General features: G+C 42.0%; 2 protein-coding genes across 6 annotated transcripts in view; both read right to left on the minus strand.

Moving 5' to 3' along the window:
- Window positions 1-10,633: 10,633 nt before the first annotated feature.
- On the minus strand, window positions 10,634-53,338 carry gtf2a1l (general transcription factor IIA, 1-like). The gene is made up of 9 exons (XM_079854869.1): window positions 53,061-53,338; window positions 42,822-42,923; window positions 42,039-42,159; window positions 37,905-37,951; window positions 37,572-37,665; window positions 36,186-36,667; window positions 17,971-18,117; window positions 16,831-16,920; window positions 10,634-11,321 (listed from the first exon to the last, which is right to left on the minus strand). The coding sequence occupies exons 1-9, from the start codon at window positions 53,082-53,084 to the stop codon at window positions 11,214-11,216; spliced, it is 1,215 nt and encodes a 404-aa protein (XP_079710995.1). The 5' UTR covers window positions 53,085-53,338; the 3' UTR covers window positions 10,634-11,213.
- A 5,686-nt stretch (window positions 53,339-59,024) lies between these two features.
- ston1 (stonin 1) overlaps window positions 59,025-72,089 on the minus strand; it is a 14,812-nt gene continuing 1,747 nt past the window's right edge. For 2 of the 5 annotated variants that reach the window (XM_079854866.1, XM_079854864.1), the window contains 4 exons: window positions 71,975-72,058; window positions 67,452-69,284; window positions 63,227-63,429; window positions 59,025-59,897 (listed from right to left, as the gene is read on the minus strand). In XM_079854866.1, the coding sequence (XP_079710992.1) occupies window positions 59,832-59,897; window positions 63,227-63,429; window positions 67,452-69,255 (2,073 nt within the window). In that variant the 5' untranslated portion in view covers window positions 69,256-69,284; window positions 71,975-72,058 and the 3' untranslated portion in view covers window positions 59,025-59,831. Of the gene's footprint in view, window positions 59,898-63,226; window positions 63,430-67,451; window positions 69,285-71,974 lie in introns of all 5 variants that reach the window. The other 3 variants (XM_079854865.1, XM_079854867.1, XM_079854863.1) reach the window with 2 other exon arrangements.

Consider the following 72,089-nt stretch of genomic DNA (forward strand, 5'->3'; position numbering starts at 1 on the left):
TATCTATTTTCTACTATATTTCTTATTTATTAAATCCAGGCAATTGGTAGATGAAACATTGATTAAAATTAAGATACTGTAAGACTGAAAATACGGGTCTGACTGGGTCTGAGACAAAAGAGCCCTGCTGGCTCATTAACATTCGACCTCCCCCACACAACCTCACTTTCTCTCAGAAACAACTGAGAACTCACACAAGAACATGGTTTAACGTGAATGTTTATCATTGACTTATGTTTTTGGTGTCATTTGAAATGTCTCAAAGTGAGTGGTACAGATATCTCATATCCAGATAGATAAAATAAAAGGTAATAAGGTTTATAGAAGTTTAGAGAAAACTGGTTAAGCCATTTGAGGGTGGTCTCCCCCATCCCCCATGTCACCTGGTCAGGAGGATAAAGGAAGGTGTGCTCCCTCTCTCTGGGCTCTTCTTTGGCTGGACAGGAGTTGAATAGGTGGTCTCTCTTTCCCTCTCTCTCTCTCTCTCTCTCTCTCTCTCTCTCTCTCTCTCTTTCTCTTTCTCTTTCTCTTTCCCTTTCTCTCTCTCTATCTCAGGTAAAAGCTGGGTAAGATTCTTTGGTGTAACCAATGTATAACCATCTTCTAGATAATTGAATTGATTGTGGAATTGATCTCGGATATCTGAAATATTAAATTGTTACATGTGATTATTCTAACTGATTTTGACATTGTTCATTTAATGGTTAAAAGGAATAGTCAAACATTCACTCACTTTTAGTGAGGCACAGATATTATTAAAACCTTTCAGATAAAATTACGAGAGAATACATGATTAATGTATTGCATTTAACCAACCAATACTTTGCATGAGTGAGGACAGAACACGTTAAGACCTTTCGCGCTGGTCGGATGCCGGACTTTGGGGCGATTTAGCGCGAGTTTACAATACAATAAATAAAAAACGAAATTCACTTTAAAGAAAGGCTTTGTGCTTTCTGTTTGAGGTCTCTGTTAAAGTTTTAAAGTCGCTTTCAGAGTGATCATGTCCCTAACGGAGAACTGTCACGTCCGTAACATTGTTTTTTCTCATAAATGCGAACACGAAAAATAAAATAAAAATAATATTTTATGTTCTGTGGAGGCCGACCCTTCTTCATCCGGTGGGTAGTATTACTTTTGGTTTGCGCAGTGTAATTAATAAAATTACTAAAAAATATTTTGCCACCTAAAAGTTAAAGATTCTTTGTGTCACGTCAAGTCAAGTCATCCTCATTTATATAGCGCTTTTAACAATGTAGATTGTTTCAAAGCAGCTTTACAGAGATAAACGTATAATTTAAGGTAACAGAGATTGTTTGGCTTTTATAGCGGTTCTTTAATAAAGTTATTTTCCAGCTAAAGTTAGTTTTGATTGATTCGCTTCCGTCGCAACGATCATTTGTTATTAAATTAGGGGCCGCTAAGACGACACCATTCTCTCTACACAGACTTTAAACGCGAACCTGTGATAAACGCTGATGGCGTTCACATGCGCATTAAGAATTGGTTCTATAGTTATGTGCATTTGAATATACAGTTGTGTTCAAAATTATTCAACCCCCCCAATGCTGTAAATGGTTTTAGGGAATTTAGTGTACATTTGTAATTGTATTCAGAATGAAATCCTACAAGGACTTCTTAAAGAACCATATGCAACTAAAATGACATCAATTGGTTTTACAGTAGTAAATGTTTCTTTTGTGAATTCTTCATTGACACAATTGTAACAATCGGCCTAATCGGTAGAGTTACATGAGCTAAAAATGGGGTCAGATTAAACTGTGTGAGTTTTTGAAGTGTTTTAAAAGATGAGATGACAACAGAAATAAAGTGAATAAATGAAGTGTATTTACAGTTTCTACCAGGAACTTAAAACAACACAATACAACAAAGAAGCCTTAGGCTGTTAAAAGCATAGTCCATTGGTTCCATACCATAAAACAGTCCTTAAGAGTCCTTGTGTGCTGTAAGTCCCAATGTGTAAGTGTCCACCGGTGTATATACAATCCAACTGTAGTGATAATCCAATGAAAGTGATGTGGTTTGCTGGAATGGTAAGTCCTTAAAAGCAACTCCTCGATCCAGCTTTGGTCCTCTTGACAGAGACCATTGCTGAGTCCCAATTCGCATACTATCCGTCCTAAATAGTATGCGAAACTAGAATTAGTACGTCCCAAATCGTAGTATGTTGAAATGAGTATTCCAAAGATACCCGGATGGTCTACTATTTCCGGTTAGAATTCGAAGTGCAGATCAATGCACACTCTAACGGCTAATATTGCCCACAACCCATTGCGTGCGGGAGGGAGGAGCTTTGCGGTGATGATGGTGATGTAAACCTGGCAGTCGGATGCAGCAACGGAGATGCGCCCTCAGTTTTTAAGTGTAAGAATTCAAATGTTTAACCCTAATTAAAGTTATATTTTATTGTCTTGTAATATTAATGGGTTTATATTGTGCCAAAAAAGTACCGTGTTTATCTTGTAGGGTCCGATGAAGATACCGAGCGCCTCATTGCAGGCTACAAAACAATAAATAAAAAGGCTCTAGTACAGTGTCATGCAAGTGTCTTTTTTTATGTATTTCTTTTGATGTTTCTGTCTGACTTAGGGACCGTTCGGTATTTATGGAAGGGGCCCCTGGAGGAAAATAGGGGAGGGTCATGTCTTTTTATTCTTTGTTGAGGGGAGGGTCATCCAACTTTTTTTAGTCTAGGGGGAGGGTCACCCAACTTTTATATTCATTAAAACAGCAACATTTCAAAGTGGCTTGTTTGGTGCTATTTTTTTCCATTTAGCTCCATGTTGATCTCGCGTTATCAGCCCCCCTTCGATATCAGATGGGTCTGACCCAACAAAAATCCAGTTTGCCGCTGTTTGGCAGTGTGCGCTTCAGTTCGCGCTTAGAAAAAGTGCATCATGTCAGAACAGAATGCCAAAGAAATGTTTACCCGGCAAAGCTTTAAAGCACGAGCAAATAATGGACTTTTGTTAAGTGCACAGTGTCCTGTGAGTGTAACTCTACCGCTGCATTAACATGTGATGTGAACGTATGTCGAGTTTAACAGTATTGGGACTGAGGCGCCAGAACTGCTGATATGTGCTTTAGGGCAAAACTGCATATTTTAGTTTCCATTCTTATTTTGTTTCCACTATGTGTAAGATGTAGGGCTACCACCAGCCGCGGCGCTACCATTGGGCCCGGGTGGGCATTTAGGTCCGGGCCCACCCATTTTCTATAGCCTATGGTTTTGTACGTTTCTTCATTCAGATCTATTAGCGATGATCGATCCAAATTCTAAACAAACAGTTTACATGCTTTTTCCTTGTTACATTATTCATTAAGATAATAATTAATAAATGCACGCATAATTATCAGTGAACTTGATAAATGTTGCAGATAGTTTTACATGCATGCACAAACAAATGCATTTCAACTTGTGTGACTGTGTGCAAAATTCAGAATAAAATGAATGTGCAGCAATTTGTACAAATACAGATACTGTAGGCCTACTTGTTACCATTAAATAAGCTCATTTAGTTTCATTTTTGTTAAAATATAATAATGTTATTTTTTCATCTATGTTGATTATGAAAAGTGAACCGCACACACGAGTATACGCAATATCGAGAGACATGGAGCGGGTCAGACATGATTTTGACCACTTAATTAAGTTTTGTTTTGCAGAAAACGATTTTTTTAAGTGAATTTCGTTTTGTATAAATTGTTTCTTAATTTTATTTTTATTTTTTTATCAACCAATTGCCAAATACCAAATATAGCAGACAACACAATCATAGGCGCCCGCGTGGTCACTTGCACTGCTCGTAAACAGGAGCGCATCTCATCCTAACTTAACGAAACTCAGCATATGCCTCACATACATGAAATATATCTTAAGAAAGCTTGAAATGTTTTTTTAACAATTTAAAACGAAAAGAAATAGGCTACTCTCTGGTTATAATGATGTGCATTTCTCTCTATAGGCGTGTTCACTACTACGGAGATGGCGATCGTCAACTTCATCTTTACAGCTGTTGTTGCTGTTAATAAACTAAAAATAATAGGCTTATAATTTTATTAAACAATAAATTAAATGAAATTTTTATTGTATTAAAAAAGCAACAAAAAAATCCTGTTTATCAATATTGTGTGTGTGTGTGTGTGTGTGTGTGTGTGTGTGTGTGTGTGTGTGTGTGTGTCGAAATAATTTGTCCGCAGCTGCTCAAAAAAAAAAAAAAAAAAAAACGGCAAAAACCCCACTGTCAGTGTTTTGTAAGGAACAGGCAAACATGTTTAATATAGCAGGAGACATTTTAATTGTTTACTAATAAAACAGTTATTTTTTATGTCAGTGCGGCTAGACAGAAGTTGACGACTCGCGATCTTCGCAGCGCTACCACATCTTTAAATCACTATTAGTAGGCTATTATTTAAGTTAACATAAAATACATAGACCTACACCACAAAAACTAGTTGAGGATAAATTCGTTAAAATTGGGCGATTCCAGTGAATGGACGTGACATTTGCAGTCAAAACTTAAAATAAAAATTCTCAGAAAATGCATTTATTTGAAACGTCTGAAAGGAGTCAAGACATTAGAAAAATATCAGTCTACACATGTTTTATATTTAATATGAGGGAAATACACATGTGACGTGACACAAAAAAATCTTTAACTTTTAGGTGGCAAAATATTTTTTAGTAATTCTATAAATTACACTGTGCAAACCAAAATATATATACCCACCGGATGAATAAAGATCGGCCTCCACAGAAAATTAAATTTTATATTATTTTTATTTTATTTTTCGTGTTTGCATTTATGTGGAAAAAAAAATGTTACGGACGTGACAGTTCTCCATTACGCACGGACATGACTGCTCTGAAGCGACTTTAAAAATTGCACAGAGACCTCAAACAGTAAGCACAAAGCCTTTCTTTAAAGTGAATTTCGTTTTTTTATTAATTTTATCTTAATTTTAATCAATGTTTCATCTGGATTTAATAAATAAGAAGTAGTCTAAATATAGTAGAAAATAGATAATCATGACACGGAGGCGCGGGCGAGTGAACTGGACTCTTGTCTCATAAATGAACCGAAACTCAGCGTAAGGTATGCTACTTGCCTCAAAGACCTGAGAAATATATAGAAAGCTTGAAATGTCTACTTTTAAACATGCAGAACAATTCAAAACGAAGGAAAACAGACTGCTTTCTCCTTATGAAATGTGCATCTCTGGCGCGTTCTGAGAAGATCGCGACGCATCGTCAACTTCATATTTGCAGTAGACACAGAAAACACTTGTTTATTAAAAACAATTAAAATGTCTAGCTATATATGACATATTAATAATCATTACTTTTGCCAGTTCTTTGTGACAGCTTTTAGATGCAGCGCCACCCACATGTTGAACGAGTCACACCGCATCAGCACCGAAAACATGATTTTTTTTTTTTTTTCAAATCTAAAATAAAAAATCGTGATACGAACCGAATCGTAGGTTTGGTCTATCGTTACAGCCAGATGAGAAAGCAAGAGTTTATGGTTTAAAAAACAAACAAACAATGGCTATCTGAACATCTTTGCCAAGCGCAAACCAGTACAGAATTAGGCTAATCAATAAATTATCGGGGAGGGTCATGCCTTTTTTCACCATCATTTTGGAGGGTCATAGAAAAAAATATTGCTGGCGAAGGGAGGGTCATGTCTTTTTTGACAACAGATCTCAAAACGCCTCCGGTGGCCCCTTAAATAAATAACGAACAGTCCCTTATTTGTAGTAATACTGTGGCTGTACATATGTTAACTTTATCAGTCCAACCAAAGAAACATGGTTACTACACTTTTACTATAGTAAAAGCATGGTTCATTTTCATCAGGGTATTTTTAAGTATTATACATAAGTATAAGATTAAGTATAAAATACGTTAAACAATAGTTACACTATAAACTTTAAGTATTTTAACTCAGAAAATAAGTAGCGCTAGCTTTCGTTACACACATTTGCACATGAACGTCAGAACCAGCCGCCTCACAAACGACCTGCGTTTGGTTGATCTACGACGACGCCCTGCTTCACTCCTCAATTTGGTAAACACATTGTAAATGTATTGTGGAAAAAAAGATGGGAATAGTAAATAAAATTATATTGGATATATAAGAATGAATGAAATGTTAAATGTTTTGTTAACAGTCGCGGTGTGCGTAACTAGGCAACCACGTTCAAGTTCACGTTGCATGACGTCATCGAAGTATGTCCCAGAACGTGCATACTTTTTTGCTACACACTCAAAAGTATGTACTTTTTCATCACAAAAAAAGTACATACTTTTAGGTCGTAGTATAAGTAGGCGAATTGGGACTCAGCCCATGTTTGTTTGCCATGCTGCTTCCTTTATGCTGGCTATTTCCTGTTTCCTGTCATGTGATTGCTCACATGACAGGCAGACCATAATCATTTAAAGACATACACACATAAAAACAGATAAGAGGAATAAAATGGACTAAAATGACTAAGACAACATGTAAACCTATTAAAACTCTAATATACATAAAATCATTATAATATACAGCGTGGTTAAAACATGTGTCATGTGTGACAGTGTCACACAATTATTCAAGCCCTTAAAGCAGGTGTCACCAACCCTGCTCCTGGAGGGCTACTGTCCTGCAGACTTTAGGTCCAACCCTGTTCCAACACACCTGCCTGTAATTATCAAGCAACCCTGAACAGCTTGATTAGCTGGTCCAGGTGTGTTTGATTGGGGTTGGAGCTGAAATCTGCAGGACTGTAGCCCTCCAGGAGCAGGGTTGGTGACACCTGCCTTAAAGACTACCACTCTGAAGAACAGAGGTTCATTGAAGTGTTTTCAATCAGGTATTGAAAACACCTGTGGATGTCAGGGAGCAGCAATAAAGCCTAATAAGCACCAATTAGGCAGCTTTAAAATGACTGTGATACTCAGCTCCTTCTAGACATTTACTGGTGTGGTTACAAACATGGTGAAGTCAAGAGAATGGTCCAGGAAGACAAGAGAAGAGGTGATTACTCTTCACAGGAAGGGCAATGGCTATAAGAAGATTGCAAAGATGTTAAACATACCAAGAGACACCATAGGAAGCATCATTCGCAAATTCAAGGCAAAGGGCACTGTTGAAACGCTACCTGGTCGAAAGAAGATGCTGACTTCGACTGCTGTGCGCTACCTGAAGCGTAGAGTGGAGAAAAGTCCCCGTGTGACTGCTGAGGAACTGAGAAAAGATTTGTCAGATGTAGGTACTGAAGTTTCTGCTCAGACAATACGGCGCACCCTGCGTAATGAAGGCCTCCATGCCAGAACTCCCAGGCGCACCCCCTTGCTGTCTCCAAAGAATAAGAAGAGTCGACTGCAGTATGCCAAAAGTCATGTGGACAAACCACAGAAGTTTTGGGATAGTGTTCTGTGGACTGATGAAACAAAATTAGAACTGTTTGGGCCCATGGATCAACGCTATGTTTGGAGGAGAAAGAACAAGGCCTATGAAGAAAAGAACACCTTGCCTACTGTGAAGCATGGCGGGGGGGTCAATCATGCTTTGGGGCTGTTTTGCTTCTGCAGGTACTGGGGAAGCTTCAGCGTGTGCAAGGTACCATGAATTCTCTTCAGTACCAGGAGATATTGGATGACAATGTGATGCAGTCCGTCACAAACCTGAGGCTTGGGAGACGTTGGACCTTTCAACAGGACAATGATCCCAAGCATACCTCCAAGTCCACTAGAGCATGGTTGCAGATTAAAGGCTGGAACATTTTGAAGTGGCCATCGCAGTCACCAGACTTAAATCCGATTGAGAACCTCTGGTGGGACTTAAAGAAAGCAGTTGCAGTGCGCAAGCCTAAGAATGTGACTGAACTGGAGGCTTTTGCCCATGATGAATGGGCGAAGATACCCGTAGATCGCTGCAAGACACTTGTGTCAAGCTATGCTTCACGTTTAAAAGCTGTTATAACTGTAAAAGGATGTTGTACTAAGTACTAAGATTGAATGTCACTTGGGGGTTGAATAAAACTGATAATAATGTTAGCACAGAAAAGACATTTGTGGTTATTTCATTATAAATGTTATGTTATATTTGTCTGACCTACACGTGCCTCTTTGATTTAATTGTAAGCAGGATGACTGAATGATCAAAATCAATGTCAAACCGGCCAAAACAATCAATTTCAGTGGGGGTTGAATAATTTTGAACACAACTGTATGTGTGCAGGTTTGGAATTCCCTACAAACCAAGCCTAAACAAAAGTACTGGTGTTTCCTTATAAATTTTGATACAGAATTTTATTTTATTTTATTACTTCGGGGTAGATACGCGAATTGAATTTCCCGTCAACGCTTTATCTGTAGAGTGGTAAAGGGAGGTCACATGTGTATTTCCCTCATATTAAATATAAAACGCATGTGTAGACTGGTATTTTTCTAATGTCTAGACTCCTTTATTAAGGGAGTATGGATATATAAACAGACGTTTCAATATATTGGTATTAAATGCATTTTCTGAAAATTTATATTTCAAGTTTTGACTGCAAATGTCACGTCCATAACGCTGGAATTTCCCAATTTTAAAGAATTTATCCTCAACTAGTTTTTTGGTGTAGGTCTACGTATTTTATTATGTTAACTTCAAATAATACTAAAAGTAATTAAAAGATGTGTTAGCCCTACATCTTACACATCACACTCCACTGTTATGCTGGCAATTTCAGTAGATTTACTCACTAACATTGTTGTGGAAACACAATAAGAATGGAAACTAAAAGATGGTAGTATCGTGCAACAGCGCTCATTAGCTGCAGTTCTGGCGCCTCAGTCCCAATACTGTCAAACTTGACGTACAAACACATCACATGTTAAAGCAGTGGTAGAGTTACACTCATTCGCACTTATTCGCAATCTCAAAAGTTCATTATTTGCTTGTGCTTTAAAGCTTTGCCGGGTAAACATTTCATTGGCGTTCTGTTCTGACATCTTTTTCTGAGCGTGTACTGAAGTGTGCGCACACTGTCAAACAGCGCCAAACTGGATTTCTGTTGGGTCAGACCCATCTGATAGCAATGGGGGGCCGAGACCGAGAGAGCTACATGGAAAAAACGTACCAAACAAGCCACTTTGAAATTTTGCTGTTTTTATGAATATCCGGTGGTCCATTCCATAAATAACGAACGGTCCCTAATGATCGTTGTGACGGAAGTGAATCAATCAAAACTAACTTTAGCTGGACAATAACTTTATTCTAGATCTGCTGTAGAGCCAGAACAATCTCTGTTACTGTAATCTCCTGTTATCTCTGTAAAGCTGCTTTGAAACAATCTATATTGTTAAAAGCGTTATATAAATGAAGATGACTTGACTTTCTTTAGTATTTTGCTAGTCAGCTCTCGACGCGATGTAAGTGTCGTAATAAATAATAAACCAGCAAATGATCTATCCTGAAAAGATGCTGATTGACAGAGCAAGTTTATTTTTAGAATACATTCAACACTCAGCACATAGAATACAATCACTCCAAAAGAGAAGATGATGACTCACACACACACACACACACACTACGAGCTGCACTGTTTAGCCTTTGGCTTCGCGGCCCCTGAAGGATGTGTTTGTTTCAGCGCCATCAAAACTCAATGACTAAATGAAACATCAGTCATCTGCTGAAAAGTTGCATTTTTATACCCGATCTAACATTGAAAGGGTTGGATCCATTTTGAAACGGTGACATGAATTGGTTTCAATACAGGTAAGTGTCAATTCATCCAATGGACAAACAGACTAGTATTTACTTTGCTGCCCGTCTTGATAAGTGGCCTGGCGTATAAGGTTTACAGACCCTTTAACATCTGTTGGAAAGATTCATCGGATTCAAACAGTGAAAGAGTGATTCAGAGAGCATGAGGAATTATTTTCACCACAGAGTCGTGACCTTTAACCCCATTGAAAGTCTTTGGAATGTGCTGGAGACTTTACAGAGCAGTTGTCAATGCAAGATCTCAGCCAAACATTTACGCAACTCTTGATAAATGTTGTGATGTTGTATAATGTTGTTGAAACATTGCCATGACGAATGCACACTAATCAGAGTGTGACATGTTTTTTTTGGCCAGCTTAGAATGAAGTTGCTCTAAACCGGTCTAACTTCATCTAGCTGAAAAACACAGAACACAGAATATGCCACGGAACAGCAACTCATACGTCGATTCTCACCTGAGGACCACGTGTAGTGAAGTCAGGGCTAGTGAAGTCAGGGCTAGTGAAGTCAGGGCTAGTGAAGTCAGGGCTAGTGAAGTCAGGGCTAGTGAAGTGCTTTCTGTGTCCTGAGCATTAGACGGATCTGGCCCTCGTCTGTAGGAGAACGTGACCCTGAACTCTGTGTGTGACGCCAGCACTGTGTGTGATCCGCGTTCATCAGCTGCAGACTCGTCTCACACACACACCTGAGGAACTTGGACAGGAGGTTGATGGCCTCCATGGTGTCCTTGTTCTCCTTATAGAGCACGAATGCTTTCCAGGGCCTTCAGTGGGAGACAGAAAAGAAGAGATGAAAGACACTAAATGAAAAAGGACAAAATAATTAAGCACAGACTGAAACATTTAACTGAGTTTAATTGCTTTATTTTTATTCTCATAAAGAAAACATACATGGTCAATACCAGCAAAGCAACAGCTATGCAAGGTTAGAGTTTTGATGAAAACCATCTATGAAGCTTCACACTGTACGAGCTTTGACACTTACGCCATATCATAATTAGAACACTTACAATAACTGTAGAAAGTAAATCTCTGTTGAGTCATTAGTATAATTCAATATAATCAATATAATTTTTTTTATATAATTCTGCCCAGTTCAATATAAATCAACCACATTTCCTGATGTGGCCTTTAACATCTTTATAACACACAGTGTTCGGGACCATCACTGTCGTCACCTGGGAAAAGAAAAGAAGCAGACGGCAGAAAACAAACAAAAACAAAAGCCCACATTTCAAAAATAACAAAAACATAACAAAACACAGGGAATCATATTTAATGAAAACTACACCTCAACATTCATCTTGTCAGATCAATTCAATAAGCACCAACATTAACTTCTGTATCACAGAATACAGTATCAAATGTTACAAACTCGTATAAAGAAAATCTGAAGATCGTGTAAACATGAAAGAGTAATTTCTCTCCATCACCACTCCGCCTCTCCTACAGCCTTGGAGAACACATAGTCTTTCCCTCCGTAACTCATCACACCATCTTTCAGGTAAAACTTCCAGCGGTTTTTGCTACGGTGAATCTATAAACAAACAAACAGAAAAGTAAACGATTTAAAACATTTAAAATATTATTTCTTTGAAAATGGTTTTGTATGGGAGATTTGTGCCAACTAAAATAACTAAAATACAAATGAATGTAGATTTAGTCCGTTTACATGAGCAGTTAAACTGAACTGCAAGATCTTCATCTGTCTGTCCAACACAACGAGTGTCACTCAGTATTCTCGGCAAAACTCAAAAAAATGCCATTATTCTGCACAGGTTTATCCATGTTCTCATTCAGAAAACACAAAGACATAAATAACTACTGCTAACACAACCAACACAGGTTCTCTACATACATACACACTAAGTAGTCAAACTGATGAAGCACCAATCAGAATCTCAGGATGATCACAAAAAGTGACACATGCCACAGAATGAATCCCGACCCCTCAGTCTCGACCCCTCAGTCTCGACCCCTCAGTCTCGACCCCTCAGTCTCATTCCCTCAGTCTCGACCCCTCAGTCTCGACCCCTCAGTCTCACCCCCCCTCAGTCTCACCCCTCAGTCTTGACCCCTCAGTCTCACCCCCCCTCAGTCTCACCCCTCAGTCTCGCCCCCTCAGTCTCGCCCCCTCAGTCTCGCCCCCTCAGTCTCATTCCCTCAGTATCGACCCCTCAGTCTCACCCCCCCTCAGTCTCACCCCTCAGTCTCGCCCCCTCAGTCTCGCCCCCTCAGTCTCGCCCCCTCAGTCTCATTCCCTCAGTATCGACCCCTCAGTCTCACCCCCCCTCAGTCTCGCCCCCTCAGTCTCGCCCCCTCAGTCTCGCCCCCTCAGTCTCATTCCCTCAGTCTCGCCCCCTCAGTCTCACCCCCCCTCAGTCTCGACCCCTCAGTCTCGCCCCCTCAGTCTCGACCCCTCAGTCTCGACCCCTCAGTCTCGACCCCTCAGTCTCATTCCCTCAGTCTCGACCCCTCAGTCTCGACCCCTCAGTCTCATTTCCTCAGTCTCGACCCCTCAGTCTCATTCCCTCAGTCTCGCTCCCTCAGTCTCGCCCCCTCAGTCTCGCTCCCTCAGTCTCGACCCCTCAGTCTCGACCCCTCAGTCTCGACCCCTCAGTCTCGCTCCCTCAGTCTCACCCCCCCTCAGTCTCGCTCCCTCAGTCTCGACCCCTCAGTCTCACCCCCCCTCAGTCTCGACCCCTCAGTCTCATTCCCTCAGTCTCGCTCCCTCAGTCTCGCTCCCTCAGTCTCGCTCCCTCAGTCTCGACCCCTCAGTCTCGACCCCTCAGTCTCGACCCCCCCTCAGTCTCGACCCCTCAGTCTCGACCCCCCCTCAGTCTCGACCCCTCAGTCTCATTCCCTCAGTCTCGCTCCCTCAGTCTCGCCCCCTCAGTCTCGCTCCCTCAGTCTCGCCCCCTCAGTCTCGCTCCCTCAGTCTCGCCCCCTCAGTCTCGCCCCCTCAGTCTCATTCCCTCAGTATCGACCCCTCAGTCTCACCCCCCCTCAGTCTCGACCCCTCAGTCTCACCCCCCCCTCAGTCTCGACCCCTCAGTCTCATTCCCTCAGTCTCGCCCCCTCAGTCTCGCCCCCTCTCAGTCTCGCCCCCTCTCAGTCTCGCCCCCTCTCAGTCTCGCCCCCCCTCAGTCTCTCAGTCTCGACCCCTCAGTCTCGCCCCCTCTCAGTCTCGCCCCCCCTCAGTCTCGACCCCTCAGTCTCACCCCCCCCTCAGTCTCGACCCCTCAGTCTCATTCCCTCAGTCTCGACCCCTCAGTCTCATTCCCTCAGTCTCGCTCCCTCAGTCTCGACCCCTCAGTCTCACCCCCTCTCAGTCTCGCCCCCCCCTCAGTCTCGACCCCTCAGTCTCATTCCCTCAGTCTCGACCCCTCAGTCTCGCCCCCTCTCAGTCTCGCCCCCCCTCAGTCTCGACCCCTCAGTCTCACCCCCCCCTCAGTCTCGACCCCTCAGTCTCACCCCCCCCTCAGTCTCGACCCCTCAGTCTCATTCCCTCAGTCTCGACCCCTCAGTCTCATTCCCTCAGTCTCGCCCCCTCTCAGTCTCTTGGGGGAATCTCTGCCGCCATTTTGAAGTGCGTTTCACTTTGTGAAGTGGATGAGGGAAGTATATATGGACGAGGGAAGTATATATGGACAGGCCCTCGCTCCCTCGATATTGACAGAGGGAGCGAGTCTAATTCATATGTACACTTCAGGCACCTACATCTCCCACAATGCAGTACGATTGTGATGTCACAACAGATCTCGTCTAATCACCACCACAACAAACAACTATGATATATTAATTCGAATTTTTTTAATTTAAAACAACCCGAACACACCTATATACATTTGGATGCTGCATTAAATTCTTAAAGGGAAATTTTTCTTAAATAATAAATCAACTCCATAGCTGATTCCAAGTGATCAAGGGCTTAGGACGTTCCAATTCAGCCCATTGCAGTTTCCGCTAGTAGTGGGCACTCGTGCAACGTCAGCAATGGCGTACATCCGAGTGAACGAGACCACTACTGGCTGAACTACTGGCTGAACTGGAACATCCGAAGCCCTTGATCACTTCTATGGAGTTAATGTATGTTTTACTTTTTTTCCCTGCAGCATTCTATATATATATAGAGAGAGAGAGAGAGAGAGAGAGAGAGAAAGAGAGAGAGATAGGTGTGTTTGGGTTGTTTTTAATGTAAAAAAATAATAATTCATATCATAGAGTTGTTTGTGGTGGTAGTCAATTAAACAGTGATGCCACAACCGCGTTGCATTGTGGTATATGGAGCTGCCTGTAGTGTACATATGAAGCAGACTCGCTCCGGGTCGAGGGTCTGTCCATATAAACTTCACTTGTCCACTTCACGAAGAGGAAGTGCTTAGGGAAGATCGCGAGTGTCTGAAAGTGGAGTGGAACACTCAGTGTTTGTCGTCTCAGACAGCGCACGAATACTGAAGTGAATTTCTTTTTCACGTCTTGCGCTTGTATGGACGAATTCACACAAAATTATGAAAAAACACCTTTCTTCGCAAATATCGAGTAAACACTGTCTACAATACTTGAGATATAACTGACTATATTTATATTGGACCTGTGCATTCAGTCTTAAAGTGACGGCAGACTAATAAACCTGCTGTTCTGTTTTAATGCTAATCAAATAAAGGACAAAGAAATCTCTCACAGCTCTTGACTAAATACCTTTTGTAACTTTATAATAATTTGTTAAATGTATATAACGCTTTTTCTGGGTACTCAAGCGCTTTACGTGAAAGGGGGAATCTCCTCAACCACCACCAATGTGCAGCATCCACCTGGATGATGCGACGGCAGCCATATTGCACCAGAACGCCCACCTCACACACACACACACACCAGCTTACTGGTGGAGAGGAGACAGTGATGAAGCCAATCAGTATATGGGGATGATTAGGAGGCCATGATGGACAGAGGCCAAGGGGCAAATTTGTTCAGGACACCGGGATTACACCCCTACTTTTTTTTTTCGAAGGACATCCTTGGATTTTTAAATACCACAGAGGGTCAGGACCTCGGTTTAACGTCTCATCTGAAGGACGGTGCTTGTTACAGTATAGTGTCCCCCCGTCGCTATACTGGGGTGTTAGGACCCACACAGACCACAGGGTGAGCGCCCCCTGCTGGCCTCACTAACACCTCTTCCAGCAGCAACCTAGTTTCCCAGAAGTCTCATGACCAGGCTCATCCCTGCTGAGCTTCAGTGGGAGACCAGTCTTGGGCTACAGGGTGATATGGCTGCTGGATCTTTATGGATCTTTATCCATAAGATCTTAGAAATGGACCAATATAAAGATCCATTTCATGTATACAGTAATGAATATGCAGTTTTATTTCACATTTGATTACTTTATTCAAATTTCTGTACCTGAAAAGTAGTGTTAGACCTGAAAAACTCTAGAAACAGTTTATTTCATTTGTAGCCTTTTTTGTTATATTTTATTTATTTGTGCTATTTGTAATTTGATTATTAGGTCTAATTTTATTACTGACTTTTTACTTGTCTTTAATAATGTTTTAAATTTACATTTAATAGTAGTTTTGCTGTAGTATCAAAATTGTAATAGAGAATTGTGATATTTCACTGGTGTTTAAACATTTAAACCACCGACCCAATCCTCAGCACTGAGCTCTGCTGAATTAGCTCTAAGTATGTGCTGTGATATTACATGAAAGATAAAATATGAAAGTAACAGAAGCTCATGCAAATTTCAAAATGCACCTGCAGACTATTTTTCCAGTCATGAATTTTGTCATTGAGGATTTCTTAAAAATACTGTGCAAAAATCTCATCATCTCGTTCTCGTGAACCCAATCATGTCTCATCACACCCATAGTGTGTATATATATTCTAATTACATTAATTAACAATAGTCAAGTCAAGTTCCTTTATATAGTGCTTTTAACAATATAGATTGTTTCAAATCGGCTTGATAATAGGAGATTACAGTAACAGAGATTGTTTGGCTTTACAGCAGATCTAGAATAAAGTTACTGTCCAGCTAAAGTTAGTTTTGATTTCAATATCCACTATAAAGCTGTTACCAATCCAATGAAATCAGAATCAACAAAATCAATCTTACTAATTAACAAAATACATTTACACTGGAATTATTTAATAAATAAATTTTATGAGATTAACATTTTTTATACAGAAATGTTGGAAAAATTAAGCAATACAATTAGGCTATATGAAACTAAAACTGCCAGTGGGTGGCCGAAAAACTTAAATGAACCACAGAATCATTCATTAAACTGATTCGTTCAAACCGGATGATTCGATCATGAATAAAGCAAATGACCACTTTATGAACAGGTCATTGAATAATTTTGAGTCTCCCGGTTTGTTAAAAAACACTGAATCATTTAATAACAACGACACATGAAACTCTGTACATGTCGTTCAACTGTTCTGCTCTTTTTGGAACTATTTCCGTTAGCAAAACAGTCAAAACTGACAACGCGGTGTCTAGAAATGGTCTATTAATATAATTAACTTTTAATCACATCACATAAAATCACATGAGCCTGCTTTGGTTTTGCAGAAATAGAACTTAAATGTAGTTAAATAAAAACTAATATATTTATATACACTGGCCGATGTGCAGAATTCAGTATCAGAATCAGATCGGTAAATAAAAACTTGTTTCAGTGAAGCACTATTTGCAATATTATAAAGAGTCTTGTTTTTTATTGTTTTTACCAAGATTGTGTAAAATCAAGAATGACTTATTACATAGTGATCTCAAACTTCTGAAAGCTAGTGTATTCAGATATATTTAACACTAATTAACAGTAATTCTACAGGTTTTTTCTTGTGGGCAACCCAATCTATGAACCCATAACAGTAAAGAATCATTTGAAAGAAGCCAGCTTATTTTTCATGTACAAAACGGTACGGTTTTATTTCATAGCTTTCATCTTTATCCAGTGTATGATTTGCAAAGGCTGCAACTCCTTTCACCTCATTCAATAAAATCACCCCTAAATAGTTTCACTGTAGTTTTTACCTTGTCATACTGGCAAACGATGACATTCTCTGTGTCAAAGATCTCTGGGATATCTTGGTCACTCACGTCATCTCCAGAGTTCAGCGGATCCTGAGAGAACGCATGAGAAGAAAACAGAAGTGTTCATTTCTTCTCCTTTAAACTGGATCAGACTTTCATGAGCACAAGATTGACAGAATCAGTGTGTGTGAAAATCTCCTTGCTCGCTCTCTTATAATGAGACCTGATTTTATTCATCATTCATAGGCTTTCATTTCAAAAGCAATTTATGGATTTCCATAATGATTATTATTTTCATAATTATTTTGAATTCTCAGAAATTTTCCTGAAAAGTTCGGAGTTTCTTTATTTTTATAACCGGTGATTCCCCGGAGGTTTGTAGTTTTGCGTGGTCCATCCATGGTCAAGCTTTCTCACTCGTAACAACTAACCTGTGCTCTTCACACACTATACACAAGCTACTTTTCTAAGTACAGATATGACACACACTGGCTAGTGGCTTACAGTATAACCACCCCTACAGGTCTAAATAAAAACACTTATAACAGGCTTACCTTAGTGAATCAGAGCAAGACAAAAATACACTTTAGAAGACGAATTTATGATAAACTTACTGTTTAAATTTGGTTAATTTAGAAAAAAGTTACATAGTGAACCTTTAATAACAGGCTACTAGTCATCAGCATGTTTCCTCGTACAAACGTCGTATCGGCACTCGCCCTCTGAAAACTCACAGTTAGAACGGCTCATTCTTTGGTTCAGTAACTGGTCTATAGTGTATTGTGTCTGTAAGAGTTCAACTCTCACCGATATCATGATATTAGACCATGAACAAATAAAAAATCTGCTTTTGAAGAGAGTGTTAGTATGGTGCTCCACTGCACATATCAGTCGCAGCTCTAGCGCCACCGTCACGACACACTGTCCAACGCCACACACATTCACATCACGTGTTAAACAACGCAGCAGAATTCATGCCATTAGAAATGTTCAAAAGAATCAAATCAATCTAATGATTTGACTGAAATGATTAGTCCGTAAACTGGAACGACCCGCATACAGTTTATATTTCTGACGAAAGAAAAACAATAATGTAACAGAAACTTTCGGTGTTCTGTGTACTGCAAGTGCTTTTATTACCTCTTCCTCTTCCAACTCCTCCTCCTCATTGCCATTGATCATTCCCAGAAACTCTTCCTCTCCAACGAGCCCCAGATCTTCATCATCATCATCTTCCTCCGTGTCAGAGCTGCTGTCAGCGACTCCATCCAGTTGTGTAATGTCAAGCTGATGAAACAGCATCAGTATCATATTCTGTGTTTGAAACGACAAATCTTTGAGCAGAAACATTTATATGGTTTCATTAAAACTGCAAGGCTACATGATGAAAGCGTAATGAAAATGGTTACTGATCTCAAACACACGTGATTTCCATTCTTCCACCCTCAAATCTCATTAACATTTACATATTTAGACTAAAGAGCCATATTCAGTTACAACCCATTTTACAAGCACATTTTTAATGGATTAGGCAAATGCTTTTACCCAAAGCAATTCACATTTAGTTCAAGGTCTACTTTTTCATGCATCGGTTCATACGGACAAAACCAATTCGCCTGACTAGAATTGATATTTACATTTATGCATTTGGCAGACGCTTTTATCCAAAGCGACTTGCATTGCATTTCAAGGTACACATTTTAAATTCTTATCAGTTATAATATATAATTCATATTCAATTGCTATATTTTAGTCTTTGTTTTTATAAAGGTATTTTAAAAATTGGTGCAAATAAAGCATTGCTATATTAATAGGGCTGTCCTCAACTAAAGATTTTTATAGTCGACTAGTATTCATTTATTTAAGCCATTAGTCAACTAATCGCACATTTATATTAATTTAATTACTTATATACAGAATATATACTGGGGGTGGTATATATGCTTATTCCGCGCTCAAGAGCTCGCATAAATCTTGCCGCAAAAGTAATGATTATGAATGTATCAGAACATTTAAGCAAGGAGACATTTTAATTGTTTATTAATGACCTAGTGTTTTCTTAGTCAGAGTTTTCTGCAAAGATGAAGTTGACGAAGCTGACTCGCCAGTGGATGCGTCTAAAGAAAGAAATCCCCCTTTCATACGGATTACATAATCAGAGAGTATTTGTTTTCTACTTTAATTGGTTCATTTAAAAGTAGACATTTCAAGCTTTCTATAGATATACAGACCCTTCATTTTCCAGCAGGATTTGCACTGGCCCACACTGCCAAAATAACCAAAACCTGGTTCAATGACCATGGTTACACTGTGTAATTACTGTGTGATTTCATGTAATATTCAAAAAATTTTAAATCCTGTTTTCGTGGGTTTTATGAGCTGGAAACCCAAATTATGTACAAATAAACAACTAAATACTTGAAATCGTTTAAGTTGTGGGCCCTGAATCTATAATCTATGGAAGTTTAACGTTTTGAATGGAATTATGGAAATAAATAAACTTTTCCATGATATTCTAATTTTTTGGAAAGGGTCTGTATTTCTCATGTCTGTGAGGCAAGTAGCCTATAGAGTATCGGTTAATTTTTGTGATGCGCTGCTGTTCAGATGGCAAACAAGTGAATCCTGTTTGTTTTCATTTTACAATAGCACAACGTTTTGTTGTTATTGTGAGTGAACACAAATAAAACTGTCAAGACGGGATGATGTATTACTCTTATCTGTATGATCAAAACTGAGTATTTTAAGTTAAATGCCAGTTACTGCGCCGGCGCCTCAATGCAGAAAACGTGCTAATACTTCAGCTTTCACACTCTGCAGGAACACTTGGATATTCTCCTAATAATAGTGCACATTTATCTAGGTTAATGTCAGAGCGAGCAGACAAGTAAAGTTGCTACTACCATATTTGAGGTCGATGGATGATAGGCGAACGTTTGAATTTCCTGCCCAACATACTGTAATTACAACAAGGACCCGTCATTAATGATCTGTCCCTCACGGACTGCCTGACTTCGCCACTTTCTGTAGAGTTTTTTTTTCTGCGACTATCTGACTGTTAAAATTGATCGACTAAGCCTCTTCTGGTCGATTAACGTTTCGTTGACTATAGGCCTCATTATGCTTCTGCGTCAACTCCACGGCGTAGCTACGCCATCACTCCTACGGCGTCGTGGCCGCTTTATGGTTCTGCGTCGGGTTGCGTTGCATCGCGGTGCATTTCACCGCCAGAACGCTAGGGGGGTGTGTGGTTCGCGAATCTCTTTGCTAGTTTGTTTTGGTTCCGTGTGCCGGTTCCGCTTTTTCATTTCCGACAATGGCGAGCGAAAGAGAGAGAGTGTTGTTGCCCGTCTATGGTTGTTGCAGCTGGAGCTAATCGACGTTGAACAACAAATGTAAATAAACTTTTTTTCAAAACAACCGTTGATCTATTAATGTGCAATGAGTAAAAATGCACGCCAAGAACAAAGGGCAAAGGTTTAAGTACAATTAAAAAAATATGTTATAAGAGTAATAGGTACAAGAAACACACAATATAAAACACAATATAAGTTAACCGTAAACATTATCTAAGAAAATTAACTATTTACAAATATTTACAAAAGTGCACTGAATCAGTACGAGGATGCAAATGTTTAGTCTTGCTCTCTGCTCTCATACAACATCTTGTGAACATTAAACATAACATAATCTGACCAATCACAGTCCTTGCGGTCTGCGTCGCCTCGACGCGTAGTTACAATTTTTTGGAGGTGCACGTCGAGCTACGGCGGAGGAGTCGGAGAGGGGTTCGCGGCGACGCAGAGGGGTCTGCGGGGGTACGCCGTCGATTCGACGCAGAAGCATAAAACAGGCTTAAAAGGCGACAGCCCTATTTAGTAGGAAATACTTAGCAAACTTTTAGACATAATGGTGTCGACTTGTATTGTTCCCGGGTGCAAGAAGTCAGAGTAAAAGTTTAGTGGGAGTGAGTTACTTTTGGTTTCCAGTCAAGGTGCATTGTAGGCAAAAACTAAAGGCTGCAAAGAATCGTAAATATGGAGAGAACGCAGTGATGGAAAATCTGAAAAACCTCTCTGTTTGTTTTCATATCAAACTGGATGACCACGAACAGTGTTTTAGGCCAAATGCAAAGGAAAAACTAAAAGACACTGCCGTTCTGTCTGTTCTGCCCAAAGCAAAACACTGTTGTGTACAGATAAGAAAGCCGTTGCCATAGTGATCCATTTACCATAATGCTACACAAAGTAAAAAAAAATACAATACAATTTTCAGTGATAAACCCACTCTTACAATAACTGTTGTTAATAACCCTCTGTCGATCCGACTGTCCGTGGGCGAGGATACAAAAATGCAGAACATTAAGAACTGAAGAACATGTCACGTAACCTTGGTTCCCTGAGATAACTTGGAACGAATATTGCATCTTTGCTAGATGCTATGGGGAAAACTCCTTTTTCTCAGAATTCTGAAGTCTATAATTTAACAGCACAGTGCCACTGCAAAGCCATACCAGAGGCGATCTGAAAGCTCATTGGCTGCTCAGTTGGATCTGCATGAACCTATGGTGAGGAGAGCCTGCCGAAAGGGGAGGGGCACCTGCCTATAAAAGCAGCTCATTTCCCATCCCAAAACGGTAGGGCTAGGCAATGGAAATAAATGCCTACAAGGAAGGGCTCGGACTGAGGTCGGAGCCTCTGGAAGGGTAATAGCAGGTTGAGCTAGCCCAGAGGTCAACTCCAACTAGACAGAGAGGATGTGTGCCTGCAGCGCAGGGACCTCCAAATTGTAAAATCTGGCGAAGGTGAACGGCGAGGACCAGCCGGCCGCTGCACAGATGTCACCAATAGATACACCACTGGACCACGCCCAATGGCCCACCTGTCTTCCCTGATTCGTTTGATGTTTTTGATAAACATTCAAACATAACTTTAAAGAAGGGTCAAGGCCGTAACGTTTTTGTGTATCATCACCTATAATCTAGGCTGAGCGTTACAACCTTATAACTGTTCTTGATTTAACTAAACCCAAAACCCAGACGAGATCCCCAACTGAGCAAGCCAAAGGCAACAGTGGCAAGGAACCGAAAAACTCCATCAAGTGACCTGACGGTGACCTAAAACTCCATCAGGTGACCCAATGGAGAAAAAAAAACCTTGGGCGAACCCAGGCTCAGTCGGGGGCCAGTCCTCCTCTGGCGTTTATGAACTAAAGACCGGATTTAACTGTAAGATTAAAAATATTATATGAATGCCTGACTGAAGAGATGCGTCTTTAATCTAGTTTTAAACTGGGAGAGCGAGTCTGAGCAACGAACAGTATCAGGAAGGCTATTCCAGAGTTTTGGAGCTCAATATGAAAACGCCCTCCCTCCTTTGGTGGATCTGGATATCCTAGGTATGACCAGAAGCCTCGAATTTAGGGATCTTAAAGAGCGCGATTGATTGTAGGGCGATAGAAGATCCGTTAAATAGACTGGAGCTAAGCCGTTTAGGGCTTTATAAGTCAGTAGCAATACCTTGTAGTTAATACGGGACTTTATAGGTAACCAATGTAGTGATGTTAAAATCGGTGTTATATGATCATATTTTCTTGATCTAGTAAGAACTCTAGCGGCTGCATTTTGGACTAACTGTAGCTTGTTTATAGAGGATGCAGGACAACCGACTAATAAAGCATTACAGTAATCTAGTCTCGAGGTCATGAACGCATGAACTAACTTTTCTGCATCAGAAACTGATAACATGTTACGTAGCTTAGCAATGTTTCTAAGGTGGAAAAAGGCTGTTCTTGTAACATATGAAATATGATTTTCAAAAGACAGGTTGCAATCTAGTATAACACCCAGGTCTTTTACTGTAGAGGATAAAGTAACAGGACATCCTACTATATTAAAGTTGTAGTGTGCAAGGTTTTGTAGGCGGTTTTTTGAACCGATAAGTATTATCTCTGTCTTGTCTGGATTTAATAAAAGAAAATTGCGCGTCATCCAATCTTTTATATCTTTAACACACTCTGTCAATTTGGATAATTTAGCGTTTTCATCTGGCCGTGATGAAATATAGATTTGAGTGTCATCAGCATAACAATGGAAACTAATTCCATGTTTCCTTATAATATTTCCAAGTGGCAGCATATATATTGAGAATAACAGAGGGCCTAACACAGATCCCTGCGGCACTCCATAGTTTACTGGAGTTATGATCGATTTGTCTCCATTTAAATAGACAAAATGGTAGCGGTCAGATAGGTATGATCTGAACCAGCTTAATGCTTGTCCTTGAACACCAGTATAATTTTGTAGTCGATCTAAGAGTATTGTATGATCTATAGTATCGAACGCAGCACTAAGATCAAGTAAAACTAGTATTGAGATACAGCCTTGGTCAGAAGCTAAGAGTAAATCATTTGTGATTTTAACAAGTGCAGTTTCAGTGCTATGGTGCGGCCTGAATCCAGACTGAAACTTTTCATAGATGTCATTTTCTTCCATGGAAACTTCCATCAATCTCAATAGCGTTTTAAGTCTACCTAAGTGTCCACTTAACCCTCTGGGGTCTGAGGTGTTTTTGGGGTCCTTGAGATGTTTTGACATGCCCTGACATTTTGTGCTTTTTTCAGTTGCTTATAAACATATTAATGGCAAAGGTATAATTACACTTTATTCAGCACAAACATGGCTACCATAATTATGTGAGCAACATGTATGTACATGTTTGTATTTTTGAGAGAATAATGTTTATGCATGGTTATTGAAAAAACTAAAAATGAAAGTTTCTGAAATAAGGCCACAAAACACATACTAAATATGTGTCCACAAGACTTGTAATAATGCATTTTGTCGCCTAGTTTTTTTTCTTCAAAATGATGTGAAAATCATCCTGCCTAATCATTCACATAAAACAATACATTGATTTAAATTTTGTAAGACACTTTTTGTTTGGAAAGGCAATATGCGCAGGGGCGTCAACGATCCAACACCATCATGAATACTGAGTGGTTCACACCTGAGGGAGACAATGGCCCGCATAATGAGGCTGCATACATAATGAGCCTTTCATTCAGGTGTGTGACTGAGCCACAAGAACGAATGCAAGGACATATATATATATACACTGCTCAAAAAAATAAAGGGAACACTTTTTAATCAGAGAATAGCATCAAGACAGTTAAACTCCTGGGATATTGATCTGGTCAGTTAAGTAACAGAGGGGGTTGGTAATCAGTTTCAGCTGCTTTAGTGTTAATGGAATTAACAGCAGGTGCACTAGATGGGCAACAGTGAGACAACCCCCAAAACAGGAATGGTTTTACAGGTGGAGGCCACTGACATTTTTTCCATACTCATCTTTTTGGACTTTTTCACCAGTTTTGCATTTGGCTAGGGTCAGTGTCACTACTGGTAGCATGAGGCGATACCTGGACCCTACAGAGGTTGCGCAGGCAGTCCAGCTCTTTCAGGATGGCTCATCAATACGTGCCATTGCCAGAAGGTTTGCTGTGTCTCCCAGCACAGTCTCAAGAGCATGGAGGAGATTCCAGGAAGACAGACAGCTACTCTAGGAGAGCTGGACAGGGCCGTAGAAGGTCCTTAACCCATCAGCAGGACCGGTATCTGCTCCTTTGTGCGAGGAGGAACATGATGAGCACTGCCAGAGCCCTACAAAATGACCTCCAGCAGGCCACTGGTGTGAATGTCTCTGACCAAACAATCAGAAACAGACTTCATGAGGGTGGCCTGAGGGCCGACGTCCTCTAGTGGGCCCTGTGCTCACTGCCCAGCACCAGGGAGCTCGATTGGCATTTCCCATTGAACACCAGAATTGGCAGGTCCGCCACTGGTGCCCTGTGGTTTTCACAAATGAGAGCAGGTTCACCCTGAGCACGTGACAGACAGGAAAGGGTCTGGAGAAGCCGTGGAGAATGTTATGCTGCCTGTAATATCGTTCAGCATGACCGGTTTGGTGGTGGGTCAGTGATGGTCTGGGGAGGCATATCCATGGAGGGACGGACAGACCTCTGCAGGCTAGACAATGGCACCCTGACTGCCATTAGGTATCGGGATGAAATCCTTGGATCCATTGTCAGACCCTATGCTGGTGCAGTGGGTCCTGGGTTCCTCCTGGTGCACAACAATGCCCGCCCTCATGTGGCGAGAGCATGCAGGCAGTTCCTGGAGGATGAAGGAATGATACCTTTGAAGGGCCACCACGCTCACCTGACCTACGTCCAATAGAACACCTATGGGACATTGTGTTTCGGTCCATCTGACATCACCTGGTTGCACCTCAGACTGTCCAGGAGCTCAGTGATGCGCTGGTCCAGATCTGGGAGGAAATACCCCAGGACACCATCCGTCGTCTCATTAGGAACATGCCCCGACGTTGTCAGGCATGCATACAAGCACGTGGGGGCCATACAAACTACTGAGTACCATTTTGAGTTGCTGCAATGAAATTTCAGCAAAATTGACAAGCCTGCTGCATCATTTTTTCACTTAGATTTCCGGGGTGTCTTTGAATTCAATCCTCTGTAGGTTGATCATTTTCATTTCCATCAAACGATGTGGCATCCTTTCGTTCATAACACATTACCCAGTCCATATTAGTATAGATATCCAGCATGATATTTTTCCCCATTGAGATCTGATGTGTTTTCAAAGTGTTCCTTTAATTTTTTTGAGCAGTGTATATAAAATTGGTTCACAGTTGGAAACACAGTTGTTGTTTTTTTCACAAATTGTGCTTGCAAATTGTTTAATATCCAAAGTAAACATTTCTAGTAATTGTGCAGTTAATTGTTCTCATACTGTGTTTTCAGAAAGTTTTGGAATATAGAATATATTCTCTACCCAAATGTGTCACTAATAAAACACAATAAAAATAATTTAAAGAGAAGGCTTATATTGACCTTTTAAGATTCTGTTTACATCTATCCTTGTGTGTGTGTATATATATATATATATATATATATATATATATATATATATATATATATATATATATATATATATATATATATATATATATATATATATATACACACACACATATACACACACACACACTCACCTAAAGGATTATTAGGAACACCTGTTCAATTTCTCATTAATGCAATTATCTAATCAACCAATCACATGGCAGTTGCTTCAATGCATTTAGGGGTGTGGTCCTGGTCAAGACAATCTCCTGAACTCCAAACTGAATGTCAGAATGGGAAAGAAAGGTGATTTAAGCAATTTTGAGCGTGGCATGGTTGTTGGTGCCAGACGGGCCGGTCTGAGTATTTCACAATCTGCTCAGTTACTGGGATTTTCACGCACAACCATTTCTAGGATTTACAAAGAATGGTGTGAAAAGGGAAAAACATCCAGTATGCGGCAGTCCTGTGGGCGAAAATGCCTTGTTGATGCTAGAGGTCAGAGGAGAATGGGCCGACTGATTCAAGCTGATAGAAGAGCAACTTTGACTGAAATAACCACTCGTTACAACCGAGGTATGCAGCAAAGCATTTGTGAAGCCACAACACGCACAACCTTGAGGCGGATGGGCTACAACAGCAGAAGACCCCACCGGGTACCACTCATCTCCACTACAAATAGGAAAAAGAGGCTACAATTTGCACGAGCTCACCAAAATTGGACAGTTGAAGACTGGAAAAATGTTGCCTGGTCTGATGAGTCTCGATTTCTGTTGAGACATTCAGATGGTAGAGTCAGTATTTGGCGTAAACAGAATGAGAACATGGATCCATCATGCCTTGTTACCACTGTGCAGGCTGGTGGTGGTGGTGTAATGGTGTGGAGGATGTTTTCTTGGCACACTTTAGGCCCCTTAGTGCCAATTGGGCATCGTTTAAATGCCACGGCCTACCTGAGCATTGTTTCTGACCATGTCCATCCCTTTATGACCACCATGTACCCATCCTCTGATGGCTACTTCCAGCAGGATAATGCACCATGTCACAAAGCTCGAATCATTTCATATTGGTTTCTTGAACATGACAATGAGTTCACTGTACTAAAATGGCCCCCACAGTCACCAGATCTCAACCCAATAGAGCATCTTTGGGATGTGGTGGAACGGGAGCTTCGTGCCCTGGATGTGCATCCCACAAATCTCCATCAACTGCAAGATGCTATCCTATCAATATGGGCCAACATTTCTAAAGAATGCTTTCAGCACCTTGTTGAATCAATGGCACGTAGAATTAAGGCAGTTCTGAAGGCGAAAGGGGGTCAAACACAGTATTAGTATGGTGTTCCTAATAATCCTTTAGGTGAGTGTGTCATATATACAGTACCAGTCAAAAGTTTGGAAACGCTACTATTTTTAATGTTTTTGAAAGAAGTCTCTTATGCTCATCAAGCCTGCAGTTAAAAAAAAAAAAAAAAGAATTATCATTCTAATATGCTGATTTATGATCAATGTTGGAAACAGTTGTGCTGCTTAATATTTTTTTATAACCTGAGATACTTTTTTCAGGATTATTTGATGAATAAAAAGTTAAAAAGAACTGTATTTATTTAGAATAGAAATCTTTTGTAACAATATACACTACCGTTCAAAAGTTTGGGAACAATAACTTTTTTTTTTTAAAGAAATTAGTACTTTAATTCAACAAGGATGCGTTAAATTGATAAAAGGTGATGGTAATGATTTATATTGTTAGAAATGTTTTTATTTTGAATAAATGCTGTTTTTATGAATAAATGCTGTTAACGTTTTACTCAATGAATCCTGAAAAAAGTATTCCAAAAAAATATATTAAACAGCACAACTGTTTCCATCATTGATAATAACTGAGTATCAAATCATCATATTAGAATGATTTCTGAAGGATCATAAGACACCAAAGACTGGAGTACTTGCTGATGAAAATTCAGCTTTGCATCACAAAAATAAATTACATTTTAAAGTATATTAAAAAAGAGAACCATTATTTTAAATTGTAATAATATTTCATAATATTACTGTTTTTTTTTTTTTTTTTTTAACTGCAGGCTTGATGAGCATAAGAGACTTCTTTCAAAAACATTAAAAATAGTAACGTTTCCAAACTTTTGACTGGTACTGATATATATATATTTTATTAAAAAGGTTATACAATTACAACAACAATTACAATTTTAACAATATTTCCAGTGTAATCTTTCTTTGTCAAAACTAAAGTATACATTTTATCATATTTATTTCAAAGTTGAGGATTCATTAGTTTTAATATAGCCTACATTGGAACAAACACTATAATAACATCTTAGTTGATTACTTTATTTTTGACAAAACATAATATATACAGTGAGGAAAATAAGTATTTGAACACCCTGCTATTTTGCAAGTTCTCCCACTTGGAAATCATGGAGGGGTCTGAAATTGTAATTGTAGGTGCATGTCCACTGTGAGAGACATAATATTTAAAAAAAATCCAGAAATCACAATATATGATTTTTTAACTATTTATTTGTATGATACAGCTGCAAATAAGTATTTGAACACCTGTCTATCAGCTAGAATTCTGACCCTAAAAGACCTGTTAGTCTGCCTTTAAAATGTCCACCTCCACTCCATTTATTATCCTAAATTAGATGCACCTGTTTGAGGTCGTTAGCTGCATAAAGACACCTGTCCACCCCATACAATCAGTAAGAATCCAACTACTAACATGGCCAAGACCAAAGAGCTGTCCAAAGACACTAGAGACAAAATTGTACACCTCCACAAGGCTGGAAAGGGCTACGGGGAAATTGCCAAGCAGCTTGGTGAAAAAAGGTCCACTGTTGGAGCAATCATTAGAAAATGGAAGAAGCTAAACATGACTGTCAATCTCCCTCGGACTGGGGCTCCATGCAAGATCTCACCTCGTGGGGTCTCAATGATCCTAAGAAAGGTGAGAAATCAGCCCAGAACTACACGGGAGGAGCTGGTTACTGTTTCCAAGGTTACTGTTGGTAATACACTAAGACGTCAGGGTTTGAAATCATGCATGGCACGGAAGGTTCCCCTGCTTAAACCAGCACATGTCAAGGCCCGTCTTAAGTTTGCCAATGACCATTTGGATGATCCAGAGGAGTCATGGGAGAAAGTCATGTGGTCAGATGAGACCAAAATAGAACTTTTTGGTCATAATTCCACTAAACGTGTTTGGAGGAAGAAGAATGATGAGTACCATCCCAAGAACACCATCCCTACTGTGAAGCATGGGGGTGGTAGCATCATGCTTTGGGGGTGTTTTTCTGCACATGGGACAGGGCGACTGCACTGTATTAAGGAGAGGATGACCGGGGCCATGTATTGCGAGATTTTGGGGAACAACCTCCTTCCCTCAGTTAGAGCATTGAAGATGGGTCGAGGCTGGGTCTTCCAACATGACAATGACCCGAAGCACACAGCCAGGATAACCAAGGAGTGGCTCTGTAAGAAGCATATCAAGGTTCTGGCGTGGCCTAGCCAGTCTCCAGACCTAAACCCTTTTTTAGATTATGTCTCTCACAGTGGACATGCACCTACGATGACAATTTCAGACCCCTCCATGATTTCTAAGTGGGAGAACTTGCAAAATAGCAGGGTGTTCAAATACTTATTTATGTATATATATATACATATACATATATACACATACATACAGCGGGGGAAATAAGTATTGAACACATCAGTAAATATATTTCCAAAGGTGCTATTGACATGAGTTGTCCAAGAGCCAAGGACCACTTGTGGAGAGCTTCAAAAAGACCTGCAGATAGCAGGTACTGTGTTCTCAAAGAAAACAGTAAGTAATGCACTCCACCTCCATGGCCTGTATGCACGCTCACCACGCAAGACTCCATTACTGAAGAAAAAAAGCATGTTGAAGCTCGTTTAAAGTTTGCTGCACAACATTTGGAAAAGCCAGGGAAATACTGGGAGAATTTAGTGTGGTCACATGAGAGCAAAATTTAATTGTTTGGATGCCATAATACACACCATGTTTGGAGGAGAAATGGCACTGCACATTACCCTAAAAACACCATACACCTTGGTGTTGGCTCTTGGACAACTCTTCTGATTATTCTTTTCACTCCTCTGTCAGAAATCTTGCGAGGAGCACCTGGTCGAGGCTAATTTATGGTGAAATGATTGTCTTTCCACTTGCGTATTATGGCCCCAACAGTGCTCACTGGAACATTCAGAAGCTTAGAATGGTGCCTATAACCAATGCCATCATTATGTGTTGGAACAATTAGGTTGCGAAGGTCTTGAGACAGTTCTTTGCTTTTACCCATCATGAGATGTGTCTTGTGTGACACCTTGGCAATGAGACCTTTTTGTAGGCCATCCGTTGGGACTGAACCAGCTGTTATTAATTTCCACGGACAGGGGGCTGGATTGCTTTTTAATTACTAATAGTTTTCAGCTGTTGTCTTGGCTTTCCATGCCTTTTTGCACCTCCCTTTCTTCATGTGTTCAATACTTTTTCCCTGTGTCATTTCACATTATTACACATAACTTAATTTCTGAGCTTATTTGTTTTGGTTTCTTTGTATGTACTGATTTCTTGGGTTGTTATCAACATCTGGTGAAATTTTCATGTCAATAGCACCTTTGGAAATATATTTACTGAGAAAAATGGTGACGTGTTCAATACTTATTTCCCCCGCTGTATGAGCAGAAATTGGCAACATTATAAGCTTATTTGATGTGGCAGTATTTTACAGTAAAAACTTTATAATCTATCCGATTTTTGTAGTCGATTTTTACTCATCTCAGTATAGCAATAGAGTTTGGTGAAAGCTGTTCATTCATTCACACACAAAAACGCGATTCATTTTTAAACAGTATTTGTGCCATTTGTGTGTGTTATCCAGCTGATGTGGCCGTTTCACAGGTTTGCGTGGATCGCCTCAGATCATTTGCGTTTGAATAGTGCGCGCTCTCCATGGGCGGGGTCACATTAAAACTTAATGAGATGAGATGAGAACGACTGACATCTCTCTCTTTTCATACATATTACATAAACTGAGAATATTTGTTTTTTTATATGAATTACTTCATTTAAAAGAAGAGAATTCAAGCTTCATGCCTGTGTGCCTGTATGACTGTTTGACTGAGTATTCGCTGAGTTAGTTCATTTTCGGACGCGTTTCAGAATGGACTTCACTGACAGAGAGAAGGTTGAACTCGCATCATGTTTATTTTGCTTTATTTGGCAAAAAGCACAACACTTTGTTTTTATTGTGAGTATACACAAAAATAATACACACTTAACAGGATCGAATTATGTATGAAACTTGTTTGTAAGATCAAAGTCAACAGAGTATTTTGAGTCTCTTTTGAACTGATAAGAAAAAAAGCGAGCCTATCGCGACGGTTAATGGGTTGTCATGTGCATATCTTAAAAACTCAGGTCGTAAACAAGCTGGTATTACTAGCAGTAACTTTGGCCCTCTTTGTCCATCTGGTGCACTGTGGAACAGGAATCCATTTTGAATAACAATTAATTCTAGATGGATCTGAACTTGTCTGTGACTTAGCCTTTATGCACAACTCCTGTACTTCTGGATCATTCTGTTGTGCTGTAGCAATGTCTGACCAGTCAACAGGCAAATTTGCTGGGGCATCAGAATCTCTGGTGGCTTTGACCATGGCAATCATGTGTGTTGAGGTAGGGTCTAAACTTCGGGATAAGGTATCTGGTACAATGTTACACTGTCCTTTTCTGTACTTAACCTTAAACTCATAACCTTGAAGTCGAATTGTCCAGCGAGTTAATCTGGAGGAAGGCTTGGTATGTTGGAAGACCCTAATTAGAGCGGCGTGATCAGTGATTACCTCAAATGGTGTTCCTTCAAAATAATTTCTCCATTTTTCTATAGCCCACACAACACCAAGACATTCTTTTTCGGATACAGAGTATGATTGTTCTGCTCCTCGAGAAGTCTAGATGCATATGCAATCACATGTTCTTGTCCATCAATCTCTTGTGTCAACACAGCTCCGAGGCCAATTTCACTTGCATCAGTTTGTACCTTGAAAGGTTTATTGAAATCGGGAGGGATAAGAACAGGAGCTCTCGACAAGTCTTGCTTGATTCTTTCAAATGACTGCTGACATGCCTCGGTCCGTGTCCACGTAGCTTGCTTGCTTCTTTAGTGAATGAAGTGGTGCGGCTTTTTCAGACAGATTTGGAATAAAACGGTGGTACCATCCAGACAATCCCAAGAATCTTTGTAAGTCTGTGAGAGACTGGGGTACTGGGAAATCACAAATAGCCTCAACTTTAGAAGGGTCTGTTTTTATTCCTTCAGAAGATACCACATGGCCTAGGAAGGCAAGTGATCGTTGCACAAGGTTACACTTCTTGAGATTCAATGTAAGACCAGCTTGTTGGAGACGGTTGAAGACTTGATCCAGATGTTGTAAGTGTTCTTGTTCATTTTTCGAATACACTACTATATCATCTATGTAAACAAAACAACACTTCCCTCTAATGTCTTTGAGAACAAACTCCATCAACCTTTGAAATGACACTGCAGAATTTTTAAGGCCAAATGGAAGGCGCAAGAATTCAAATTGCCCTGCTGCTGTTACAAATGCAGCCTTGTGAATACTGTCAGGTTCCATTTCTAACTGCCAGTACCCACTTTTCAGATCGAGAGTGCTGAATATCGATGCTCCATGCAAAGATTCCATATATCTTGGATCTGGGGAATGGGATAACCATCCAAGTGGGTTTTTGTATTCATTCCATGATAATCCACACACAATCTCAAATCACCTCCTTTTTTTAGGTACAATGACAACAGGTGAAGCCCATGGAGAAACTGAGGGACGAATAATATTCTTGCTTAACAGCTCTTGAATTTCATTGTCAGTGAACTGTTGTCTGGATACTGACACTCTATATGCTGTCAGTGAACTGTTGTCTGGATACTGACACTCTATATGCTCTCTTCCTAAGAGGCAGAAGAGAGATTTGCCAGAAGAAATGTTTGTCCATTACTTGATTTCCATACCTCATGATTTTTCAATTGTCTCCAACAGGATTCCTGGATCAAAGAAAGGGTACTTCCTGTATCGATGACAGCTTGTAGGTACCTGTTTCTCAGCAAGATAGGCAAAGTAATCATATTCGGATCTTGCATTGGAGAACTTTGGTTAGATTGCATTACACTAGTGTTAGCATGGGGAGGTTTAGGAACTGTTTCTCGGTTAAGTTGTAACTTCTTTTGAGCCTCAGAGTTAACATTATTCCAGTACCTTTTTGATTCCTCCAATTTTTTCTCAATTTGTGTGCCAATTCTGACTAATTCACCAACATCTCGTACTGTTCCACGAAGTAGGCTGGCCAAACGGGGGTTACAGTTTCTAAGAATGGATTGCAAGATCTCTTTTTCTGACATATTCTTTTTCCATTTTAAACAAAGGGCTCTATAGTGAAAAATCTCTATTATTTTATAAAGCAAAATCTCGTATGCTCTCCTGTGCACCTTGTTTTCTCTCTAGGAGCCTTCTAGCTGTTTCATCTTCATAGTCTTCATTTAAAAATGAACGCAGGAAGACTTTCTTAAATTGCTCCCAGGTCTGTACATTTCTCTTCTCAGCCACCCACCAGTCTTTTGCTGTGTTCTTTAAAACAGAGGTAAGAGAAGCTAATATTTCATTGTCAGACAGTGGTTGAATGGTTAGATATTCCTCACATCGCTCAATAAATGCAACTGGATCATCATCTTCACTGCTATTAAAGTTTGGGAACTCTATTTTTACAGGTGGAACTGCTGAAGGGATTCCAGAAACAGACATCTGGGTGTGACTTGGTGGAACTTGATAGGTTTGGTAATTGACTTGGGAAACTGAGGGAGGTAGAATAGAACTATGGGCTGGATGAATTGGGGTTGACCTCAGAGGGATGAGAGATTTTAACTTATCAATCTGGGTGTCTCTTCGTTTTAAACAGTCTACCATTGAGCGACCCAAGTCTTGGATACTAAGTTCAAGTTTTTGCTGAATTCTTGAACATTCTCTCTCCATTCGATAGCTTAATCGGTCTTCCAGTTTCTTGCATCTGCAAAAAAACCTTCACCCACCTTTTTATTAAATTCTTAAGTCTTTACTTAAAAAAATGTATAAGTCTTCGTTCCATATTTGTGAATCTTTCCTCTAGCTGCACCAAACTGTCAAAAACAGAAGATAAAGAGTTGAACTCATTTCTTTCTTCCATTTCAAGTGGGGGAGGTGGTGGATATGGTGGAGAAATTTCATCAACATCCTCAACAACTCTTTCCTCCTCATCTTCGGAGTCGATATACAGTTCACTGAATGTGCTGATCATCTCTCGAATAGGCTCCCTCCTGGTGACGAATGTTTCAGTGGTAAAGTCAAGCTGGGCATCAGGTTCGCACTCACCCTCAGTCTCAATATGCTGATTTTGATTTGCCATTTTCTTTATGTCAAACGAACAATAAACATTAAATACAATAGGGTCCCTGTTCGGGCACCATTGATCTAACCGTTCTTGATTTAACTAAACCCAAAACCAGTAATACAACTTTTTTTTTTTATAAAGGAAACCTACTGCAATAACAGTCCATTTAACAAAGCATAAACATAAACCAAAGACTGTCATTGAATGCAAAATCTTAGTTTATATTTAGTAGCAAAAAAACACATTCACACCAATCAATTCAGTTCAACCTTCCATCACAATTATTCACCCCAAACCACAACACCAAAAAATGTATATAGAGTTCAAAACCAATCAATGTCCATGGATGATGCAAGTAAGGATAATAGAGAGAATAAAGTCTTATCTGAATTCCTCAAAGTCCCATAATGTCCAGTATATCCTCAGAAAACGATCAGTCTTAATCCATATTCTTACTGTCTCAATAACAGAGTCCATGGACAATAAAGGTGATTGTCATATGATGAGTTGAAGAGCTTCATGCATCAAGGAACTTATAAAACTTCCTCACATATTCTTCTTCTCACAGACCATAATCCTCCAGAACAAACAAGTCCTTCTATTTAAAGTTGAGCATAAAACAAATGTTTCTCAACCAGGACTCAACAATTACATGGCAAGGCCATGCTTCAGCCTTTGCATGAAACACCCAGTCCTTCTACCATGTTACATGAGTTATACACACACACGTTGCCCTCTACTACCCCTAGTGGTGAGGAAGAGAACTTACCCTGTAACAGGCTTGTGACTGTTATTATAACCTGAGGGAGTAGCGCGACCGGGGAAGAGGCTGGGCTGGGCTAAAGGTGGAGGCTGGGCCATTCGTGGGTCAGCGCATCCATGCTCTTTGTAAAGAATATTGGGCAGAGAGAGTTGGCTCCAGAGGTGAAGAGGTCGACCTCTGTCTTCCCTAAGATGCTCCAGATCATTTGAACCGTCTGAGGATGGAGGGATCATTCCCCTGGGAACACGTTGTCTCGGGACAGCATGTCTGCTCCCTGGTTCAGTCTACCCAGCACATGCATTGCCCCCAGAGAGCGCAGGTTGCATTGTGCCCACAATAGGAGTCCTCTGAGTCCTCCCTGGTGGTTTATGTAGAACACCACTGCCATGTTATCCGACTGGACTAGGACATGGTGTCCTATTAAGTTTGGTAGGAAGGTTTTGGGGGCCAGAAAAACCACCATCATTTCAAGGCAGTTGATATGCAGTTGCTTTTCCGTGCTCGACCAGGAGCCGAAAGTCGGTCTGCCCTCGCACACAGTGTGAAGACCACCTTCCTCCTCCAGACCAACCCCTTCTTTACACCAATCTGATAGCGATTGGGGTCCTTCCAAGGGGCCAGGGCTCTGATGCAGCCGTGGTACACCTTGACGTGGAGGCAAACTGAACGCCATGCGTGAGCTGGGACCTGGGGTTTCAGCCAGTACTGCATGTTCAGCAGACCCAACGGAAGAACTGGCGATGCAGAGGCCATAAGACCTAGCATCTTCTAAAAAGTTCTGAGGGGGAAAAGGCTCTGAACGAAGCTTATGGGTTAACCACACCTTCATTAGGGCTGAGTCTAGAATCCCAGGAAAGCGATTCTCTGGCTGGGAGACAGTGAGCACTTGGCTATATTCAGTCTGAGTCCTAGGCATTCCAGATGGCTGAGGAGCACAGATCTGTGAGATATTAATTCTTCCTCTGACTGGGCCAAGTCGCCTCCCCTTCTGTCTCAGGAAGGAAAGCTCTGTGTACACGCACTTTGTAAACGTGCATGGGGCCAGAGACAGTCCGAATGGTAGGACTGTATACTGGTATGCCACCCCTTCGAAACGACTAGAAACGACTCCCCTTTAGAAACGACAGACACAACAACTAGAACACAACACTGGTTTCATATTTATAGGTGTCTTGCATGTTGCATTGAAGTTTACCTTAATGTCATGACTCGTTTCAGCCTTCAAATCTGGAAGAGCAGTTGATTCATCAGCTGCTCCATCTGGCTCTTTTAAGGGCGTCTCCACCACATCCCGGGGATAATCCGAGCGCGGCCCCTGTGCTGGCGGAGTGAAGAACGATGAGGCGCTCATGTCGATGGGCTGCGGGCTGAACTCAATGCCGTCAAGGTTAAACTCGCTCTGACTGTCAGAGGCTGATGGGGAGGGTTTGTCGTCGGTTTGTTGGAAGAGCTGATGGTGCAACGGTTGCGGAGGATTCGGCAGGGTCTCAGACGCTACACAACCAGATGGCACTGGAGCACAGGGAACAGACAGATGGGCCGGGATGTTGCGAGCAACGGCCATGGGACGAGAAACCGGGTTGGAATTCTGCTCAATGCAGGTCGGAGCGGGTCGGGTCATGACATGCTGAGCTCCTCGCGTGACCATTACAGGAACATTTACTTTGTAGAAATGACCTGAAGGTGAGAGAGGAACAGGGAAGAACAGCTAAACATTATTTAAGCCATTATTTCAGCTCATTTACATCGAGTGGTTGGAATGGGGGATTCAAAGTCTTAGACAGTGGTCTTCTTCAACTAAGTCTTGTCCGTGGGAATAAAGAAACTGTTACAGGGGTGCAAAACTCAGTTCCTGGAGGGCCACAGCCCTGCAGAGTGTAGCTTCAACCCTAATTAAATTCACCCAATCCAGCTAATCATGTCTTTCAGGCTTATTTTAAAACTACAGGCACTGTATGTGTTGGAGCTAAACCCTTCAGGACTTTTGCACACCATGCAGTCAGAGCTTCGACCTAATTGTATATATATATTTTTTTTCCGTTCTATTATTGTCTGGTTTGTTGATTACTGTGTGTTGTGTACTGACTGCAGCATGGGTGATGGTCCAAGACAAATTTCTCCATGTGGGATAATAAAGTTTTACCTTACCTTACCTAACCTAATAAGCTGAGAAACATTTGCCTATTTTTAGATTTCATTCGTTTTCTTAGAATACGAAAAATAACCTTAATATTTTTTTTATTTTAGTGCATTTGTCATAATTTCCCATGCTTCACACTTTGTAAATAGCCAGTTTAGAGACATTTTAAATTTATACTCCTGTGTAAGCTCAAAAGTTGAGCGTGGTGTTGAGCGTGGTGTTGAGCGTGGTGTTGAGCGTGGTGTTGAGCGTGGTGTTGAGCGTGGAGTTGAGCGTGGAGTTGAGCGTGGTGTTGAGCATGTTGTGGAGCGTGGAGTGGAGCGTGGAGTTGAGCGTGGAGTTGAGCGTGGAGTTGAGCGTGGAGTTGAGCGTGGTGTTGAGCGTGGAGTGGAGCGTGGTGTTGAGCGTGGACGTGGAGTTGAGCGTGGTGTTGAGTCTCACCTGAGGCCGTCTGCAGTGTGACGCCAGCTGGAATCTGGACTGGATATGTTATTCCAGGCGGCAGAGAGAATGTGGCAACAGAACTACAGCTGTTCTGAAAGTCATGGAAAACACATTTTCGTTTCACATTCACAATTTCAAAACTTAGAAGATCAACATGAACAGGAGTTTCATAAAGACGTTATAATGCTGATTAATGAACACAGACGACCTTTCTATATTAAACAGCTGTGAAAGTGGATTTAAATCAAATGAGTGGAAAAAGAAAATGTACAGGTATCCTGGCAATGGCCACACATTTTTAAGCGATGAGGACAGTGTTTGTTGACATACTGTTTTGGTGGTGAAGTTCTGCACATTCCGAGCAGCTGGAATGACGACTGAGAAAAGAGAGGAAAACATCAAGCACACGACCAGAGAAAACAGCGAAAGTGTCCTAAACAAAGTGGACAACAAGTGTGAGAGTAAAAGAATGCAGTGAGATGTGACAGTGCTCGTGATTTACTTTGGGTAAAATAGGTATTAATGTGAAAAAAATGCTTGGAGGAGCATTTCGTTGGCCATGAGTGTAACAGGTCAACAACCAGACAAAATATAATTAAAGAGCTGGACAGCCGTCATCACCTAAACACTTTGGTGGTCACACGACCTGACAGTGCGTTTACACCGCTGTGAAGTGAGCGTTTTCAGATAATTATGTTGAGTGCTGAGCAAGACTCTCGCTGGAGGCTTGTGGGATTGACCAGGGATCTGAGCATGGCAACGTTTGTGACGTTTGTCATAAGCAATAAACATGAGTTTCTGCTGGATTTAGTACGTCTGTCATTTCATTTATATATTGGATGCTTTCATTTAGCTTTCCAACTGTAATTATAAGTCAACTAACCCATTGACTTACATTCATTTTTTATTTCAGAGCTCTCTAATTCAATTCTTACTAGTGAAAACACATTAAAGATATGTATAACTGCAGAGCTCTCTAATTGAGTTAGAGATGCAGTTGTAGAGCTCTCTATTCAGCACTACTTCATTAGTAATACTATTTTTGGATGTTTATTAAAATCATTATGCTTTATAGAGAAGAAATATAGGAAGGATATGTATTGCAAGTTCTTTTAAAGTTAAATTCACACTCACTCAGAAATGATAAATATACCCAGTGATATGCTTATTTATTAATTGGATGTAAAATACTTTTGTTATAAAATCATATTTGTTTTATTTGCATTATCCACTCACAAAATAATGCAGAGGAAATTTGGGCGAGGGGTGTGCGACACTTATCATGCATGATAGTGCAATTGTTGTATTAACGATATACAACCTGATTTTATCGAGGATGTCACTGACTTAGCAAAAAAAACATACAAAAACACGACTTGAGATTCCAAAAGCAAAAAAAGTCAAAAAATGTTTTATATGTAACATAATATAGTTATGTAATATCACACAAGCAAGAATGCTGATTTATATCAGCGCATCAGTGTGATCACGAATGTGATATTGACAGCTTTGGGAGGGTTACTTTTAAAATGTATTCCGTAACAGTTACAAATTACTTCTTAAAAAAGTATTCAGTGAGATAATCCAAGCAATATACATATATAAAAGGCTATAGAGACACCTAGTGACTACAGTATGGTATTTTTATTTATTTATTTATTAAATAATAAATACTTATTGGAAAAATACTTTAGAAAAAAATACTTATTTTAAAATGCATGTTGATCAAGGCCGTGATCTTTTTCACTGATTTCACTGACTGAGTTCCACTTTTCCAGCTAATTTTCCTCTAGAAACTTACATACAACTGCAATCATACAAACTATAGAATTTTAAATCACAAACACTAAATTTGAGCTAACATGATTTCTGTGCTAGTTGCACAGTGTGATAAATAACTGAAAAATAACTGTGAAAATTCCAGACATGAAAATGTTTTTCCCGCGGGAAGCATCATAATTAATAACTTATCTGCATCTGAGGAGAATAACTGTAGACAGGTGTTATCTGCGCTCCCGTGAGTCGCGACTATAATCGAGCAGCGCTTAATATAGCGTTATTATAACAAAATACTAATTTATTTCATTTTAAATGAAACCATTGTAATCCTGATAGTATTCCCATTTTTTACTAAATGTAAGTGTATTCTGATTATTCATATTATATATAATATATATATATATATATATATAAATCATCATCATCATCTCGCTCTCTCGCATATAACACATATACACATATAAATTCCATATATGTAGTTATACATATATGCATACAGTGGGGAGAACAAGTATTTGATAAACTGCCGATTTTGCAGGTTTTCCCACTTACAAAGCATGTAGAAGTCTGTAATTTTTATCATAGGTACTCTTCAATTGTGAGTGACGGAATCTGAAACAAAAATCCAGAAAATCACATTGTATGATTTTTAAATAATTAATTTGCATTTTATTGCATGACATAAGTATTTGATCACCTACCAACCAGTAAGAATTCCGGCTCTCACAGACCTGTTAGTTTTTCTTTAAGAAGCCCTCCTGTTCTCCACTCATTACCTGTATTAACTGCACCTGTTTGAACTCGTTACCTGTATAAAAGACACCTGTCCACACACTCAATCAAACAGACTCCAACCTCTCCACAATGGCCAAGACCAGAGAGCTGTGTAAGGACATCAGGGATAAAATTGTAGCCCTGCACAAGACTGGGATGGGCTACAGGACAATAGGCAAGCAGCTTGGTGAGAAGGCAACAACTGTTGACGCAATTATTAGAAAATGGAAGAAGTTCAAGATGACGGTCAATCTCCCTCGGTCTGGGGCACCATGCAAGACCTCACCTCGTGGGGCATCAATGATCATGAGGAAGGTGAGGGATCAGCCCAGAACTACATGGCAGGACCTGGTCAATGACCTGAAGAGAGCAGGGACCAGTCTCAAAGAAAACCATTAGTAACACACTACGCCGTCATGGATTAAAATCCTGCAGCGCACGCAAGGTCCCCCTGCTCAAGCCAGTGCATGTCCAGGCCCGTCTGAAGTTTGCCAATGACCATCTGGATGATCCAGAGGAGGAATGGGAGAAGGTCATGTGGTCTGATGAGACAAAACTAGAGCTTTTTGGTCTAAACTCCACTCGCCGTGTTTGGAGGAAGAAGAAGGATGAGTACAACCCCAAGAACATTATCCCAACCGTGAAGCATGGAGGTGGAAACATCATTCTTTGGGGATGCTCCTCTGCAAAGGGGACAGGACGACTGCACCGTATTGAGGGGAGGATGGATGGGGCCATGTATCGCGAGACCTTTGCATTGAGCATTGAAGATGGGTCGTGGCTGGGTCTTCCAGCATGACAACGACCCGAAACACACAGCCAGGGCAACTAAGGAGTGGCTCCATAAGAAGCATCTCAAGGTCCTGGAGTGGCCTAGCCAGTCTCCAGACCAGAACCCAATAGAAAATCTTTGGAGGGAGCTGAAAGTCTGTATTGCCCAGCGACAGCCCCGAAACCTGAAGAATCTGGAGAAGGTCTGTATGGAGGAGTGGGCCAGAATCCCTGCAGTGTGTGCAAACCTGGTCAAGAACTACAGGAAACGTATTATCTCTGTAATTGCAAACAAAGGTTTCTGTACCAAATATTAAGTTCTGCTTTTCTGATGTATCAAATACTTGTCATGCAATAAAATGCTAATTAATTACTTTAAAATCATACAATGTGATATTCTGGATTTTTGTTTTAGATTCCGTCACTCACAGATGAAGAGTACCTATGATAAAAATTACAGACTTCTACATGCTTTGTAAGTGGGAAAACCTGCAAAATCGGCAGTGTATCAAATACTTGTTCTCCCCACTGTATGTAGTTATTGGGAAATTAAAACAAACATGATGGTGGATAAAAGACAGAGAAAAATTAATTTTAAAACATATTTTGTCAGTGACGACTAGCCTATATGTAGCTCAACTTCTGCATTCATTACAGTGCAAAATAAACACCAAAATAAGGTGATAATTTGTCTGGTAAACTTTATCATACCAGACACGTTGACCAGCAGCAAGTTACTGGTGTGTTTTCTTTGCTCTTTAATATTTTCTACAGTATAAAGATATGAATTAATGTAGTGATTAAATCTTATTTTTCAATAACAAAACATATCCAAGCTGTTATTCTGACACAATGACACATTAGATCCAAGTTTTGGATCTAATGAATACAAGTTTTACTTGTAAGAATACAATTGTAGAGCGCCATAACTGGAATTATTAATAGAAAGGATTGACTTGTAGAGCTCTCTAATTTAAGTGAAAAAGCCATTACGACGAGTAACGCTGGGAAGATTGTAAACTGAAATGGCCCAGACTCAGCGGACGAGCTCCAGTGTTTGAGTTCAGTGTAAACGCACCGTACATTCACTGCACTTTTACAGAACAACAAGACTTCCACAGATCTCAGATCAGGACCGACCGCTGGGTTTATGGAGAGTCTGCGTGAAGTTTGCTGGTAGTTGCAGAACAAAGTTGGATGGATTGTTGTCTTTACTGAAACCCTCCACAGCTTTAGACTGAATGACCTTCGACTCCCAGAGCTGAAACACACACACACACACACACACACACACACACACCTCGATCTCTGCGCACAGTGATAATCACCGCCAGAAATCAGTTCAACTGGCAAGCTTTCTTAATGCACCTTATTTCTCTTGTGTTTGCTGTGATTGACTCTCATTTCTCTTGTTTCTGTCAGGACCACTATCGTCAAATATGATTGACAATTAGCATACAGTTTGGACTGGCGGTATGGTTCCGTTCTGGGCGAGAACTCCCTGCGCATCCATGCAGTCTGGCATGGATAAGAGCAGGGAGAGCAGCAATAACCCCCCTTGGGGTAAACAGAACAGAACCAACATGAAGTTTGTATATATTTAATTCAAGATTTTAAAGTACAACATTATTCGATAATTTATTCTGATTCAAGGGGAATCAGAATGCCAAATTCTGACTGGGCGAGAGGAGGAGCTGGGGATGGAGGAGGGTAATTCGCTCCTGAGAAACGCGATAGCTGCTGATAACACTGAGGAGCTTATATATGTATACGGTGATAGGCATCGTATTCCTATAGGTAGATGTGGATCAGCTGAGGGTCAGCTGATGCGAGCTTGACTAACGTGACCTGCCAGAACTAACGCTACGCTAGATGTTTGCTGATAGTGACTCATTTCTCTTGTGTTTGCTGATAGTGACTGACCTGTCTGAGGTTGTCCAGCACTCGTTCATCCACTCCTTCATCACAGAATAACTCTCTGAGACTCTCCATCACATCCTCGATGACAGACAGATACAGCTTCGGCTGAAACATCAATCACATTCAAACATCTCATCCTATACTTTCACACTAACTCATAATATTCAGTTTGAGTCCACCTAAGTAGAGTCAGAATCGAGTCCAACTAGACAATACTGTGTTTCATCAAGTCAATCTTTTTTTTTAAACCTTAACCTCAAGTGGAGAATGGGAACATCCAGTGCTACTGAAGCTCTTCTCGTTTCAGGCGGTGTGTTGGGTGGGTTTATTATGACAGACTAGTGTTGTCAAAAGACCCGGTACTTCGGTACCAAGTCGGTACAAAACAAATTAAACCGTTACGGTACCCGCTTTTCTTAAGTACCGGTGGTCCCGAAGTACCGGATTAATCCGGTTCTTGATGCGCTGTCCAAAAGGTGCACAGTTGCGTCTGTTACAGTGAAATGCCATATATGGTAGGTATCCTGTTGTGGTGTTGTTGGTCCCGGTTCGCGGGCAGTTGTAATGGCGTATGCTAAATAAAGAGGCACATGGACTCAGCTCCTGGTTGTTTATTACACATTGCAAACATGGTGTCAGAAGTGAACACTAGATCCTGAACATGGCTTTAAACAGCATTCCTGCCCCTGAGGGCATGCGGATGTCAGGGGACATATCCAAAAATTGGAACAATTTCAGAGCGGAATTCGAGGACTATGAACTAGCTACCGGGCTTATTGAGAAGCCCAAAGAGGTAATGGGTAATGAATGTCGGCATATCTACAGTCATAATATTGTGTTGAGCGAGGAACAAACGAAGGACCCGAAAACCATACTAGATGCGTTGGGGGACTACTTCAAGCCTGCGGAAAATGTGATCTACGAAAGGTACATGTTCGGTTGTTCCAAGCAGGAGGTGGATGAGCCTATATAGGGCCCTATAAAATCCGTTTTATTTTTTCCCAAATTCCGTTTTATTTTTTCCCAAATTCCGTTTTTTCCGTTTTAATTTTTGGGAATTCAGTTTTTTTTTACCCTTTACTGTTATTTTAGTTGTAAAAAGAGTGTTTTTAATGTTAATGATTAAAATGTGCACAAATAAAATAGGAATGACCCTTATTGAGGTAACAAACAAAATTCTCATTAAAGAGATGTTAAATGTGGTTTGGTTTGTTTACATTAGTGCATATTAGGCTAACTAACATGAACCACGAGCAATACATTTGTTACTGTGTATTTATTAATCTTTGTTAATCTTAGTTAACCCTAACCCTATATTTTTATTATGTTACTTCACACAGTACATTAAGCTAACTAATGTTAACAAATACAACTTTTCATTTAAATAATGTAGGCTACTAAATGGTGAAATTAACATTAATAAAAGATTAATAAATGCTGTAGAAGTGCAGTTTATTAATAGTTAATGTTAACTGATCTAGTTAACTAGAGTTTAATAAATGGAACCTTATTGTAAAGTGTTACCGATTACACCGAACCGATTCAGTGATGGACAGATCAGTTGTTTTAACCATTCATTAAAGTGAATCGGTTCAAAGGAGTCATTAGTTCACGAATCGGACGTATCATTAGCAGACTTGTACGCGTTGTGTGATTATCCCAGCAGTTTTAGGACATCGCACAAGATTTGTCAACACAGAAAACATTTCATCATTGGATAGGTTTTGTTTAGTTTATTGAAAGTGTTTTTATGTCAGCTGAATGGGCGGAATGCTTTTCAGAGAAGAAGGCAAGGTAAAAAGGTTTTTTTTTGGCACAATTCACACCCAGTGGTAGCCTAATTCAGGAAAAAAATGTCAGAATGCTCCACGTGAAACTTCGTTCTTCTGATCTTTTACCATTGTGTCAATTCTCAATTGATTTAGATTAATAAACGCGAGGGAGTGAGAGAGAGCAAGACAGTTTGAAGACGCGCGCGCGACCGGGCCTCTCTCTCTGCTCGTTCTTTCAGTAATATGCGATTTTCCTCAGACATACGTTTTTCTCCCACACAAAAACAGAATTTTTTACAAATATGTAAAATTCCACGAAATTCCGCGTTGACACTAGATTCCGCGTTAATTTGCCAATTCCGCGATTCCGTGATCGCGGAAATTATAGGGCCCTACATATAGACGAGGCTGCGGGAACGAGCATCAACCTGTGAATACAGGGAGCTCAAAGACGAAATGATTTGTGATGGACGTGTCCTGGGCATTGACAATGAGTACACCAGGCGGCGCCTGTTGCGTGAACGTCAGCTGACTTTGTCACAGTCTGTCGAAATATGCCGACTGGCAGAAGCCACGGAACAACGTGTAAAAGCTATCGACAACACAGTCGGTGACACTGTGAATATTGCACAAGCACAAAGGCTGATACGCAGGGATGGTGAAGTGAATAACGAGCAAATGCTCAGAACGGTGAACTGTTGTGGGGGTGGTCACAAGAAAGGCAGAGATCAGTGCCCCACATGTGGAAAGACTTGTCGATCATGTGGTGTATTGAATCATTTTGCTAAGGTTTGTAGAGCCCGTCAGAGAGCCGACAGGTCCGGCAGAGTGAATGTAATGATGGATGTTGGTCAGGATGAGCAAGGGCCCTACAGCGAGGGTCGACTCTTCGCTGCTGAGGAATGCATTGACACAGTAAAGTCCCTAGGTCCAAGATGGTTCGTTAATCTGATGCTTAATAAAAGAAAGCAGGCCTGTCAGCTAGATACGGGAGCACCTTGTAACGTTATGAGCCGTATAACCAAAGAGAAACTGGATCCAGAAAGCCCACTGCAGCCGAGCACAACAAGACTCAAATTGTATTCTGGTGCCACGATGCTTTCCCTGGGGCGATTTCACACAGCATGCACCGTAAAGAGCACCAAACACAAGCTAGTTTTTGAAGTGGTCGAAGCCGATCAAGAGCCATTACTCTCAGGTGACACATGTGAGCGGCTAGGACTCCATCCCAGAAGAGCTTCATAGACTGATTGCATACTCCAACGTGCCTTTCACAAAGCAACATTCAACTGACAATTTCAAGGACGTGTTTAATGACCCAGTCGAGTCAGTCCCAGGAGAGGTCCGCTTTGTGCTCGACAGCAGCGTGTCGCCTGTGTAATGCGCACCACAGAACGTGCCAGAGTAAAAGAACAGCTGGATAAGTACATGAGAGACAGACACATCACAAATGTCACAGAACCCACACCATGGATCAGCAGCATGGTAGTCATAGCCAAGCCAGACAAAGTAAGAATATGCATAGACCCATTGATTGGTGTATAATGGAAGCTAACTCCTGCTTATCATCCTCATTATCGGCATTAGTTTTTGATCCCAATTTGAAACGGCCTTCTAAATACACCACCAACCCAATTGTGCTTTCATCACTCAAAATTTGGAAACAGTTTTGTTGTCATTTTAAATTAAACTCATTGTCCACCTTAATGCCTATTTGCGGTAACCATCTTTTTGTTCCTTCTACTTTAGATTCAACTTTTGCCCAGCTCAGAGAGAAGGGCCTTGTTCTATTTCATGATTTGTTTCTTGATGATCATGTTTTTGCGTCATTCAATGATTTGTTGAGTAGATTCAAAATATCTAGATCCAATTTGTTCCGCTACTTTCAATTGCGTGACTTTGCTAAAGCACACTTTAATACCTTCCCTCATCAGCCAATGAAAACTTTAATTGAAAATATAATGTCTCTCCCGAAATCGCATAGCCATATCTCCTCAATTTATGGCTTGTTACGATCTTCGCAATTCCCTCCTCTTTTTGCACTCAAGGGAACCTGGGAGAGAGAGCTGGGTCTGGAGCTTGACGTGGAGCTGTGGAATAATGCTCTAGCTAAAATTAACTCTGTCTGCATTTGTGCTCGCTTGAATCTTATTCAGTTTAAAGTTGTTCACAGAATTCACTTCACCAAAGCTAAATTGAAGAAACTTTCTTTAATAGAAGATGATAGGTGCAATAGATGTTCGCTCTCCCCAGCAGATCACACTCATACATTTTATACCTGTCCTAAATTGTATTCATACTGGTCTTCTTTTTTTGATACACTGTCAAAGGCTCTCAATGTCCCTGTGAAACCCTGCCCAATAATTGCGATTTTTGGAATGACACCGGTTGATGGCTTGTACAACAAACGTCATGCTGATATTATTGCTTTTGCTTCATTGGTAGCCAGAAGACGAATACTGTTGCATTGGAAATCTTCATGCCCCCCTTCTAATCTTTCTTGGCTGAAAGACTTAATGTCCTTTCTACATCTGGAAAAAATTAAACACTCCATCAGGGACTCTGTTGACTCATTTTATAAAGTGTGGAGACCTATTATCTCCTTTGTTGAGACTGTACCTTCACTGGAGATTTGACTTTTGTTTTTCATTATTTGTATGTGTGTGTGTGTGTGTGTGTGTGTGTGTGTGTGTGTATGTATGTATGTGTATATATATATATATATATATATATATATAAACAATTTATTATAATTTTTTTTTTTTTTTTTTTTTTTTGTGGGTGTATGGGATGTTTTGGGTTGGGTAGTGTTAAGAGTGTTCTGTATATTTGTATACATTTTCTTTACTCATTCTTATGGTTGAAAAAAGCAGGTTGTGTTGTTTTTCATATGTCATGCACATTGTCATTTAAAAACCTGCTTAATAAATAAAAAAACGAATATGCATAGACCCAAAACACCTGAATCAAGCACTGCAAAGATCACACTACCACATGCCAACACTGGAAGACGTTCTGTATAAGCTACCCAAAGCACGTCTGTTCTACACTGTAAACTGGATAATGAAAGCAGCTTAATGACAACTTTCGGGACTCCATGGGGGCGGATGAGATGGTGTAAACTGCCATAGCACCAGAAATCTATCAGCGTAAGCAGCACGAGCTGTTGATGGGACTCCGAGGCATAGAGCCCATAGCGGATGACATACTGGTTGTTGGCTGCGGTGACTCGGACGAAGAGGCCAAGTTAGATCACGACAGAAATCTCCGCGCTCTGATGGAGCGATGCAGAGCTGTGAAACTCCGGCTGAGCGGAAAAAAAGGTGCAATTCAAACTCAAAGCGGTGCACTTTCATGGGCACATACTATCAGCGGAAGGATTACGAATTGACCCAGAAAAGACGAAAGCAGTCCTGGCAATGCAGACACCGCAGGATGTAAAAGCAGTTCAGCGTTTCATTGGATTTGTGAAATATCTGGCTAAGTTTCTCCCACGGCTTTCAGAGGTATGCGAGCCGCTTCGCAGGCTTCTGGACAAGGAAGTAGCGTGGCATTGGCTCCCTAAACACGACGAGGCGGTTCAAGAAATAAAACGTATGATTACGAACATGCCCGTCTTGAAGTATTATAACAAACAAGCCAGTGACAATACAAAGCGACGCCAGCAAGAACGGTTTGGGCTGCTGTCTGCTGCAGCAAGGACAGCCTGTGGCTTTCGCCTCTCCGGTGCTTACGAGAACTGAACAAAATTATGCCCAAATTGAGAAGGAATGCTTGAGTATCGTGTTCGCATGTCAGAGGTTTCACCACCATCTGCATGGCAGGGAGACAATCACTGCTGAAACCGACCATAACCCCCTTGTGACAATTTTTAAGAAGCCACTTTTGAGTGCTCCCAAACGCCTCCAAAGCATGTTGTTACAGCTTCAAAACAACAACCTGAATGTCGTGTACAAGCCTGGTCCAGAGAGGTCCATAAGTGATACGCCGAGCAGGGCAGCGCTCGACAAGCAGGCGTCCAACGAGCCCGGACCACAACAACATACTGTGAGTCCCATGGACAGCGCCAAGGCCGTGCTCTCATTCATAGACCAAGCCCTACACCTCAACGTGACAGAAGTCAGTCTCCGTCAAACTGTAACTGAGACCAGAGCTGACGACGCATTGCAGGAGCTGGCAAAGATCGTGTTAGCTGGCTGGCCTGAGCTCAAAGAAACGTGTCGCTCTCGGTGCGCGAGTATTGGCCATTCAGAGATGAACTGAACATTCAGGATGGTGTGCTTTGTAGAGGTCAGTGTGCCATTACACCGAAGGCACTGAGAGCAGCAATGCTCAATCGCATTCACGCCACTAGGGCTGGGCGATATATCGTAGTGTTGTCACGATACCAAAATTATGACTTCGATACGATACCAGACCAAAATACCTCGATACCGATACTGAACCGATACCACGGCAAAAAAACTAAACCGGTAAAAGTAATTGAAAAATATGACAGAACTTACAAATCATTGTTTTATAAATTAATTTTAAAAAGCTAAAAACTCACATGACCAGCATGTTCCTGCCCTGCTTTATGACCATTCCCTCCCCTTTATTAAAAATAATAATAATAATAATAATAATAATTACATGTCATGTGAACGTCCTTACCGAGATGTTTACAACAATCACATTATTATCAATCATGCTAACATTTACAAACCTTTCACAACTCTGAACAGGTTAGGATGATCAAAATCTTATTTCATGATACGAGTTATTTAATATTTTTTACATGTAATTTTATAATTATAATATAGATATTTAATTTAATTGTATCTTTGTTATTAAAAAGAAAAAAAGCAAATTACAAACAATATGACAAATACTATAAGAGACAAATAAAATAAATAGTGCTTAGTTTCTTTTTTGAAAGCTAAATAGACCTTCTGTAGCTGAAAAAATAAGGTCTTCACTCTATAAATTAACTATAGACTGATTCTTAATAAACAGATTAAATTTATTCAGTCAAGCATTGGGTGACTGTCCATTTTCTTTTGTTGTTGGATTAACATTAATCACACAGAATATTACGCTGCCGGTCCGGCCCTTTAAGACCTGCACGTATCCAATACATTGGAACATATACGATTTCTTTTTACAAACGGTTTACGTTCACTAAAGACATACCCGACTGTGTTTGCGTGAATACTCGCCAGGACGTGCATTTTTACATATCATTTTTGACTATTCAAACCTAATAATCCGCGAAAGAGAACTGAAGTCGCGATCGTATGCTGTCAGCGTGTGCGCGCGCTTCAAGGTCTGAGCCGGCAGCGCGAGCACGTCCCGCGCTTTATTTTCTCATGCATGCAAGTTTCTTTGTCAAGTGCTGCGCCTGCGCGTATATATTTTACTGTTCTGCTTCCGTTGTTTAGTGAATGTACACATCCTGACTCCTGCTGTCACACAGCTACGCAAATTAAGATACGTCGATACGTCCGTGATAATGCGATATGGCTCAGCTTTTCAGATTTACTACTAATCAAGGAACCGGCTTTACTGACGAGATGCGCATAACAATGTCATGCGATATATCGCCCAGCCCTACAACGCCACTCATATTGGAGGAGAAGCCTGTTACCAGGGCCGGCTCTAGGTTATTTGGTGCCCAAGGCGAAAGTTAGGGGGGTTCGGGGGCATGCTCCCCTGAGAAAATTTTGATTTCTCTGACCTACATATGTGCATTTTAAGGTGTTTGAAGGCCAACATTTTTTGATAACAATAGCTTTAAAAGCATGTCAGTGGGCAGTAGCATAAATTATTTGTCAAGATAACAGATTCTTAAACATGAGAATGAGGATAAATGTTGAAATGAATGATCCACACTACAAAATGGAAATGCAAAATGTTTCTGCTTATAGTTGACAATACACAATCACATATTCCAAACAGGAATGGCCTTAAATGAGAAATCTTTCAAGGATTATTTTGCATAGATGTAAACTTTTTAGCATTAAAGATTGGTTTCAGCAACTTGTTTCTTTCTTGAGTTAATCAATGTTTTTGGCACTATTAAATCAGTTCAATTAAATTTCAATTGTTCACTCATAAAGACAGTCACTTGTCACCACCTACTGGCTTAATGATGCAAGTTGCGCAAACACAGACAAGCGGAGTGATACAAACTGTGAAAAGGCTGATGCTGGTGAAATATTCCAACACATTCGACTCGAGGACCTTATATATATATATAGGCTACATATCAGAGTTAAATAGGAATACATTGTAATAATGTTAATCAAGCTGACTAAATCACACGACTGCGCAGCAATATTTAAGCTCATTATACAAAGGAAATAATACAGATCTAGACAAATTGGGTTGCTTATAGTTAAAATAATTTTTTTTAGTCGGCCACACATTCCACTTGCTGTCGGCCACTTTTAGTCGGCCACTCATTCCACTTTAATACGCAAATGACAAAACGAAAGTAAAAGCAGCAGCCCCTCGTGGACGACTACCACACACACGCACACGCACACACAGTAAAGTCCATGCCTGGTCCTCCGCTGTCTTCGTTCCGATCCTTTTATGCGCCCCGAAGCTGATCAGTGAGTAACTTGAAACCGGTACGGCGCGCGCGCCCCCGGACTTTTACCCCATCATTTAAAGCGCTAAAACCAGCTGTCAGATGTTTTCGCGCCACTCCCGGTAGCTGAGCAACGCGCGTGAGTTTGACAGCTGTCAGAGTGACTCAGTCGTTTTTTAGGATTGTATAATCTAGTAAAAAAAATGGACAAATACAAGCAGTGTGTGGACAGTGCACAGTAAAAGTGTACAGCGTGTGCACAGCTTTCATAATACGATACATTTAATTAAATTTAAAAAAAAAAAATTAATTCTGCAATTTTGCGCCCCGTCCAGCAGATGGCGCCCCAGGCGGCCGCCTGTGTCGCCTGTCGGCAAAGCCGGCCCTGCCTGTTACAGACAGGCGAGGGAAACGCTGTTCTGGCCCAACATGAGAGGAGAGATAAATGATTATGTGGCTAACTGTCCTGCGTGTAACGAGTATGCGCACAAGCAGCAAAAGGAAACGATGATGTCCCATGAAATCCCTGTGTGCCCCTGGCAAATGGTTAGTATGGACTTGTATGCGTACGGTGGCAGAGAATTTCTGATCATAGTGGACCACTTCTCAGATTACTGGGAAATTGATGAGTTGCCAGATCTGACGGCGGACACAGTCATTACACGCTGCAAAGTGCAGTTTGCGTGTTACAGCCAGCCAGATCAAGTGATCACTGACAACGGGCCGCAATTCGCTTGTGAACAGTTCAGAAAATTTGCGGCCCAGTGGGAGTTCATACACGTCACATCCTCATCCCAGAACCCAAAATCTAACGGAAAGGCCGAATCTGCAGAGAAGATTGTGAAATCGCTCTGTAAGAGGGCAAAACCCGCCGGAACAGACCCATGGTTAGCAGTGCTAGCCTGGCGAAACACGCACACGGAGGGACTGGACAGCAGTCCGGCACAGCGACTCATGTCCCGCAGACTTAGGACGGGACTTCCCGTGACAAACAGTTTGCTTTTCCCCAAGCTGGTCGAAGGAGTTTTGGAGAAACTGAGGTGGAAATGGCGGATTCCATTAGGACGCGAGAGCCAGAGACCTCCCAGAGCTCAATGTCGGCGAACACATCTGAATGAAGCCATTGCCTGGAGACCGCACGGGACGGTGGCGGAGAGGCCAGTGTCTGGGAACAGTGAATCCGTGGTCTTATGTGGTGGATGTGGATGGCACATTATACAGGCGCAACCGTGTGGATCTGCGAAGGTGTTTGCCCAGTTTAATCAGGAATGGGATGAAGGAGAGCAGTCAGGGCTCGTGGCCAGCGACGGTGAAACAGCAATCAGAGAGGGCGACACATCGGACAGCACAGAATGTGCTAGAAACATTATTTTTCTTTGAAACTAGAAGCTGCCACCATGTTTTTTTTGTTGTTGTTGTTTTTTATTTAATTTCAACAGAAATAACTAATACTAGCCTAACTAATACAAGTAAAAGTTCTCAAGCTTACTGAACACAGGTAAACAGTCTAACAGTTTATTACAGGCAAAAGGACAAATGAAATAAACCATGTATATAGTATAGGCTACTATGAAAACTACAGACAGACATTTAATAAAGTAATAAATGTAACAAATGAAACTGCAACTGGACACCCTTGGAATAATATATTAATGGGATTATTCATATAACGACGACGTTTGGGCCATACAAATAACAGGAGTTTCACTGGAGAAATAACAAAACGGGAGGGGGCGGGAGATGGGTGTGAAATCCGGGAGACTCCCGGGGAAAACGGGAGTGTTGATATGCGCTGGAGTACCCCAACTCTACTAACATTACAACCCCAAAGTTTTGCTAATGATTTTTTATACTATAGCCTAAAATAAGGAAATAGTAAATAAAGTGATTACTCACCAGAATGTTGGCGTTAGAAAGCATGTCGCCTTCACTCGTTGGTTAGTATTGGCACTGGCACGCGCACACACACTCACTCACCACTGGTCGCCAATTAAGAGTTTATGAACCCCACTTCTTTATTAAATTAATTTACAATGGACCGTAAGTAAGACACTTATGTATAAATCCTTAATGATGACGCAACGAGGTGAAGAAAACATTATTATACTGAAACACACGAAATGAGGGAAACTCGAGCGTCTTCCACGCGCACTGGCGTCACTAACCGATCGCGTTACTGTTACTCGACAGCAGGGGCGCTATAGGGCTGGGCGAGGGGGCTTAAGCGCCGAATGTTTTGTTACCTGAGGGTTGTTCCATAAAAGACGCTTAGAAAAGCGGGGATTAAACTCCAAAACCGGACTTGAATGAGCCTAACAAATGAGTTGGGGCTAAAGTGGTTCCATAAAAGGTAATTGAAGCTCACGCAATCTCACTAATTTGATCCAGGTTTATCTAGTCTAGATAATTGCGTGTGCACGCGTTTCTTAAGCAGCCCTAGAGGTCGATCGTGGATCAAATCAATCCACCATCAAACAGCGTATATTTTGTGCTGTGACATGTGTGTTTTTAGGCTATGTGTTGGTGGGTATTATCACAAAATAAAAAAAGTTGAAGGAAAAATAAGGAATATTTATTGGGGGAAAATATGATGTCTTTAAAGGAACTGTCAATTTGTATAATTGTGTTAAATGTGTTTGAATTGAAAGACATAATAAAGTACATTATATATATATATATATATATATATATATATATATATATATATATATATATATATATATACAGTACAGGCCAAAAGTTTGGACACATTACTTTTTTTAATGTTTTTGAAAGAAGTTTCTTCTGCTCATCAAGCCTGCATTTATTTGATCAAAAATACAGAAAAAAAAAATTATATTGTGATATATTATTACAATTTAAAATAATTGGATTTCAAATTATTATACTTTAAATTATCATTTATTTCGGTGATGCAAAGCTGAATTTTCAGCATCATTACTCCAGTCTATCACATGATCCTTTACAAATCATTCTAATATGATGATTCATTATCAAAGTTGGAAACAGTTCTGCTGCTTAATATTTTTTCATAACCTGTGATACTTTTTTAGGATACTTTGATGAATAAAAAAAAAGAAAAAGAAAAAAGAAAAGAAAAAAAAAGAAGCAAATGTTTTCAAGATAGAAATCTTTTATAACAACAATATACACTACTGGTCAGTAATTTGGGGTCAGTAATTTTTTTCTTTATTTTTTTTTAAATAAATCAATAATTTTATTCAGCAAGGATGTGTTAAATTGATAAAAAGTGATAATAAAGAAGATTTATATTAAATTTTTTTTTTTTTTTTTTTTTTTTTTTAAATGCAGTTCTTTTTAACCTTTTATTCATCAAATATATTAGGCAGCAGAACTGTTTCCAACACTCATAATAAATCAGAACATTAGAATGATTTCTAAAGGATCATGTGATTGACTGGATGTCACATGTGACACTGAAGACTGGAGTAATGATCCTGAAAATTCAGCTTTGCATCACCGAAATAAATGATAATTTAAGGTATAATAAATTGAAAACCAATTATTTTAAATTGTAATAATATATCACAATATTACATTTTTTTCTGTATTTTTGATAAAATAAATGCAGGCTTGATGAGCAGAAGAAACTTCTTTCAAAAACATTAAAAATAGTAATGTGTCCAAACTTTTGGCCTGTACTGTATATATATATACTAAAATATTTGTTATTTGGACATTAGATGTGCCTTATTTAGAATTTTAAACCTGTGTGTATTTTTATGATAGCAATAACTGTAAAGGGGTAATAACTATTGTAATGGGGTAAATCAAATGTAGGCTACTGTCAATTACTAAGCTCAGATTCATCTTACCAGTTAAAATTTATACTCTGCTTTTGTAATTATTTATTTTTAATTTTGTGATTTTAACTTCTGCTTTACAAAGCTTTTTTCAGATTGTGTTCTAATGTTCTTCTAATAATCATAAACATGTACTACAGCTGCCAAACAAAACCAGAGAGAAATGTATTCATAAATCTTTAAAACAATCTAATTGACCTTTCGCCGGCCCCTCCCCCAAAACGGCCATTGTCCAATCACACATCATAGCAACCGTTACTATGTGAGCAGGTCCGACAAACATTAGCAAGATGGTGAAGCGTGCGCCCATGGCGTTTGTAAATCGGACACTACATACCCCGAGAGATTGTCTGGAGGAGTTATGTTCTTTCCATTCCCAAAGCCGAAAGCACAACGTGAGCGGTGCCTACAATGGATAAGACAGTGTGGACGGCCCCAATCCCAGTTAAATGTGTCGAACATTACGAAGCATAAATACGTCTGCTGGCTGTGGTATCGATGGCTAAGTTACTTAAAGTTTTTTTTGTTTTGTTTTTCTGATCTGAAAAACTCCTATCTGTAACTCAAAAAACATAATATTGTCTGAACCGCGAGTTTTATGATCCGTTGCCCCACTAATAAATATTATGGTCTCAACCGCGCTTTTTGTGATCTGTTGTCCCCCTAATAAATATTATGGTAAGTGCATTATGAAAGACAATCAATTAAGGCTATGTCTGGTTAAACAGTTATTGTGTGATTTCGTTTATTGTGCTTTGTCAACTTGAAGCATGAATTTGAGAAAGAAAATCATTTTTGGAATAAAGTGCACCACATACTTTTGTCAATGATATAGGCCTAAGTTATAGCTAAAAGATTGTAAAAGCTTTCAGTTCACCTGCCTAATTGTAGTTGAAAAGTCAAATTAAGCTTGATTAATGATATACTGTGACTGATCAAATAAACTACAGCATCGGGAATATAACTCCCATGTGTTTTGCAGCATTTAAAATTTTAGTCATAGTGTTATCATGCGAAAAAACACACATAAGAAATTGTTGCTGACAGCACTTTTATTTTCAGAGACAGTTTTTTCTTTCACACAAAAACACAACAGTAAGTGTCTTACAATGCTTTTAAACACTTGTTTCCTTGTTCTTTGTCATAATCACAAATGATGTGTATGAACACCGGTAAGCATTAGCCTCGATAGAGACGTAGATAGTAGTCGTGTCTCCTTCATTGCGTATTTTTATATTATAATATATCCCTCCACTGCATACTGTAACCCTTTTTGCCTCAATCTGGAGGATATCGCGGAGGTATTGCTCCAAAAAAGGTCACTGACACGCACGGGTATACCTTTTTCCGTCATGGCCATCTGTCGCGCTGGTCGTGTTTGACCATTTGTTTGTCGGACGTAGCAACAGTAACTAAGGGGGGCGGGGCTCGGCGAAAGGTCAATTAAATCTTGGGCACAAAACATTCAGCCAGTAAAAAAAGAAAACCTGTAGTATTGTATCTATCTATCTATCTATCTATCTATCTATCTATCTATCTATCTATCTATCTATCTATCTATCTATCTATCTATCTATCTATATATAGTGTCTAATTTATAATTGTAGCCTTATTTAAGTTGATTTTCTGTATACTGTGTATTTATTTTTGGGCTAATAGTGGTTAATAAAGTCCAATAATGGTATGAGAGAGTGTCAGTGGTAATATTATTGTGTTCTTGTTGGTCAGTGTTAGAGGATCTGTGTAACAGCTGAGGCTTAGCCTGACAGTTAGCCTGCCCTGGACCAGGCTAGTTTCCCAGCATAAGTTGCCAGGGTAACTGAGTTTGAACTATTTTAAGTTTGCTTTATGAAACAGAATCCACCGACAATAAGTCTGACTAACCAAAATAAGCCTGGCTTGTATTCTAATCTTGTTTTATGGAACAGCCCTCTTGTCTTTCTCATTGAGCAAAACAATTAATCATAAAAACAAATGTGAATAATATTAACGTTACAGCTTCCGCGATTACCCAATCATGAAAAGTGCATATTACAGTTTTATATGTTTCCCTCTGCATTAAATACTTCCAACGTGCTTTTGCAGCGTTGAGTATTGTAGCCAATCACAGACATGTCTGATGAACGCATCGGCCAATCAGAGGCTTTTAAATGAGTCGCCGTGCTGAAGATGTGTTTTGCGCGAGCTCACCGAGTTCTACACTTTCGCAAACCTGACATTATTGGCAATAAACCTAAGATGCAATTAAGAGATTCACTGCAATGTATTTGATGTTCTTGATGCTGCTCTGATGCACTCCCCACCACCGCTCTGTTAGTTAGTGGATGACTGAAGTTCAGCGGCCTCGCTCATCAGTGTCAGTGATTAAAGAAGGCTGACCGTTCACAGAAGAGCTCAGTTCAGATCTCATATAATGGTGTCAGTGCAGGCAGATCAGTAATATTGTTGAATATTAAGTGACAAAAAAGGGCAAACTACAGCTACAGGTTTTAAAAAAACTAAAAAGCTCACAGGAGAAAAACAAATCATACATTGTCTACATACAACATAGTAATTTATTAATATTTCATTTTCCTCTCTTGTTTTTTCATGTGTTCATAATTTATTTGTATGAGTCTGGCTAAAAATGATGTCTGTACAATTTGGAATGTTTCATTGTGTTATCATAAATAAACAACTGAACACATTTTTAATACTATTTGAATAAAGGGTGAATCTGCCTCACTTCTCCACAGGGATTCCACAGCAGTCGGAGTTTGAGGCAGTCGTCTGAACATGCACACCATCATGTCACAGACATAGACTGTAAAAAATATGGACAAAGTGTCTGTGACGTCACCCACAGACTTTCTGAAGAGCGGTTTTGAGGCCGTTTATGGGGGGTATGGGCGGCGCCATCTTGTACGATATTTCAATACAAATGTTCAGAAAGGATACAGAGGTGGTATGATGTGTTGTGTCAGATCATGGCCGAGACGTCAAATTTCAGGAATTCCACTCGGCGCAGCCTATGCTCGTTATCAGCTGTCAATCAAGCTGTCAATCAAAGTTAACCACGCCCTTATTTGTCATACATTTTATATCTAAATACGATCTAAACCCCCCTCACAGTTGTCAGGCACTCGGAACCTATCGAAAAATACAATAAAAGTCCATGGGACCAACCTGTAAAAACATGAATTTATGCTGTGAAAACGGACATTTTAACATGGGGTCTATGGACATTTGCTCCCTTTTGGGACCTCCCTCTAGCGGATTTTAGATGTATTGCAGTTTTTCGCACTTCCGGGTAGGCTTCATTTTTCAGATTAGAATGTTGCTGCTTGGTGACAGATCACAAATGATGGAACAATCTGTGACATTAAAGACACCAGACAGGAATCATAATTCTTCAATAAAGACTGACCTGTAATATGTAAATATAAAAGTGCTGCTGAATGCAGAGCCAGTGGGTGGAGCTTGACCTGGTCAGGGTTAGGGACGGGCTGTGATTGGACCTTCTGGAGGGCTGGACATCAAGCTCCGCCCACAGGCATTGCAGTTTCACTTTCTAAAGTTTGAACAGTCTGAAAATCAGATTTAAAAACACTTCAAATCACTTAAAAAATAAATTCTACAGATTTAACTAGTATTATGGTATTGCTGTCAATTTACAGTAAAATCATATTCAATTAATATAAGAAACAAGGTGAAAGTTTACAGAGTCAGAGAGTGATGAGGACTGAGTGAAAGCTGACGAGAAGAGAAGAAAGGAAGCGGAGAAGAGAGAAAAGATGGAGAGATGAGAGAAGATAAAGATCAGACTTCAGGTGCCAAATAATTTTCATGTACCATGACACGTTTGCTTACTATGTTTAAAAATGCTGGAGTACTATAGTACTGTGTGTGTGTGTGTGTGTGACAGAGAGAGAGAGAGATTATGGTGGGAATGGAAACATTAGGCTGAATATATAATGAATAACAGGGATGAACTGAGAGAAGAAATGACAGCGCAGAACACTCGTTTTCTCGTCATTTAGCAGTACAGAAACTCATTCTTTATCATCCACACTTTTCTTGAGACAATATAATTTTATTAAACCACATAAATAACAGTAAATACATAAGACGTATGGTAATAACCAGTTTAGGAAACTACAGAGGCACTGAAGTGACTTTTGCAGTAAAAAATCCCTTAGCCTTTCATGTGCACATTTTACTAAAGTTTTTACTTTTGCCAATGTTTCTTGCAGGCACACAGATGAGGAAGTTTCAGCGTTCTTATTTATGAGGAATATGTATGTCTTTGCAAACATTTGTCAGACAAATGCATATTATCATCTATGTATCTGTGGTCCCATATTGTTTTGTCACACACATATATATATAAATGTGAGAATTGTAAAGTGCAGTAATACTATAACTTGCTGGATAAGACAATTATAGATATTAAAATATTCTTCTAAATATAAATATACATATATTCTCATGGTTAATAAACATTTGTTTACCTAATGGTACCAGATGTGAATTCTTAATGAAAAATGGCAGTAGATCTAATACTTAATCTAGCCGAGCTCTTCTGCGGTCAGAGTAATCTTCATCCCTAAGCCTGAGGGCCAATTCTCTCTTCTGTGTGTAATGAGCAACATCATCATCATCATCATCACCACCAACAACATCATCATCTTCATCGTCATCGTCAATATCATCATCACCAAAACCATCAACATCTTCATCAACATCACCATCATCATCAGAGCAGGTGAAATCAGTCCCGTTCCTCAACATCTTCATCTTCTTCATCATCAGTCCCGTTCCTCAACATCTTCATCTTCTTCATCATCAGTCCCGTTCCTCATCATCACTGTGTTGCGCAGCCTGAACGCTTCTCACACTCCGTCTCTATCAACTTCTTCTCCATTTCCACCTGGGGATGAAAAAAGATTCATAATATGTTTGTAAAAAGTGCTGATTTAAACAGTACTTGTGTCCAGTATGAAGGGGTGTTCCCCGCGAGTGTAGGGGTGTTCCCCGCGAGTGTAGGGGTGTTCCCCGCGAGTGTAGGGGTGTTCCCCGCGAGTGTAGGGGTGCTCCCCGCGAGTGTAGGGGTGTTCCCCGCGAGTGTAGGGGTGCTCCCCGCGAGTGTAAGGGTGTTCCCCGCGAGTGTAAGGGTGTTCCCCGCGAGTGTAAGGGTGTTCCCCGCGAGTGTAGTGGTGTTCCCCGCGAGTGTAGTGGTGTTCCCCGCGAGTGTAGAGGTGTTCCCCGCGAGTGTAGGGGTGTTCCCCGCGAGTGTAGGGGTGTTCCCCGCGAGTGTAGGGGTGTTCCCCGCGAGTGTAGAGGTGTTCCCCGCGAGTGTAGAGGTGTTCCCCGCGAGTGTAGGGGTGCTCCCCGCGAGTGTAGAGGTGTTCCCCGCGAGTGTAGGGGTGTTCCCCGCGAGTGTAGAGGTGTTCCCCGCGAGTGTAGGGGTGTTCCCCGCGAGTGTAGGGGTGTTCCCCGCGAGTGTAGAGGTGTTCCCCGCGAGTGTAGAGGTGTTCCCCGCGAGTGTAGAGGTGTTCCCCGCGAGTGTAGAGGTGTTCCCCGCGAGTGTAGGGGTGTTCCCCGCGAGTGTAGGGGTGTTCCCCGCGAGTGTAGGGGTGTTCCCCGCGAGTGTAGGGGTGTTCCCCGCGAGTGTAGGGGTGTTCCCCGCGAGTGTAGGGGTGTTCCCCGCGAGTGTAGGGGTGTTCCCCGCGAGTGAAGAGGTGTTCCCCGCGAGTGAAGAGGTGTTCCCCGCGAGTGAAGAGGTGTTCCCCGCGAGTGAAGAGGTGTTCCCCGCGAGTGTAGAGGTGTTCCCCGCGAGTGTAGAGGTGTTCCCCGCGAGTGAAGAGGTGTTCCCCGCGAGTGAAGAGATGTTCCCCGCGAGTGTAGAGGTGTTCCCCGCGAGTGAAGAGGTGTTCCCCGCGAGTGAAGAGGTGTTCCCCGCGAGTGTAGAGGTGTTCCCCGCGAGTGAAGAGGTGTTCCCCGCGAGTGTAGAGGTGTTCCCCGCGAGTGTAGAGGTGTTCCCCGCGAGTGTAGAGGTGTTCCCCGCGAGTGTAGAGGTGTTCCCCGCGAGTGTAGAGGTGTTCCCCGCGAGTGAAGAGGTGTTCCCCGCGAGTGTAGAGGTGTTCCCCGCGAGTGTAGGGGTGTTCCCCGCGAGTGTAGAGGTGTTCCCCGCGAGTGTAGAGGTGTTCCCCGCGAGTGTAGAGGTGTTCCCCGCGAGTGTAGAGGTGTTCCCCGCGAGTGAAGAGGTGTTCCCCGCGAGTGTAGAGGTGTTCCCCGCGAGTGTAGGGGTGTTCCCCGCGAGTGTAGGGGTGTTCCCCGCGAGTGTAGAGGTGTTCCCCGCGAGTGTAGAGGTGTTCCCCGCGAGTGTAGAGGTGTTCCCCGCGAGTGAAGAGGTGTTCCCCGCGAGTGTAGAGGTGTTCCCCGCGAGTGTAGGGGTGTTCCCCGCGAGTGTAGAGGTGTTCCCCGCGAGTGTAGGGGTGTTCCCCGCGAGTGTAGAGGTGTTCCCCGCGAGTGTAGAGGTGTTCCCCGCGAGTGTAGAGGTGTTCCCCGCGAGTGTAGAGGTGTTCCCCGCGAGTGTAGAGGTGTTCCCCGCGAGTGAAGAGGTGTTCCCCGCGAGTGAAGAGGTGTTCCCCGCGAGTGTAGAGGTGTTCCCCGCGAGTGAAGAGGTGTTCCCCGCGAGTGAAGAGGTGTTCCCCGCGAGTGTAGGGGTGTTCCCCGCGAGTGTAGAGGTGTTCCCCGCGAGTGTAGGGGTGTTCCCCGCGAGTGTAGGGGTGTTCCCCGCGAGTGTAGAGGTGTTCCCCGCGAGTGTAGAGGTGTTCCCCGCGAGTGTAGAGGTGTTCCCCGCGAGTGAAGAGGTGTTCCCCGCGAGTGTAGGGGTGTTCCCCGCGAGTGTAGAGGTGTTCCCCGCGAGTGTAGGGGTGTTCCCCGCGAGTGTAGAGGTGTTCCCCGCGAGTGTAGGGGTGTTCCCCGCGAGTGTAGGGGTGTTCCCCGCGAGTGTAGGGGTGTTCCCCGCGAGTGTAGGGGTGTTCCCCGCGAGTGTAGGGGTGTTCCCCGCGAGTGAAGAGGTGTTCCCCGCGAGTGAAGAGGTGTTCCCCGCGAGTGTAGAGGTGTTCCCCGCGAGTGAAGAGGTGTTCCCCGCGAGTGTAGAGGTGTTCCCCGCGAGTGTAGAGGTGTTCCCCGCGAGTGTAGGGGTGTTCCCCGCGAGTGTAGAGGTGTTCCCCGCGAGTGTAGGGGTGTTCCCCGCGAGTGTAGGGGTGTTCCCCGCGAGTGTAGAGGTGTTCCCCGCGAGTGTAGGGGTGTTCCCCGCGAGTGTAGAGGTGTTCCCCGCGAGTGTAGGGGTGTTCCCCGCGAGTGTAGGGGTGTTCCCCGCGAGTGTAGAGGTGTTCCCCGCGAGTGTAGAGGTGTTCCCCGCGAGTGTAGGGGTGTTCCCCGCGAGTGAAGAGGTGTTCCCCGCGAGTGTAGAGGTGTTCCCCGCGAGTGTAGGGGTGTTCCCCGCGAGTGTAGAGGTGTTCCCCGCGAGTGTAGGGGTGTTCCCCGCGAGTGTAGGGGTGTTCCCCGCGAGTGTAGAGGTGTTCCCCGCGAGTGTAGAGGTGTTCCCCGCGAGTGAAGAGGTGTTCCCCGCGAGTGAAGAGGTGTTCCCCGCGAGTGAAGAGGTGTTCCCCGCGAGTGTAGAGGTGTTCCCCGCGAGTGAAGAGGTGTTCCCCGCGAGTGTAGAGGTGTTCCCCGCGAGTGAAGAGGTGTTCCCCGCGAGTGAAGAGGTGTTCCCCGCGAGTGAAGAGGTGTTCCCCGCGAGTGAAGAGGTGTTCCCCGCGAGTGTAGAGGTGTTCCCCGCGAGTGAAGAGGTGTTCCCCGCGAGTGAAGAGGTGTTCCCCGCGAGTGAAGAGGTGTTCCCCGCGAGTGAAGAGGTGTTCCCCGCGAGTGAAGAGGTGTTCCCCGCGAGTGAAGAGGTGTTCCCCGCGAGTGTAGAGGTGTTCCCCGCGAGTGAAGAGGTGTTCCCCGCGAGTGAAGAGGTGTTCCCCGCGAGTGAAGAGGTGTTCCCCGCGAGTGTAGAGGTGTTCCCCGCGAGTGAAGAGGTGTTCCCCGCGAGTGAAGAGGTGTTCCCCGCGAGTGAAGAGGTGTTCCCCGCGAGTGAAGAGGTGTTCCCCGCGAGTGTAGAGGTGTTCCCCGCGAGTGTAGAGGTGTTCCCCGCGAGTGTAGAGGTGTTCCCCGCGAGTGAAGAGGTGTTCCCCATGACATTACCTGGCAGTGATAGTAGGCTCTGCTGCTCAGGTGTTTCTGAGGCTGGACGTCACACTCGATGCCCAGTGATCTCACTCGAGTCTGAGACGCCACGACACCTGCCACCTCACACTCCACACTGACCCATGGCATCCATCCCTCGGGAAGCTCCTGATCCGAGGACAACTCCAGCTTACACGCCAGTGACTGAGGCTGGTCCACAGCTGAGACACACACACACACACACACACACACACAACCTGTGAGTTTACATCTCATTAAGCTAGGTTTATACTCGACGCGTCATTCATAACACTTAAATGACGCTATTGTGGTGTGGGCGGTCGTGTGCGTTGGGTGCGCAAGACCCAGTTTCGCTTCGCGGTGTGCGCGGCTTTTTTTGTAACAGCGCGCGCGGCTCCGCATCCGAAGATGAGCGACTTCGAGCCGAATCTGGCCGAGCTCGAACTTCTCATCACACCGCACCCAGTTTGCAAGTCTAAATTAGTTGCTTACATTTAAAAAATGAGCATACAATAGCATAAAAAGTATTTTTAATGAACATAAAGGTCCATGTTTAAAATGTTCACAAAACTTAATGAAATGTTTAGTGAAATTAGAAAATATGTAAGAGATCGTTAATTTAGTTATGCTGTATACACATTCTCATATCCATAAATTTTGTTTTATTGTCACGAGTAATAATCTCAGGGGTTTTACACGATTCTTTTTGTAGTGTGGTATTGGTGGTGGTGTACTAAAATAAACATTGTCACGTGTGTATAGCTTTCTTCTTCTCACCGTTGATTCCTGATGGTTTAGAGGACAATTACTCGAGTCGGCCCCTGTCGTTTCACAGAATAGTACAACGGCGAGCTCGTCAAGTAAACACCTCGTCCGTTTGGGGAGGTGCGCGCGCAGTCTGTGGAGACTCGCGCTGCGGAGACAGGCGAAAGTATAAACAAGGCTTTACAAGCCAGAGACTGAGGCTGATCCACAGCTGACACACACTGTTACGGTTGGTGGCTTAGTCTGTTTTCTTTGTTTTGTCCCTCCCTTGTTCTTCTTGCCGTCACTCTATCCTTTTGGAGCGTGTACGCGCTCTATCTCTCTTAGGTGGACGCACCTGATCGTGATTTGAGTGGCTGATTGATGGAGCTGATTGATATAAACACCAACGAGGAGGAGAAAGAAGAGCGACGACAGATCTTGTGGGCTAGCCAGCAAACAAGTGTCTTTATATCTGTATTTAGTTTTTTTCTTTGTTAGTTGTTGTCTGTTTTGTACAATTTCGTTCCCTGGTTGGTATGTTCGTTATTATTGTGACGTCTGTTGTGAGTGAGTGAATAAATAGATTTGAGCGATTTCGCTATTTACTCGTTCCTGTTTATGTTACGTAGATCTCTTCTCTTAGAGCCGATATTTTTATGAGAGGTCGTAACACACATTACACACACATCATTACACGCCAGAGACTGAGGCTGGTCCACAGCTGAGACACACACACACACACACACCACACACACACACATCATTACACGCCAGAGACTGAGGCTGGTCCACAGCTGAGACACACACACACACATCACACACACACATCATTACACGCCAGAGACTGAGGCTGGTCCAAAGCTGAGACACACACATCACACACACACATCATTACACGCCAGAGACTGAGGCTGGTCCACAGCTGAGAGACACACACACACACACACACACACACATCATTACACGCCAGAGACTGAGGCTGGTCCACAGCTGAGAGACACACACACACACACACACACACATCACACACACATCATTACACGCCAGAGACTGAGGCTGGTCCACAGCTGAGAGACACACACACACACACACACACACATCACACACACATCATTACACGCCAGAGACTGAGGCTGGTCCACAGCTGAGAGACACACACACACACACACACACACATCACACACACATCATTACACGCCAGAGACTGAGGCTGGTCCACAGCTGAGACACACACATCACACACACATCATTACACGCCAGAGACTGAGGCTGGTTTCACATCTCATTACTGACACACAATAATCCCCGTTCCATTACTGAGTGAACATGAGGCTCAGCTGAGGCGGCCAGAAGTGTGTCAGGAACTGCCTCAGAAAACTAAATATTCATGAAATCTCTGGAGATATCAAATATCACGAGTAGATCCCACTAGAACGTGTTTTGTGAGTTCAGCAATGATTCTGGATACACGAGTTTTATATCGGCACAAGCAGTATCTGTAGTTCTTACCTACAAACTTCATATTTAAATACCTGGGGTACATATGAACGACAACCTCATCTGGAACATCAACTGCAGCAGCCTTGTAAAAAAGGCTCACCAACAGCTGTACTTTCTGAGGAGTCTTCAACAGGCTGGCCTGGGAACTGATGTCAAGTGTGTGGTGGAGAGCATCCTCACCTCGTGTGTTACAGTGTGTATGGGAACTGCTCTGTTTCAGATAGGAAGGCCCTGCAGCGTGTGGTTAAGGCGGCAGAGAAGATTATTGGTTGCAGTCTCCCGGTGGTCAGTGACACACATCGGCAGATGCAGGAGTAGGACTTCCAGCATTGTGAAGGACTCCTTCCACCCTGCCAATAGACCTTTTGTCCTTCTCCCCTCAGGTCGGAGGCTGCGCAGCATCAGAACTAGGACGACCAGGCTAAAGACCCTAACCCTTTCCAGAAGCTGCTAGACTATTAGGCTATGTTTACACGGAAACGATCTGAAGAGAAAACGCAAAAGTGGCGTTGCGTTATCACTTTTTATTCTGCGTTTAGACGAGCGTTATGGGGGGGAAATCGGCGTGCATATGGTGACGCAAAAGTGTGTGAAATTCGATGTATATGCACTCCAGGCAGCTAGGTGGCAATGTGAAGCACTGCTTCACAACAACACCAAGTGCGCGCGCCTGCGTACAACCTTCCTGTCTAGCAGACTTTTGCGTTTTTACCCTTTAGACGGGAACGCGACGGTGGAGCGTTTTTTGGATTTCCACTCTGGAGGGTGGTTTCACTTTTTTGCGTTTTTAAGCCCCAAAAACGCAGTCGCCGTCTAAATGAAAGGCACATCTGATAAAATATTTTTACGTTTTCACCCGCGAGCGTTCTCGTGTAAACAGGCCCTTAAAATCTGCCATGCACCAGAACTGATAAACTGAACTTTTTGTCTTGAGTTATGTTGCACTTTAATTGCTATGCTGCCAATTTTTCAAGTTTTAGTGTGTATATGTTCGGGTACGATTGTGTATTTGTATTTGTTTATTTATGAGTTGCCGATCTTTTATTTATTTGAGATGGTTTTAACCGGGCCTCAGTACTAATTTCGTTACAGATCATGTACCATGTTTTTGGAATGCCAATAAAATCCTTGAATATTTGTTTTATGTAATGATGATAAGGTAAGCATAATTCAAAAAAGCTGTTTTTTACATCAATCCAGAAAAAACTATTCTTTCAAACTGTTTTTGAGTGAACCAGAAAAATTATCACATTGTGCCTAACATGCTCTGATGTTTTAATGTGCCAATAAAGTCACATACTGCTATTTAAAGGCATATATTCTTTAAGTTTTATTAATAGGGGCAAGTTTGTCTCAGTTCGAGTCATTGTACGGTGAACAACACTAAACCCAATTACATCTATTGACTGCAAAAATCTGTACATTCAAGTACATTTATTTAACCTAACTTTATTAAAAACTTTTTTTGTATGTGTGCTCATAATTTTAGTTTTTCTTTTTTTAAATATTAACTTTCAGCTATTGAAGTTACTTTTTGAGCTCTCCGCATCAATCCTAACCCTCTCTGATGAAGACATTCAGCCATGGGTTTGGTGAATCCCGTCTGAAAGAGACCCTGTGCTCTTCATCCGGCCATGGGTCAGATATGTGCGAAAGCTAAGAGAATCTCACAGGGTTAAACCTGTTCAGTCAGACTTTATCCAGTATAAATTCAAAACTTATGGTAGAATTGAAGCAACCCAAGTTTGATCGCTCATTTGCCAAACATGAGTTGCTTCATTACAAGTACATGATTTGTTTATATTTAAGTGCAATACTTTAATATGAACTGAGATCTCCTTCTGTATGTTTGAGGTGAGGTGGAGACTCTAAACCTTCCTCTCACTGTACTGTGTACATAGTGTATATATTTAATTTCATTTACTGTATGTCCACCACTGACACACATAGAAGTAGTAATGTTCTGTTTTCTTACCCACATTCTTGGGCGGGAGCCGGTCGATTCTCCACACAAGGGCTCGATGCACGTTCTCATATTTGACGGCTCCAACGGACACGTGCATCACCGACGGAGACTCCGCCACATGAGCCGAGCCCAGACACGCGTTTCTGTTCATCCGAGCCTTGAGGGATTTCTGTCGCAGCAGAGACATGCTGTTCGGCACCTTCACCCAATCCCCCGGGAAAGGCACTCGGACCACGACGTTTTCACACACCGTCTCTGAGCCTCCTGTGGGATGAGGGAAACTCATCAGGACGTTGAGGAAGACCTGGAGCTGCACACAGGCTCCCTGCACCGTCAGCAGGGCTTTAGCGGAGAGCGGCGGATCCTCGTAGCGTAGCGAGGCCGTCCTGAAGCGCACCAGCTCCACTCGACACCCGTCAGGGGGACTGAACCTCATCACACGCTTCTCCTCAAACTCTGCCTCTCTGACACACCCATGGAGACTGTAGTCTGCGATCTCCATCCACACCTCCTCATCTGAGCCGTACGCAGGAGCTCGTCTGAGGAGCCCGAGGTCATTCAGTGCTAGGAAACACTCCACCGCTCCGTTCAGGAATGCTAGACAGTGGATCTGAGTGATGGCTGAGCACTCGAGAGTAGCCCCGTCCTGATCTCGCCTCATCCAGACCCGGTCCGAGATCTGCAACGACAGCTCCTGCTCCTCGTAGTGTTTGTGCTGTAGGTGAGGCACTGGCAGGCGCATTAGCTCTTCTTCTACTGAGGCTAGCAAGTCCTCCAAGTCTCCGTATTCAGTGGTGCCGAACTTCAACAGTTGCTCCACTTCCGGTTCGTGGGTCACCTCGAGCTTGGGGTGGTAACGCTTCCTCTCGGCGTAGGACACGTGCTCCAGCTTGACTGTGGCGATGCTGCGTGGCTCGCCGTATCTCTCCATCTTCAGGGCCGAGAGGCGGGTGTAGGCGTGCAGCTGGAGCTCTCGGAAGGGCTTCTCCAGGCCCTGCTCGTAGAAGAGCTGAAGCAGGGCCCCGGGACACAGCCGCAGGTACACCGGACCCCACTGACGCGACGACATGCGGTTCTTCTTCTCCGGGATCCGCAGCATCAGGGACCAGCCGTGCCTCCGCTGACTGAGGAACAATCCCTGTGGGACAAAGGAGGACAGACTTCTCTTCATCACTTCATCTTTCCCAGCGCCTGAGGGTCGACTCTCTCGCTCCACCTTCACATCATCTCCATCCAGCTGCTTCTCCTCGGTCCTCAGCTGCTCCAGTTTATGGCAGATATAGGAGTAGGAGTACTGAAGGTGGTCTTGGGTCGGCTCGTCACCATCCTTGGTGCGGATGAAGAACCGGGGCAAACTGGGTCCAGAGTCTGAGTCCGATGACGAGGTCCAGGACACTCGCTTATGTTCCTCTTCTTCCCCCCAGAAGGGGTTGAAATGGCCTGGCTCATCTTGGGATGCTTTGAGGGAAACAGAGCCTTCAGGGATTCCCATGGAGTCTCTTTGGGAGCAGCCGGTCAGACAGCGGGAGAAGCCCGGCGTTGTGGGAGTCGCTCCCACCGGAGTGCACATCGGAGTATTGCTCGGCACCTGGGAACTCCCGTTAAGCCCGAAATCATATGAAGGGAATTCTATGGCAGAGCTGGAGCTCCAGGATTCACTCCCCAAAGATGGCAGAACCAGTTTCAGCCCGTTGGGCCGAGGTATTGACCCGGAGCTCGATGCAGGAGAGCGCAGGGATTTTGGGGGTGAGGAGAAGGTCGTAGCTTCATCATCAAATGTAACCCAGTTGGCTGGGTGATTGGTGGAGCACATCACTTTACTCTTCTTTATTCTACAGTCTTCTGCAGAAACAAAGAGACAGACACAAATTAGGTACTTACAAATTTGAAAGAGATGCTAACCAGCTCGACTGGTCTGCTAATGTTGGCATTGTTCCGAATATGTTGTTTCGTCCTGAACAATTCAATTCAATCACATTTATTTGTAAAGCACTTTTCACAATACACACCATTTCAGAGCAGCTTTACAGTAATGCACGAGTCCACATTACAGTTTAGAGTGATCTGTTCTCAGAGGAAACTGTCTAAGTTATGGATTTCAGAAATATACAAAATCACAGTTAGCTAAAAATGTAATAATTTAAGGCAGAAACAATGAGCTGATTGAAGTAATGAATACTTGTTTGTTAACAAATGATTGACATTTAGAAAAATGTAGCATTGGTGCGTGCTGATTCAGAGTTTGCTTCATCTGAAGTCTTTGCAGAAGGAGAAGGAGTCGTCGCACACACCGGGCACTGAAGGATTCTCACGTTAATCAATCGATTGGCTTCGAAGACTTAAGGCCAGTTCACACTGCACTGATAGACACCGCAAGAAACCTCGCTGGGCTGTGCTAGATCCATCAGCGTCTGTTAGCGCTGGTCTGTCGGGTCGGGGAATGGTGGGCGTCTGATGGTACAGTGTGAATTGGCCTTTAGAAGGTTAAACACAAGACATCTATTCAGTGTTACAACTACTAGACCATGGTCTCAAACTCTTACTGTGCGTTCACACCGGACGCGAAAAGCGCGTCAAATTCGCGCCTGCCGCATCTAGTTATACGCTTGACCACTTTGTGTGCATTCGCGCGTCAAGAGCGAAACTGACGCGCGTAAAATCAAAAGTTTGAAGCGAAATTTACGCTCGTCAGAGGCGAAAGTTTCTAAACCTGTTGGCGGCCATCTTTTTTTAGATGTTTATCGAGCATTAGCATTAGCATTAATCGAGAGAGTCTCCGCTCGTATATGCTCTGGAGAGCAGAAACAGCTGCGTAGGGGACATCGTCGCAGTACTCGGGTCCACCGAACCCTCCGGAGGGTTTCAGGAGTTTCACAATTTGCTCCAGGAGGTAGGTTTGGTGGACCTAACGGTGAGGACGCTGACGAGGACAGCGTAGGCCGTATAAGCCTCGGCCTCGAGTGGTGGTCGCTGCCTGACGAGCCCGCGCTGTACAGCCCGGCGTGAGGTTCACCCTCGCCCGCACCCACCTAATCTGTCATTTATTTTCGTTTTGATAATAAATGGAGCCAGCCTCCAAAAGTGAAACCTGTCCTGTGATTTAAAAAAAAGTTTTTATACACTAAATTGTGTTTGTTGTCTTTACATTAGATTAATAAAGTTTCATATAATCTAGAATAGATATGGAATAAATAGCATTCAATAAAAAATGAGTATTTCTCATATTGAAATCGAGTTTTTATGTGAAAGATTTGCTTTGTTGTGCATTTTAGTCATATTACAAAATAATTTATTGAGGCCAAACATAAAATAACATTATAAACTGTCACTTCACCACGTGACAGCAGCATCCAAGCAGGCTCCTGATTGGTTAACGCGGCGCGAATTGACGCAGAAGTTCAGATTTTTCAACTCGGGCGGCAGACGCGAATTCGCGTCAAACGCGTGAATGCACAAATAGCACTATAAAATCATTTGCGCGTAACGCGCTTAACGCGCTAAACGCCTCATTCGCGCCGCAGGAATTTTTTACGCGCGTAACGCGTCTTTGCATTGACTTAACATTGAAATCACTCGCGCCTGACGCGCTACACGCGTCCGGTGTGAACGCACCATTAGAGGGCCACAGGCCTGCAGAGTTCAGATCCAACCCTAATTAAACACACCGTATCCCGCTAATCAAGGGCTTCAGGTTTACTGGGATCTTCCAGGCGGGTGAGCTAGACAACGATATGCTGAAAACTGAGAAGTTTTTCCTTTTGAGTTTTCCTCGTACAGACGACACCATTGTCAAAGCGATCCCCATTTACACGGATCCATGAAAACGACTAGAAACCCTGTATTCTGCTGCCAGGCCAGTAGATGGAGATGAAACACTATAGACTGAACACGTAATACGCATGACGCCATCGTCTTCAGAGATTCGTGTTTTTGTTGTTTACATGTTGGTTGCCCTTTGAAATCGGTTTTCAAAAGTTAGCCCAATTTCACCCAAACGCCGCTGTCGTGTAAACGAACGGCCAAAACGTGTAAAAACGTCTTCTGCTTTTAGTTGAAAACGGTGTTGTGTAAGCAGCCCCTCAGGAGCCGAGTTTGGGACCAGTGTACTAGACAAATGAGAAACATACTGTCCTGTGTTATAGTTATATAGCGCTTTATACAGTAGAGTTTGCATCAAAGCAGCTTTACAGTGATAAACAGGAGTTCTCCTCTGGCTTTACAGTACAAGCACAATGTAATTGATGATCAGCACAAGTAAACGTTCTTGTAAATTCATGGTATTCAGTTTTAAAAATAAATCTAGTTCAGAGTAATTAAAAACATCTAGTTCCACACCACTGAAGTATGGCATGAAGAAAGGGGAAAGATTGCACAATCGTCCAGTAGGTGGAGCTGTACATTAAGATTATAAGTATGGTGCACGGTCTCTGCTGGGAATGTCTTTGTGTTTTCACTGGAACAGATAGGCTCACCGATCAGCAAGGTCTGGGTTAATCGACAGAGAGTTCAGGGTTTATGTGATGTAAGTTAACCTGCTCTCTGGAACTGAACTTCAGGTGGATGACGATGTGCTCAATGAGAAACAGCCAAAGGACTCAGTTTGATCCGTATGGAGTCTGTAAATGGGATGAGAAGGTGTAGGTGGGA

Source organism: Squalius cephalus, assembly GCF_949319135.1.
Source record: "Squalius cephalus genome assembly, chromosome: 21".
In the NCBI taxonomy this organism is placed as follows: Eukaryota; Metazoa; Chordata; class Actinopteri; order Cypriniformes; family Leuciscidae; genus Squalius; species Squalius cephalus.

What these genes read in the sequence shown, in the direction of transcription:
- gtf2a1l (XM_079854869.1), bottom strand. Translation starts at nt 53,084, where the DNA reads ATGCTTTCTAACGCCAACATTCTG. An exon ending in GACTCTCCATAAACCCAGCG is followed by an intron (nt 37,952 to 42,038) that starts GTCGGTCCTGAT and finishes CTCTTTTCTCAG; the next exon opens with TCGTCATTCCAGCTGCTCGG. An exon ending in TCGTTTGCCAGTATGACAAG is followed by an intron (nt 11,322 to 16,830) that starts GTAAAAACTACA and finishes GTTTGTTTATAG; the next exon opens with ATTCACCGTAGCAAAAACCG.